The sequence below is a fragment of the Lepus europaeus genome, chromosome 3 (genome assembly GCF_033115175.1).
Source record: "Lepus europaeus isolate LE1 chromosome 3, mLepTim1.pri, whole genome shotgun sequence".
In the NCBI taxonomy this organism is placed as follows: Eukaryota; Metazoa; Chordata; class Mammalia; order Lagomorpha; family Leporidae; genus Lepus; species Lepus europaeus.
Window position 1 is genome coordinate 53,275,889 of NC_084829.1, and position 72,089 is coordinate 53,347,977.

At 41.6% G+C, this 72,089-nt stretch overlaps 1 protein-coding gene across 1 annotated transcript; it reads left to right on the forward strand.

Annotated features, from left to right (window-relative positions):
- The first annotated feature begins 733 nt into the window (after positions 1-733).
- Positions 734-41,780, forward strand: FBXO9 (F-box protein 9). The gene is made up of 13 exons (XM_062186284.1): positions 734-1,098; positions 6,076-6,162; positions 8,090-8,246; positions 12,274-12,333; positions 13,680-13,779; positions 16,415-16,545; positions 17,279-17,393; positions 37,414-37,532; positions 37,706-37,796; positions 38,428-38,523; positions 38,844-38,937; positions 40,274-40,425; positions 41,112-41,780. Exons 1-13 carry the CDS (start codon positions 1,096-1,098, stop codon positions 41,218-41,220), a joined length of 1,314 nt encoding a protein of 437 aa, XP_062042268.1. The 5' UTR covers positions 734-1,095; the 3' UTR covers positions 41,221-41,780.
- The last annotated feature ends 30,309 nt before the right edge of the window (positions 41,781-72,089 follow it).

The window sequence follows — 72,089 nt, forward strand, 5'->3', positions numbered from 1 at the left end:
GTAGTTAAAAGGGTTTTTAAAGTGTGGCAAAATTAAATACCGCCTGACAAACAGGAGCGCCTCCACTCATGCGAAATCAGGTGTTTGCGCTTTAAAAGGCGGGGCAAAACCCCTGTGTAAGTTCCGGCACGCAACACGCAACGGCGAACTACACATCCCAGAGTGCCCCGCGGGCGCCGTCTCCGCTCCGCCATGGTTTCAGGGCCTTGGAACCGCACGTCCTCCTTGCATAGCATGACGGGATCTGTAGTGCCACTTGCGTTGCGTTGGCTTTATTTTCACCGTACTCCTGCTGCGTACCTAAATGCTTTCTGGCCTCAATCTTCAGACTGTCTCTGCTTTTAAGTAGCTTCGTCGTTGTAACTGCCGTGATTGTCGCGGAGTTCCACAGTTTCCCTTATTACTAGCGCAGGACGCTAGCCAGAGTCACCAAGGACCGTGTAGCCACCTTCCGGAGCGTCCAGTTCGCTGCGCCTCAGGACAGTTTGCCTTAGGGGTTCAACCTTAAATGTGGATTACATTCTAGAGATAACGCGTGTTCAAGTTTGCCTCAGTGTTCACTACGCCGAATAACGCCGACTCTGCGGTACGGGGACCTAGCAGTCCCACCCCCACCCCGGCCGCGCGCACCTGAGGCCCGCGCCCCCTCGCCCACCACGGGGCAGCACGCGGGTGGAGGAGTCGGGGCCGTGCGCATGGTCGGCGACAGCACTGCGCATGCTCTGTGCGTCGCGCAGGTTTCCGCAGCTAAGCGGGCATCTCCGCGGCGGCGTCCGGGGTCTCCGGCAGGGTCGACGCTCCGCTGTTCCTCGTAGTCCTCTGCCTCGGCTGGCAGCGGGCGCTCTTCCGCTCCCCGAGTGCCCGGCGGCTCCAGCGCGCCCAGATCTGGCCCCCTGCCCCGCGAAGATGGCTGCCGTACGCCGGGCCCGTAGTTACTGCCGCTGCCTGGTGCGCTTCTCCGACCGAGAACTCTGCTAAGCCTCGCTGCAGCAGGCAGGCAGGAGTAGACACCCGGACACCCAGCACCCACCTCCAGGGGGACGGTGCAGAGGGGGCGCGGAGGGCCCCTCGACCGCGGTCGGCGGCCCCGCCAGCATGGTAACCTGGGGAGGGTCGGGGGACACTGCAGGGGCGGGGGTGAGGTGAGCAGGAGCGGCCAGGCCTGGAGGAAGGGGGGACGAGAGGCTGGGAGGAGTGGAGCCGCGCGGGCAGCACCCCCTAAAGGAACCCTGGCCCTGGAGGGAGTGGAGGGGGTGCCAGCCCTGACGGCTCCCCAGGCTCGTCCTGCTGGACCCCGTGCCAGGCGAGCTCGCAGTGAGGAGGATTTACTGGACAGCGGAGGAAAAGGTCCCTCTCCGCTCCCTGGGGAAGTTGAATCGGTCTGGCGGCTCTCGAGGGCGTGTATCAAAAACAGTATCTGAACTGGGGAAGGAACCCTGGCAAACAGAGACACTTGTTGATTGCTTCTCTCCTGGAAAGCCGGGCCCACTCTAAGTCCGTTTCGGCCCCTTAAGGAGTCCTGAGTGCGGGTCGCACCTGCAGCCCGTGAGGCGTCAGCGCCCTGGGTAGGATTTTGGCAGGCGGTCCTGGCAGGATGCGACTGCAGGGCGGTAAGGGCTGGAGCGGCATTTGTGCGGTGCAAATGGAGAGGCTGAGCTAAGCACCGCGGTTCTGACAGCGCGAACAGTTCTAGAATAAGTAGTCCTCGGCCCTGTGCCTTTCTTTGGCTTCTAGTAAGTACATCGTGCACTTGAGAAACTAATCTTTTGTAGGGCTGAATGAATCCAGGACGAAATGATTCCAAACTTACTTGCTCAAATATGTATCCAAGAGATGGCTGACTTCGTGTATTTCGTTAACCTGAAGGATGGGAAAAGCACCTATCGACTCTGCCCCTGAACTTCAGGGGCTAGTTCTCTGACCAGGATTAAGCAATTTACCTTTATGTTTCATTAATTCCACCCGTGAAATAGTAAAATGCTGATGATCTGAGCTCCTGAAGCAAATAGGCGATATTGAGGTCAAACTCAGTTTTGAAAAACAACAAGCTCTGGGTGATAGCTGAGGACCTGCTTTTTGCAGATGGCTTTTACGTTGAGCAAATGGAGTAAAACCCCAAATATGATGTTTCTGTGATCCTACTGCCAGACATCAAAGGAATAATGGATTAGAACTCAGAGTTCGGGAGAGAATATGCTGTGTTATAGGTTTCCTACTTCTACATCCTTGCGGTATGCATTAAATGTCTGCATGGCATCTTTTTAACCAATTTAGAGTACCTCTTACCAGCCTGACATAGTGCAGACTCTGATACAGCACTAGACCTTTAATATAACCAAACCTGTAAGGTGACTTTTTTTGGACAGGCAGAGTTAGAGAGCGAGAGACAGAGAGAAAGGTCCTCCCTCCATTGGTCCACCCCCCAAATGGCCGCCATGGCTGGCGCGCTGCACTGATCAGGAGTCAGGTGCCTCCCCCTGGTCTCCCACACGGGTGCAGGCACCCAAGCATTTGGGCCATCCTCCACTGCCCTCCCAGGCCACAGCAGAGAGCTGGACTGGAAGAGGAGCAACCGGGACCAGAACCCGGTGCCCATATGGGATGCCGGCGCTGCAGGTGGAGGATTAGCCAAGTGAGCCACGGCGCCGGCCTCTTTTAAGGTGACTTTTATGATAACACCCCACGACACACAGTAACACGGTTTTTACTTGTTTGAGAAAGAATGAAGGGGCCCGGGGCTGTGGCTTAGCAGGTAAAGTCACTGCCTGCAGTGCCAGGATCCCATGTGGTCACCAGTTCAAGACCTGGCTGTTCCACTTCTGATCCAGCTCTCTGCTGTAGCCTGGGAAAGCAGAAGATGACCCAAGAGCTTGGGCCCCTGCACCCATGTGGAAGACCCAGAAGAAGCTCCTGGCTTCGAACGGGCACAGCTGTAGCCTCTCTCTGCCTCTGATAACTCTGCCTTTCAAATAAATAAATATTAAAAAAAAAAAAAAAAAAAAAAAAGCTTCCAACCACTGATATACTCCCCAGTTGCTGGAAGCTGGGAATTCATAGTCTCCCTCATGGGTGGCAACAGTCCATTTCCTGGAGCTAACCACCACTGCTGGCTAGGGGCTGCATTAGCAAGAAGCTGGAGTCGGGAACTGGAACTGGGTGTGAAACCCAGGTGGTACTCCTGCCCCTAGAAACTTTATTGTGAAATGTCACCTACAGAAAGGAATCTTGTGAGTCACAGTCTTTTTTTTTTTTTTTTTAAAGACTTGTTTGTTTATTTGAAAGTTAGAGTTACAGAGACACAGAGGAGAGGCAGAGAGAGAGGTCTTCCATCCACTGGTTCACTCCCCAATTGGCCACAATGGCTGGAGCTGCGTGGATCCGAAGCCAGGAGTGTCTACTGGTCTCCCATGCAGGTGCAGGGGCCCAAGGACTTGGGCCATCCTCCACTGCCTTCCCAGGCTGTAGCAGAGAGCTGGATTGGAAGTGGAGCAGCCGGGACTTGAACTGGCACCCATATGGGATGCTGGCACTGCAGGTGGTGGCCCTGAGTCACAAAATCTCTACAAATGTCTTTACAAAGGAAACATGAGAGGCCTGGCCAGGCTTTTACTGTGAACCAAGCAAAACATGTTGGCCCTAAAGTTCCAAAGATGACTAAGAGGTGATGTCTGTCTTCACTGCACTAAACCCTGAAGGAAACAAAAAGAACCTCAGTACAGGTCTTAGAAGAAGAAAGAGGCACTTGGAAAGGATCAGAAAATTCCTCTAGGATGGTCCCTGGGCTCAGTCTTGAAGGGTGAGTGAGGAAGAAAGAGGGATCCAGATGGAGAGAGTGAGCAGTGTATGCAAGAGTACAGGCTGGAGGGAGAAGGTAGAGCTCGGGAGGTCAGTGTGGTGGGACTGCTGGGCCAGAGTTGGGAGGCTCAGAGCACGCCCAGGAGAATGCAGTTCCCCTCCCTTTGGTGTAGAGTGTTTACAGTAATAAAGCAGAGGCTTACTTGACACAGTAATGCCATTTCTCATGTGATCTCTACTTGCAGAGTCCATCGTTATGTTTTTCTGCCTGCAGTGTTATTACTAGGGAAAGCTCCTAACTTCAAGAGATTTTTAAAGAAATTATTTAACAATATATTCTTCAATTTTCCAGTTTTCTGGAAATTCATTTGAATTCTTGGTCTCATTTATTTTTTTACTGATTTATCCTTTACAGTGTGTTAAACGTACCTCTGCTTTGAATCTGGTTGCCAGAGATAAGCTAGGAACCAAGGCTTATTTACGTTGCTCTGTACTGCAAGCGTATCTGGTTGGCACGTTTTGTGATCTGTGTTGAGACAGACATGTTTTTCCTGAAAATAACTTAGAGCTAAGTTTACACTTAACATCTTTGGAATTAGTAAAATCAAGTAGGTTTTCTTATTTTTAGCTAACTTTCAAGGTTGTTTCCCTGATTACCACATCCCTGTATATGTGTTCCAAACACATTTAGTGTTGCACAAGTTCCATTTGCTAATAAGTCTATTATCTAACAGATTGCACTGAAGTAATATTTCATTTTCACTGGAAGGTAGGATTCAGTTTAATAAACACTGATTGAGAATAAAAGGTTGAAGTAGAAAGAATCTGACCTGAGACCACTGTTAAGTCCCAGGCCACATAAATTCTAGTCCAGATGTATTCCACCTTAAGCCTGTCCAATATACAAAAATTGGATATATTCCACAGATAAAATAGTTTATAAAAGCATTTGCTGTTAGAACCATTCCACTCCCAAGGCTTCCTGGTACATTTAATGTATAAATGAACAGATAGCAGTCATAGAATGTGCTTAATAACATACTAGTTATTTAAAAGGATGGACATTTCTCTGGGAACTGATCTTACAGGTGATCCTGAAACAAAAACTGTGTGTGGAAACTCTACCGCAATTAAATGTTACTAATTTTCTGAAACAAGGTTTTTCTTTTTAACCACCTATCAAAACATTTAAACTGGAGCCCAGTGAGGTAGCTTAATTCTACAATGTTAAAAAAAAAAAAATCAAAATTTATCTGTTTGGTATCATTAAACTAAACCTGTGGAGAAAGTACATGGAGAGAAGCAACTTTGTATTGCATTGGCCTGAAACATTATAGTATGTTCTGTTTTGGAACTTGCTAGAGTTTGCGGACACTAAAATTATTAGTGTTTTTTTTTTTAAACTTTTGTTGGCCTCAGTTGGACTCGGTTGTGTTCGGAAATCTGCCACACCACTTTCTCAACCCTCAACTTCCTTTCAGAACACTTCCCTTCCTGATAGAAGACACAGCATCACCTATGATGTAATTTTACCAAAAACAAAACTTACCAGGATGTAATTAAGCCTATCGATCCAGCCACACTTATAGAAAGTAAGAGGGCAGAGGAACATATTTACTGACTACTCGCAAAAATCTGGACCCTACAAAAAAACCACCTGGTTTCATCACAAATAAATTTTACAAAACAGGAGACTGTTAGAAAAGAATTGAGACATACCAACCAATTGCATTACGTAGACTTTATTTGAATAATTCATAAACTATCAAATAAGTCATTGATAATTACTATAGTTGGATCATCAGTACCTAGGGATTAATTTAAATATTTTTCTTCTAGGAAGGTTTAAAAATCCACTTACTTTGTTATTGAACTAACAACTTTTCTAAAATGAAAGTTTTTCTTATAGATTATAAGTGAATACTCGTATGATAGTGGTAGAATTGACTTTGTTTATCCAATTAATCGTAGCAAATCATTTATGAGCAGTAATGGACTTGAATTGCTTTACATATAATTTTTGGATGAAGAGAAGTGTGAAATTTGGGGGGCATGTCAAGGTTGGTGATGATATTAAAACTGTGGTTTGAAGCAGAGACTATGCTTTGTATACTCATTTTCCTCTGATGTAAACAGGACTGTCCCAAATGCATCCTACAGTCCTGCTGCACCAAGTGGGTTCCACAGACTGTTGCCATTAGGTTCTCAGTAGCCAGCCCCTGAGTGAAAGGACACTGATGTGTACATACTTCTGATACTGTCTGGGTTTTTCTCCGGCAGGCAGAAGCTGAGGAAGATTGTCATTCTGATACTGTCGGAGCAGGAGATGCTGATGAAAATGAGAGTCCTGCTGAAACCGATCTGCAGGCATGTTTCTTCAGTCATATTATTTCTTGTTCTGTTGCTTCTCATGCATTTGCAGAAATTGGTCATAATTATGTAATCGTTATGTAAGTTCTTACATTATTTGTGGTAAAAAGGAATAGCTGTAATTGTACTATATAATTTAATACATAGGTTTAAAGTGTCAAGCTAAGGCTGATGCATAGCTCAAACCCTATAACCTTAAAAAGAATCACAAGTTTGGGTAAACATTTTAAAATCTATATAGAACAAAAGACATCATAAATAAAGAGAATGAGTCAGCTAGAAGGAACTACTTACCACATCGGGACAGAAGATAGAAATTCTTAGCATGTAGAGTACTCTTGTAAATTAGAGGAACACAGTAAAGTGCTATGAATGGACAGTTAATGGAGAAAGTATTAGGATTGGCCATTAGGCATTTGAAGAGATAATTAGTTTCATCAATCATGTAATCAGTTTGATGAATAATGTCCTTTGTTGTCTGATTGTGAGAACACTCATGCATTGTATATGAAGTGTAAATTGCTGCAGCATTCTGGAGGGCAGGCTGGCAGTGTGGATTCCGGTGAAAAACATATTCCCTTTGACACAGCAGTTCTGCTTCCAGGAAATTAACCCTAAGGGAATGGGTAAAGTGACTAAGTGTGCATGTATAGAGATGTTTATTATAGCATAGTTTATATGGGAAAATATTAGACAACCTGAATGTCCATAACTTGTATTCACTAATGATGCATCCATACCATGAAACAGACTGTAAAAGGATGAGGTACATTTTTTGTGTATTGAGATAAAAAATTTTTTTACTGTAATTTATTAAGTGCAATTCACTGAAACTATCATACTGTTTATTTGGAATGCATGGTTTAATGTTGCATGCTGCTCAAGATTGGGTAAGTCAGAGGTACATGTGTAGCATGTTTAGAAGAGTGTGGGAACCAAAGCCGTATACAGAATACAGAGAAAAAATGTTTTTAAAACGTGTTTTATTTATGCCTTTAAAAAACAGAAAGCTAGGAGTAATATACATAGCCCCATTAGCCACAGTCCTCTTTGAATGGAGACCTGCCTCTGCTTGGTTGACCAAGTAGCTTGCAGTGCAAAAGATTGAATAGGGAACACACTTGGTATCAGTGCTGTGGGGGGAGGGGGGAGGGCGGGCCGGAGTGGGCAGAGGGAGAAGGCCAGCTGCAGAGCAGTCTTAATGGGCTGCCTTTGCCAGTCCTGTGGGAGTTCTGAAGCTGGAGCAGCCTTTTAGAGCTGGCCTGAGTGGCAATGAGAGACCCAAGAGAGCCAGGCCTTTATCATCCATCAATAAAAGGTGGGGGTTGGGAAGTCGGTGATCTTGCTGAGGCTGAGGCTGAGGCTGAGGGCTGACGAGTCAGGGCTGTTTTCAGGCAGAACTGCAAGAAGGTGGGGTCACAGGTTCTTTATTGCTGAAGGGGAATCTAGGCAGCACATCAGAGTCTACTACACAGGGGCCGTCACTCTGTGCTTTAAAATTTTTAATTGTATTTATAGGAAAAATACTTCCTTTCTGAACTATATCTTAATTAAAAGAAAGACTTTGGGCTCACCTGTAGTAGCACTGTTAATGTCTACTAGATGATGTATTCATTAATGAATTATTAGAACTTATAAATTGAGATCTGAGTGGTAGCTCACATGCATTTCTAAGTAAAATTTAATTCTCCAGTACCGTTAGATTTTTTGCTGTATAGAGTTATTTTAGGCTAATTTTCATGGTTCTTGACAGTCTTAGAAAGTTTTTATTCTGAGAAATAAAGTTTAATGTATATTTGGTAACTTAAGAGATTATTTTCTGGCCTTAGAATGTGTGCATGAGAGTGGATGTTGGGCACATCAGTGAGTTGTTCCAAAGTTGAGCCACTCTTCCTTGAGTCCTGAAACACCTGTCTCCCTTTAGGCACAACTCCAGATGTTCCGAGCTCAGTGGATGTTTGAACTTGCCCCAGGTGTGGGCACTAGCAACTTAGATACCCGACCTTGCAGAGCAGCAAGAGGCTCTCTACTGAAAGCAGCAGCAGATACCAAAGGAAAACAAGAAATGGCAAAAGAAGAAAAGTTAAGTATTAAAGACATCGTCATACCATCATGCTCCAGTGACATGTGCACATGATCTGTAAAGTAAAAGTTTTTCTTCATATGGAAGAATTTTGACTTAATAGCCCAGTTTGTAGATCCCTTTTGATGATACTGCTACCATAAGCTTCTTTGCTTGTAGCTGTACTACATTCATGGAATTGTCTTTTAATTTACACACCCCTGAGATTTACTTGATGTGTAAAGGATTGATGCCTCTGAACTTATTAACAGAAGCCTTTTCAAAGGATGCCTTTCCAAAGGCCTTAACTTAGTGCACATTTTATTATGTTTTGCATTGAACATATTGTAGTGATATATTTTTGTTTGTTAAAGATTCATTTATTTATTTGAAAAGCAGATTTTCAGAGAGAAGGTGAGATGGAGATCTTCCATCCACTGGTTCACTCCCCAAATGACCGCAACAACCAGAATTGGGCCAGGCTGAAACCAGGAGCCAGGAGCTTCTTCTGGGTCTCCTGTGTGGGTGGCAAGGTCCCAAGCATATGGGCAATCTCCTACTGCTTTACCAGGCACATTAGCAGGGAGCTGGATAGAAAGTGGAGCAGCTGGGACCTGAACCTGCGCCTGTATGGAATGCTGATGCTGCAGGCTGTGGCCTAACCCACTGTACCTCAGTGCCAGCCCCAGTGATATAATCTTTATTTTGGAAAATTTTGAAAGCTTGCATTCTGAAAATATTTTTGAAAGCTGCCTGTTTTACCTCTATCCTCGTACTTGAAGGCACAGCACACCTACTTGAAACGGGTCCCAGGTGGGATGCTGGCACTGCAGGTGGCCCCTGCAAGCATATCCTTTGCCATATTGTGATGGCCTCTGCAAGGTTGCTGGACTGGCAGAGTTTCTTGTGATAGTTCTTATCACCCGGCAAATAAATCATGCTTCATGATCTCCCAGCTTGCTTTTGCTAGAGTTGACATGGGTGATTCCATTTTGTTTTTTAGGTTTTTTTTTAATTAATTGAAAGACTTGAAGAGATAGGTTTTTCTGTCTGTTGGTTTACTCCCCCAGATGACTGCAAGGGCCAGCACTGGGCCAGGCCAGAATTGAGATCTTCATCCAGTTCTCCCACATGGGTCCAGGGTCCAGACACTTGGGCCACAGTCTGCTGCTTTTCTCAAGCCATTAGCAGGGAGCTGGATCAGAAGTGGAGCATCCAGGACACAAATTGGTGCCCATATGGGATGCTGGCATCGTAAACAGCAATCTAAACCACTGTGCCACAACACTAGCCCCATTGACTCCATTTTAATTCAGACAGCTCTCACAGATTTCTATTCTTTTACCCTCCTTCCCTGGATGTTCCTTCCTACTAGCAGCCACTAATATGTTCTCCATTTTGTATTCATGACGTTCACATTAGTGTTGTATCACTGGAATCCTACAGTGTGCAACCATTTGAGATAGATTTTTTCACTTGGCATAGAGCCCTTGTGATCCATCCAGGTTGTGTGTCGGCTTGTTTTTTTTTTTTTTTTTTTTTTTTTTTTTTTTTGACAGAGTGGACAGTGAGAGATAGAGAGAAAGGTCTTCCTTTTTCTGTTGGTTCACCCCCACAATGGATGCAGCAGCTGGTGCGCTGCAGCCGGTGCACTGCACTGATCCAAAGCCAGGACCAGGTGCTTCCCCTGGTCTCCCATGCGGGTGCAGGGCCCAAGGACTTGGGCCATCCTCCATTGTACTCCCGGGCCACAGCAGAGAACTGGACTGGAAGAGGAGCAACCGGGACAGAATCCGGCGCCCCGACTGGGACTAGAACGCGGTGTGCCGGCATCGCAAGCAGAGGATTAGCCTATTGAGCCGCAGCGCCAGCCGGCTTGTTTGTTTTTATCATATAGTGTATTGCATAATGCAGATAGATATACTGTACTGTTTTTAACCATTCCTTGTTTAAAGGGCATTTGAGTTGTTTTTAATTTTGAGCTATTATGAATAATTATATTTAGGTGCAGGATTTGGGGTGAATGTAAGTTTTCATTTCTCTGGGATAAATCCCCAAGAGTGCAGTTGCTAGATTCTATGGCAGATGCACGTTGGTTTTGAAATAAACTGTCAAACTGTTTTTCCAAATGTAACATATTCCCATCAGCAGTGTATAAGTGATCCAGTTTCTCTGCATCCTTATCAGCATTTGGTGCTGTCACTACTTTATAATTTTAGTCATTTAGTTCTGTGTGTAGTAATACATTATTGTGATTTTAATTTGTACTTCCTTAATGGCTTATGAATAGTTTATGTGCTTATTTCCCACATGCATATCTTCTCTGAAATATCTGTGCTTCTCTAATTATGTTTTACTGTTGAGATTTGGAAGTTGATTTATATTCTAGATACAAGTACTGTGTTGAAAATCAGGCTTGTAAATATTTTTTCCCAGCATATAGCTTGTTGTTTCATCCTTTTTATTTTTTTTATTTGAAAGACCAAGTTATAGAGAGAGGTAGAGAAAGAGAGATCTTTCATCCGCTGGTTCACTCTCCAAAGTGCTGCAATGGCCGGAACTGAACTGATCAAAAGCCAGAAGCGAAGAGCTTCTTCCAGGTCTCCCACATGGGTATGGGGGCCCAAGGAATTGGGCCATCTTCTGCTGCTTTCCCAGGCAGATTACCAGGGAGCTGGATCAGAAGTAGAGCAGCTGGAACTTGAACTGGCACCCATATGGGATGGTGGCACTGCAGGTCGGGTCTTTAACCCCTGAGCCATAGTACCAGCTCCTGTTTCATCCTCTTAGCAGGACATTTCACAGAGCAAAGTTTTTAATTTTGATGGGGTTCAATTTATTAACTCTTCCTTTTATGGATCATGATTTTTCTGTCATGTGTTAAGAACTCTGCCTAAGTCTTATATCTCCCAATATTTTCTGTTATTTTTTTCTCTAAAAGTTTTATAGATGTATTTCATTTTTTAAAAAAAGATTTATTTTATTTATTTATTTGAGAGGTAGAGTTACCGTGAGAGGGAGAGACAGACAGAAAGGTCTTCCTTCCATTGGTTCACTCTCCAAATGGCCAGAGCTGTGCTGATCCGAAGCCAGGAGCCAGGAGCTTCTTCCTGGTCTCTTATGCGGGTGCAGGAGCCCCCGCATAAGCACTTGGGCCATCTTTTGCTTTCCCAGGCCACAGCAGAGCTGGCTTGGAAGAGGAGCAGCCAGGACTAGAACTGGCGCCCATATGGGATGCTGGCGCCGCAAGTGGAGGATTAACCTACTGTGCCATGGCACCGGCCCCAGGTGTATTTTACATTTTAAGTTCAGGATCCATTTCAATTTTTATGTGAGGTCAAAGTGAGTTTTGTTTGTCTGGGTAATTTTGTTTGTGAAGGCAGAGAGACACAGATCTCCCATCCACTGCTTTACTCCCAAATGCTTGCAATAGCCAGGGCTGGGACAGACACCAGGGACTAGGACTTCAATCCATGTCTCCTGTATAGGTGACAGCAACTTAACTATCCAAACCATCACCCACTGCCTCCCAGAGTGCTTATTAGGAAACTGGAATTGGAAGCAGAGCTAGCACTTGAACTCTGATAACTGTGATGTGGGATGCAGACAGCCCAAGTAGCATGTTAAGCTTTGTGCCAAGTACCCACCCCTGGAGTGAATTATTTTTGCCTATTAATGTCCGATAGCTTTAGGATAGTTTGTTAGAAAGGCTCTTTCTGCCATCCAAACTCCTTTAACAAACAAAATATTTATTTATTTGAAAGGGAGAGTTAGCGATATCTTCTATATACCTGCTGTTTCACTCTGCAAATGGCCAGGTGGTCCAGGCCAAAACCAGGAAACTGCAACTCCTTCCCAGTCTCCCACATGGGTGGTAGGCATACAAGTATTTGGGCCATCTTCTGATGCTTTCCCTGGCGCATTAGCAGGGAGCTGGATCCGAGGGATGCTGGCGTCGCAGGTGGTGGTTTAACTTGCCGAGCCACAATGGAGGCTCCATAGTCCTTGTTACCACAGATTTTCAAAAATTGTTTTTCAATTTTTATAGGCTCGAGAACTCTTCCTAAAAGCAGTAGAAGAAGAACAAAATGGAGCTCTTTATGAAGGTAAAGACCCAGTGCTTAGGAATCCGGTAGTCATGGCATTTCTGAATAAACCTGCTGCTACTTTTTTTTTTTTACTAGTATATATTTGGCACAGGACAGTAGTCTCCCTATAGTTTAAAATTGTTTTCTCAAAAAATTCAAAAGTAAAAATTATATTTCTACATAGCCTGTCTCTTTAAATAATAATGCTGGGAAGCATGTTCGGAGGATGAGTAAAATAATGTTTTTCTACATTTTTAGTATTTTTCATTAATACTTTAAATTTTATTCATTTTAAAATAGGATATTTTCCTTTTATAGGTGGAAATTATTTCAGGAAAGGGGAAATAATTCATAAAATGAACATGTATGTGCTTTCTGAGTTCTAGTTTGTTTTACCAAAGGAATACACTTTGGCCTTTATTACTTTTATTAATCCAATAGAAATGTGTTAGTAAACAAGATGATGGGGCTATTTATCTTGTTAGGTTTGTAATTACGCTTTTATTTTATGATAGTAAAAGACAGTTGGGGCATGGGGAAAATGCTTGTGCTTAAATGATTTGAAAATATTCCTAAAGTAAGATCATTCAGAGTTACTGCATCTATTTGCAAGATTATTCTAGTGCTATTTCTTTACAGATTTTAAAAGTGTCCAATTGGTCAAGCGTCTGTGCAGACTTTATTTCTGAGAGTTCCATCTCCACTTGGCATATAGTAACTTACCCAGAATAACAAAATATTTATAGTAGAAAAATAGAATATAGACAGAATGCAAGTATATGGAATTGAGTAGACTGTTTCTGAGAGAAAAAAATTAGTCAGCCACAACAGCTCTGGCTTTAGTGATATATCCCCATGAGGAGAGTTCATTGAATATTACAGCTTAGCTAAATATGGAGGTACCTTGGCTAGGGAAACTTGGATGTGAAGGGTAAATTCCAGAAAAACTTTTCTCTTTATTCTACCTGGGAGAAGCATTGATTTTCCTTAACTCTGTCATGGAAAGAAGTTTGTATAGAAGTATTTTTATTGGGGTGATAACCATTTTATTTTCAGAGACCAAAGGCAGCCACATAAAATTAATTCTGTATGTAAGTGGGTAAGGAAAATGAGGGGAAGAGCTAAAAGAGAAGAGTAAAATATAACATCTTAAGTTTCTATAACATGTTAGCCTTTAGGAAAGTTTCTTTCTGAACAGTAAGATTTGGAAATTAGTTTGTTCATTGAACTACTGAGTTGCATGTAGAAAAAGAATTTGGCTGATTATTAGAAAGTTACCAACTTAAACCACAGTTAAGGATAATCAAAGGAAATTATATAGAAATGTGTGGTCATAGCTAATTTAGCTTTATTTCTTCTTTTAGCCATCAAGTTTTATCGTAGGGCTATGCAACTTGTACCTGATATAGAGTTCAAGATTACTTATTCCCGGTCTCCAGATGGTGATGGCGTTGGAAACAGCTAGTGCGTATATAATTTGATAGACAGTAATGCATATTAAAGTTAAGCATCTTTGCCCTGTTGACCCTTAACGTGATAAAAGATGATGTTCATTCTTTTAAGCTGCATAGTCTTTAGTATATCCTTGCTTATAAAGTTGTAGAAATATTTTAAGTAGGGAAATCTTAAGTCTAAAATATTGATATGCACGTTTTAAATAGATACAACAAAAATAAAATGATGAAAGAGTGGATTTTTAAATACAAGCAGTGATTCCTGGAAAGAGTAAAGAACATGTTTCAACTTTCTGAAACCTAGTTCAAGTAAAAAGTATTAAAATGTTGTTAGGTTAAAGTTGACAAAATGCTAATAATGGTGGAACTTGAGTACTGAATACATGGAATTTTATTATACTAGTTTGTGCTTTTGTATATATTTTAAGGTTTATATTTTAAAATGGCTTTTAATTAGGTTTATGCTGAATTATAACAAGACTTAATGTGTGTGAGCAGAACATTTAAAGTTCTAAAATAACATTGTTTTCAATGTGCAAGCACAGGGTATAAGCACTCTTAAAGGGAATCATGTTTCATTTCATGGGTGCCACTTGAATCAGAGTCATGAAGTAGCATTGATGGTTTTATATAGAAAAGATCAAGAGGACATAGTTTTAAGTCAGTACTTTTGAAACTGTAAGAGTTAGAAAATTTGCTTCAATCCCTTTATCCTAAAAAGTCCTGTTTGCTGATATTAGAATGGGAGGGAGTTTGTACCCATGAGAAAATGTCAGATCAAATGCACATAATACAAGAAAAATAGTTTTGGTAAGGAGACATTAGCTATTATAATTTTGTGAAGTCAGTTACATTCATAATATGCTTAGTTACCAGCATGTTTTTTTAACTGAATACAGTATTAACGATTAAACTTTGCATAAACCATATTATAAACATCCCAATAAAGTTAGTTTTAATTACCTGGTTGAACTCTTCAGCTAATAATGTTATTCACCAAATTAGAGTTAACACTCCGAGGTAGTTCACAGTCAAATTGCTCATTTGGACTTTTCCTAAACCTTCTTTAAATTTGAGTAGAGTCATTTTCATTTACATCCAGCTCTTGGCCAATTTTGTAGGTAGGTGTTAGGTACTGTTAAGCAAGATTGTACTAAAAAGCATTGAAGAAGCATTTCTTTCTCTCCCACTCCTTTAAACAAACCCAGATGCTATGAAACTTCTTTAAGGATACATTGATTTTTTTTTTCCCCCCTCACCAGATCTGATGAGCTCTGAAAGTTTCTGTGATTTTATATAGTTTTTGTGGTATTATAAACAGCCCTTCCTAGTTTTCTAACTTCATCTTAACCCAAGGCTTTTTCTTTTAAATTTTTTTAAAAATTTTTGACAGGCAGAGTGGACAGTGAGAGAGAGACAGAGAGAAAGGTCTTCCTTTTGCCATTGGTTCACCGTCCAATGGCCGCCGCAGTAGGCGTGCTGCGGCCGGCGCACCGCGCCGATCCGATGGCAGGAGCCAGGTGCTTCTCCTGGTCTCCCATGAGGTACAGGGCCCAAGCACTTGGGCCATCCTCCACTGCACTCCCTGGCCACAGCAGAGAGCTGGCCTGGAAGAGGGGCAACCGGGACAGGATCGGTGCCCCGACCGGGACTAGAACCCGGTGTGCCAGCGCCACAAGGCAGAGGATTAGCCTAGTGAGCCGTGGCGCCGGCCTCCAAGGCTTTTTCTAAGTCTGATCATCTTTAGGATTAGCTTAAGCAAAAATGAGAAGCTAGATACTTTTTTTTTTTTTTTAAGAACTCTTAACTATACACTTAAGTGTGTTGATAGATGATTTGTGGACTCTTAAGATTTTTTAAATTAGATATTTTCCTTTCTTAAGGTGGGGTGATAAGTTAATAAGTCACATCTATTAGAAAACCATTGGTAAGTACCTAAGATGACCTGTCTATATTTTTATGCAAAAGAAAAACATTTTTTAAAAGATTTATTATATTTATTTGAAAGGCAGAGTTACAGAGAGGCACAGAGAGTGGTCTTCCATCCACTGGTTCACTCTCCAAATGGCCGCAATGGCTGGAGCTGAGCCAATCTGAAGCCTAGAACCAGGAGCTTCTTCTGGGACTCCCATGCAGGTGCAGGGGCCCAGGCACTTGGGTCATCCTCTACTGCTTTCCCAGGCCATAGCAGAACTGGATCGGAAGTGGAGCAACTGAGACTCAAACTGGCCCCCATATGGGATGCTAGCACTGCAGGCAGTAACTTTACCCAGTACGCCACAATGCTGGCCCCCAAAAAAGTTTTTTTTGGATTGGATTATGATCACTTGTTTGTATCAACTTTTAAAATTATTTAGAGTTTTTTTTTTTTAATAACTCATGAAATCTCTACAACAAAACTAAACCTCAGTACCTGTACCCCCAAATCCTAATTTCTTTTTGGGTGGTAATTCCTGAAGCCTTTTTGTTTGAAAAACTTTATTGTGATACTCCTTTGCAAGGCAGGATAAACTGTTACCACATTCTTTCTAAATAGTGAGAAAGTTTGCTTTTAAGTGAATTTTTTAAGGCAAATTTAACGGTGTTATGAGAAATGGGTTTCTAAACTGAAAAGGCGCTTCATGTCATCACTGCTCTCCTTTCAGCATTGAAGATAATGATGATGACAGCAAGATGGCAGATCTCTTGTCCTGCTTCCAGCAGCAACTCACATTTCAGGAGTCTGTGCTCAAACTGTGTCAGCCAGAGCTGGAGAGCAGTCAGACTCACATATCCGGTATGAGTTGGTGGTGGTTCTAACTCTGTGAGAAATACTTTTACTGTAGATTGAAATTTTTCAAACTTATATGGTCAGGTGGTTGCTGCCCTCGTTCAGAATATGGTGGGAGATCAAGGTATAATTGCTGATTGTACTGATATGCTTTGGGGAAAAAAAAAATCTAAAACAGTATGATTTGTACTGCAGTGATTTAGGGATGCCATATTTCAGTGAAGATCTCAGAGGGCGGGCGAACTGGTAAGGTAGCCCTAAGAAAGCAGAGGAATTCTGTTACGGTAAAGCATTTCAGTTGGACGGTAGTCCTGAAACAGCCTGAATATTTAGACACGAATATATATTTTCTTTTTGTATGTTACATTGAAATTTATCAGAGAAAGGAAATTTAAGAATTTCAAGGAGATAAAAATAGCTTTCAAGTGTTAATGATATGAATTTTATACACATATATGGTAACATTTTTCTAACACATTGTAATGTGTCAGTGGGAAAATAATCTTGCAATATGAAAAGCTGCTTTATAAAAGCATCAAATCTATACTGGAAAAAAGATTTTTTATGTTAGGAACTGTTAATTACTGTTGGGTAATTGCTTGTGCTGTGGTTCTGAGCAATAGTGAGGGTGTGGCTTATTAGTTTCTGAATTTCTAGGAATGCATCAGTGCACCGGGAGTGTGGCTGTGACAATGGAATGACTTAGGGGAGACTCACTGAAGGTGATTTTCTTCTGCAGTGTTGCCAATGGAGGTCCTGATGTATATCTTCCGATGGGTGGTATCTAGTGACTTGGACTTGCGATCATTGGAGCAGTTGTCCCTGGTATGCAGAGGATTCTATATCTGTGCCAGGTACTTACTTGTTTTGAAAACAGCTGAAGCAATGGTAAAAAAAGATTATGGGTCTTCTTGTAAGTTCTGATGAGAGGATATGATTGATGTTCTGAGTATAAAAGCTTAAAATGAACAGAAGTTTTGCTAAGCTGTACTTAACGTGATTTAAAGGTTAGTTGCTTAGTTTCCAGGGTATAGAATAATAGAACAGATGCCATACATACTACTTCCATAGGGTTTGCATACTAACTTAGCTGATTTAGAAAAGAGAAATTATGTATTAGAAAAATATTTAATTTTTACATTAACTAAACCCATTAAATTTTGATGGCACTATATAGATGTTCTTTTGTTCCATTAAAAGTTAATGCTGTACTTTTTAACATCCTGCTCCATGAAGAATAATCACAGTTTAATGTAAAGTCATTTGAGACCGATCTTTCATGAGTAGCTTACATACTTAGTTGTCGTATCAAGAATTTTCTTATAACTTTAGTTCTTAAAATTTGAATGCATTGTTTTGAAATACCCTAATTCCATTTGGCATCTTGTATTTTGTATAAAATAGTTGGATTGTCTAAAGGCTTTTTTTTGGGGAGGCGGGATTGTTTATGCTGTTCTATTTAACAAGAACTGATTGAGCACCTGTTGCGTTGCTGCTAGACTCTTGAAATTACTCTGATAACTTTTAATTATATATGAGAAAACATAAAGAAGTAATTGGTGATGGGAGGACATTTTCAGAAATCTTCATGTGTCATAAAAGTGATAACAAAAACATTTCTTTAAAGATTTCTTGGGTCTGGTGTTGTGGCATAGTGGGTAAAGCTGCCGCCTGCAGTGCCGACATCCCACATGGATGCTGATTGAGTCCCGGTTGCTCCACTTCCTATCCAGCTCTCTGTTATGGCCTGGGAAAGCAGTAGAAGATGGTCCAAGTCTTTGGGCCCCTACACCTTTGTGGGAGACCAGAAGAAGCTCCTGGCTCCTGGCTTCAGATTTGTGCAGCTCCTGCTATTGCGGCCAACTGGGGAGTGAACCAGCAGATGGAAGACCTCTTTATCTCTGCCTCTCCTCCTCTCTCTGTGTAACTCTGACTTTCAAATAAGTAAATAAATCTTTAAAGAAAAAAAAATTCTTTAATGTGCTTTCCCAGGCATGTTAGCAGGGGGCTGAGAAGTGAGGCAGCTGGGACTTGAACAGGCACTTTACGGGATTCCAGCATTGCAGGCAGCAACTTAACCTACTGCACCACAATGCCGGCCCAACAAAAAAATGTTGCACATTCCAACATAAATTTTGAAAGGTTAATCTTTTGCTGTCTGATACTGATACAGTCTTTCACTTTTTTTTTAATTGGTAATTATTTATTTGAAAGATTAAAGACAGGATGAGAGACCTATCTTCCATCTGCTGGTTCACTCCCGAAGTTGACAGTTTCCCACATAGGTGGCAGTGGTCTAAGCACTTGAGCCATCTTGGGCTGCTTTCCTAGGCACATCAGCAGGGGAACTGGATCATAAGTAGAGCAGTTGTCACTCAAACTTATGCTCATATGGAATGGTGGCATCACTGGTAGGAGCTTAATCTGTGCCACAATGCTGGACCCAATTTTTTGCTTCTTAAACACTAAATATTTTAAGTTATAGATGGAGTTAAAAACATTTTGAGTAGTGTCAGAATCATATTAATACTTTACATCATTTCCTTAACTTTTTGTACAAATTCCATAAGAGTTATGTTGCTGCTACCTCCAGTCTGACCATTTCACCTCTTTTGTAGCTGCCATTCACCCACCATTCTGCCTGGTCTGGGTGATGTGGTGGCATCCCCTGTGTTCTCTCTGCTTCCACACTTAACCCCAGAGCATATGGGTAGCATATGCTAGCAGAATGTTTTTGGTTGTTCTTTTTAAATTTTATTTTCTAGAGAAAGATGAGAGACAAACAAGAGCTGCTTTATACTGGTTCACACCCCAAATGCTTGCAGTGGCCTAGGGCTGGGCTAGGTGTCAGATGTGCAAGCCAGGTATGCCATGTATGAGGCAGGAACCCAATCACTTGAGTTAGAACCACTGCCTCCCAGGGACTGCAGTGGCAGGAAGCTGCAATCAGGAGCTGGAGCCATGAATCAAACCAGGCATGCCAGGGTGCAATGAAGCATCTTAACCACTAGGCTAAACACCTGCTCTTTTAAAATATATCTTTTACTCTTTTAATGCCAGAAAAATTGTATAACGTGATGTTTTTGAATGGATATTTCTTGTTGAGTGGTTAAATCTAGCTAATTAACAAATATATTAACTCACAGTTACCATTTTTGTAGTGAGAGCACTTAATATCCACTGTCTGCTTTTTTTAATTTGAGAGGCAGAGAGAGGTCTTTGATCTATTGGCTCACTTCCCAAATTCCCACAAAGTTAGGGCTAGGCCATGCTGATGCCAGGAGCTGATAACTCAATCCAGGGCACTCAGATGTGTGACAGGGACCCAGCTACTTGAGCCATCATCACTGCCCTTTAGAGTGCAAGTTAGCAGGAAACGAGATTCAGGAGTGGAGCCAGGACTTGAACTCAGGCACACCATCTAATATGGGATATAGGCCACTTAACCATTAGGCTAAACACCAGCCCCTCTTGCATTTTTGAAGAAGGTAATATATTATGGTTAATTATTGTTATCATACTGTAAATCTTTCAAATTTGTTCCTTTTTTGTATATATATTTAAAGCTTTTATTTAATGAATACAATTTTCATAGGTACAACTTTAGTAATATAGTGGTTCCCCCCCATACCCACCCTTCCTCCCCCACTCCCGTCCCACCTCCTACTCCTTCTCCCATCCCATTCTTCTTCTTCTTTTTTTTTTTTTTAAGAAAGCTTTTATTTAATAAATATAAATTTCATAGGTACAGCTTTTGGAATATAGCGGTTCTTCCCCCTATATCCACCCTCTCACCCCTAAATTGTCCCACCTCCTACTCCCTCTCCCATCCCATTCTTCATTAAGATTCAATTTTAATTATCTTTATATACAGAAGATCAATTATATACTAAGTAAATATTTCAGCAGTTTGCACCTACACAGACATACAAAGTATAAAGTACCGTATGAACTCAAGTTTTACCATTAATTCTCATAGTACAACTCATTAAGGACAGAGGTCCTACATGTGGAGCAAGTGCACAGTGACTCCTGTTGTTGATTTAACAATTGACACTGTTGGGGCGGCGCAGTGGGTTAATGCCCTAGCCTGAAGCACTGGCATCCCATATGGACGCCGGTTCAAGACCCGGCTGCTCCTCTTCTGATCCAGCTCTCTGCTATAGCCTGGGAAAGCAGTAGAAGATGGCCCAAGTCCTTGGGCCCCTGCACCCACATGGGAGACCCGGAAGAAGCTTTTGCTCCTGGCTTTGGACTGGCACAGTTCCAGCCGTTGTGACCAATTGGGGAGTGAACCATCGGATGGAAGACCTCTTTCTCTCTCTCTGTCTCTCCTCTCTCTGTGTAACTCTGACTTTCAAAAAAATAAAATCTTTTGGGGAAAAAAAAAAAAACAAAAAAACAATTGACACTCTTATTTATGATGTCAGTGATCACCTGAGGCTTTTGTCAGGAGCTGCCAAGGCTATGGAAGCCTTTTGAGTCCACAGACTCCATCAGTATTTGAACAGGGCCATAAGCATTGTGGAATTTCTCTCTCCAGAGAAAAGTACATCCTTCACTTATGGTCCCTTCTTTCCACTAGGATCTCACTTGCTGGGATTCGTTTAGATCATTTTTGCCACAGTGTCTTGGCTTTCCATGCTTGAAATGCTCTCATGGGCTTTACAGCCAAATCCAAAAGCCTTAAGGGCTGATCTTGAGGTCAGAGTGCTATTTAAGGCAATTTTCATTCTATGAGTCTGCTGTGTGGCCTGCTTCCCATGTTGGATCATTCTCTCCTTTTTAATTCTATCTATTGTTATTATCAGACACTTGGTCGTCTTTATGTGATCCCTTTGACACTTATTCCTATCTATATGATCAGTTACACACTTAATATCACTTTAACATGTAAGATGGCATTATTATTTGCCAACTTAATGGAATTTGGAGTCCCATGGCAAATTTTTAATTACCCTTAGGTGTGAATCCGTGGAACATGTACCAAACTGTACATCACTTCCCTTTTATATTCTCACTCTTACTTTTTATGGGGATCAATTTTCAATTGGATTTAAACACCTAAGAATAATTCTGTGTTAAGCAAAGAGTTCAACCAGTGGTATTAAGTAGAAAAAGAAAATACTAAAAAGAATAACATAGTAATAGGACAAGGGCTGATCAAGTCATTGCTTCTCATAGTGTCGGTTTCACTTCTACAGGTTTCCTTTTAAGTGCTCAGTTAGTTGTCACCAATCAGGGAGAACATATGATATTGTCCCTTTGAGATTGACTTATTTCACTCGGTATGATCTCTTTTTATTTATTTATTTATTTTTTTTTTGACAGGCAGAGTGGACAGTAGAGGGAGACAGAGAGAAAGGTCTTCCTTTTTGCCGTTGGTTCACCCTCCAATGGCCGCCGCGGTAGGCGCGCTGCGACCGGCGCACCGCGCTGTTCCGATGGCAGGAGCCAGGTGCTTCTCCTGGTCTCCCATGGGGTGCAGGGCCCAAGGACTTGGGCCATCCTTCACTGCACTCCCTGGCCACAGCAGAGAGCTGGCCTGGAAGAGGGGCAACCGGGACAGGATCGGTGCCCCGACCGGGACTAGAACCCAGTGAGCTGGCGCCGCAAGGCGGAGGATTAGCCTACTGAGCCATGGCGCCGGCCACACTCGGTATGATCTTTGCAGATTCCTCCATTTTGTTGCAAATGACCAGATTTAATTTTTTTTTTTAAACCACTGTATAGTATTGCAGAGAGAACATATTCCTTAATTTCTTTATTCAGTCTTTATCCAGTCTTCTGTTGATGGCTATTTAGGTTGATTCCAGGTCTTAGCTATTGTGAATTCAGCTGCAGTAAACATGGAGGTGCAGATAGCTCTTTTATTTGCTGATTTAATTTCTCTTGGGTAAATTCTGATGAGTGGGATGGCTGGGTCATAAGGTAGTGATATATTCAGATTTCTCAGGTATCTCCAAACCATCTTCCAAACTGGCTTTACCAGTTTGCATTCCCACCAACAGTGGATTAGTGTACCTTTTTCCCCACATCCTTGCCAGCATTTGTTTGTTGATTTCTGTATGAAAGCCATTCTAACCAGGGTGAGGTGAAACCATTGTGGTTTTGATTTGCATTTCCCTGATAGATATTGATCCTGAGCATTTTTTTCATGTGTCTATTGGCCATTTAGATTCCCTGTTTTGAAAAATGTCTGTGTATGTCCTTGGCCCATCTCTTGAGTGGGTTGTTTGTTTTGTTGTTGTGGAGTTTCTTGATCTTTTTGTAGATTCTGGTTATTAATCCTTTATCAGTTGCATAGTTTGCAAATAATTTCTCCCATTCTGTCAGTTGCCTCTTCACTTTCCTGACTGTTTCTTTTGCCATACTGAAAATTCTCAATTTGATATAATCCCAGTTGTTAATTTTGGCTTTGGCTGCCTGTGTCTCCGGGGTCTTTTCCAAGAAGTCTTTGCCTGTGCCAATATCTTGCAGGGTTTCTCCAATGTTCTCTAATAATTTGATGGTGTCAGGTCATAGATTTAGATCTTTGATCCATTTTGAGTAGATTTTTAATAAAGTGTAAGTTAGGGGGTCTTCATACTTGTGCATGTGGAAATCCAGTTTTCCCAGCACCATTTGTTGAATAGATGTCCTTGCTCCAGGGATTGGTTTTAGCTCCTTGATCAAATATAAGTTGGTTGTAGGTGTTTGGATTGATTTCTGGTGTTTCTATTCTGTTCCATTGGTCTATCTGTCTGTTTTTGTACCAGTACCAATCTGTTTTGATTATACCTGCCCTGCACTGTACTTGTACTGTGACTCTGTAGATAAGTGGAATGTCTACTTTCAGTAAATCTCTAGAGGCTTGTAATGAATGTGGCCAGAGATCTCTATTCAGTTCTCCAGGGTTAAGGGCGTGCCTAAGGTGACATAACCATGTTTGGCGTGGTAAATCTTTTTTAATCAGAAGGAAGGTATATTCTGCTCAGCTGAGCTCTCAATGGAGACCAGAGCCTGAACGATAACCCCAGTGGGTATACTATTCGTCCGCTCTGTCCCAAGGACCACACAAAGGATCTGTGCAGTCTTCAGTGTTAAGTTCAGATTCTCCAGCAGTGTCTCTCACCATGTAACCAGGAACCCCAAGCTTGTGACATCTCCCACTAAGACTGCTCAAAGTCCCAGCCACATCGTGATTCCTCCTACACACCCTGGTTTTTTTCACAGTCCAGATTCAGAAGCTTCACACGGTCACGAGCTCCTAGGCCCCTGTTAGTTCTCCCCACCAGAGTCAGGAGTGTCTTCTTGGCTGGTTGCCAGGCACAGACACGAGCTGGCACAGCTGTTACATATGTCCAAAATGGCACCTGCTCTATCTGCTTGTTACAGTCTGCCTTTGTAAAGTGATCAGAGATAGAGAAACATGTCCGTCCCGTCGTTTTTTTTTTTTTTTCCCTCTCCTCTAATTTGGCTGGTACACTTTGCCCCACAGAGCTTCAAGCCTGGTTCCCTCTAGGTTCTTCCTGCTTCTTTTGCACCAGTGGCTTGGGCTGCTGCAGTCTGGTCTCACCTCACTTTCCAGCACTGGTGCATAGGCTCTCAGCTGTTGGAGCCCTGAGCCATGGGCACCCACGCCCTCCATGTAGGTCTACCATGTCATTCTAATTTTGGTGGAGCTTCCTCTGCTGCTTTTTTCCTAATTCTTCCAGAGATTACACTATATCCACTTTTTTAAAAACTATCTTCTTATGGGTTAGAGCAGTAAGCTCCCTCCCTACTAAGCCATCTCCATGACTATATATTCCTTAACCAACATCTTCCCACCTTCCTTTCCCAAACCACCCTGGTTTCTGGTAATCACCATTCTCTTCTCTACTTTTATGAGGTATACTTCTTTTTAGATTCTCTACATGTATGAGTGATATCATGGGATTTTTGTCTTTCTGTGAAAAGGAGTACATATTAAAAAAAATTGTTGCTTGGATCAGTGTCTTGGAGTTTTCCCCCATGTGATCTTATAGTTGTTAGCATAGTTACAGCTCTTATGTTTAAATCTTTATTTTGAATTGATTTTTTTGTACATAGAGATAAGGGTTCAATTACATCTGGATGTACACTTTTTCCAACAATATTTATTGAAGAGACTACCTATTCTTGGCACCTTCGTCAAAAATAAGTTAACCATAAATGTGTGGATTTAGTTCCAGACTCTATTCCATTGGTCTACACATCCATTTTGGTTACTGTCATGGTTTGAACAGAATTTGGTTCTTCAAACTCCTGTAAATGTTTAACCCCAAAAACTTAAGTGAAAAATTCATGGATCATGTTAATTAGCTGAGAATTAAAGGTGAGAATTAAAAGCTGAGAATTAAAGACTTGTAATTATGGTATCTGGGAACTGGGTTTAATAGCATGTGTTCAGATCATTGGGGGCTTCCCCTCAGTAGTTTTTTATTTTTTAAGATTTATTTATTTGAAGGCCGGCGCCGCGGCTCAATAGGCTAATCCTCTGCCTGCGGCGCCGGCACACCAGGTTCTAGTTCCTGTCGGGGCGCCGGATTCTGTCCCGGTTGCCCCTCTTCCAGTCCAGCTCTCTGCTGTGGCCCAGGAGTGCAGTGGAGGATGGCCCAAGTGCTTGAGCCCTGCACCCCATGGGAGACCAGGAGAAGCACCTGGCTCCTGCCATCTGAGCAGCGCGGTGCGCCGGCCGCAGCACGCCAGCCACAGCGGCCATTGGAGGGTGAACCAGTGGTAAAGGAAGACCTTTCTCTCTCTCTCTCTCTCTCTCTCACCCTCACCCTCACCCTCACCCTCACCCTCACCCTCACCCTCACCCTCACCCTCACCCTCACCGTCCACTTTGCCTGTCCAAAAAAATTTTTTTTATTTATTTGAAAGGCAGAGGTAGGTCTTCTATCCCCTTATTTACTCTTCAAATGTCCTCAGCAGCCAATTCTGGGCCAGGCTAAAGGCAGGAGCCTGGAACTCCATCCAGATCCCCTGTGTAGGAGTCAGGGATCCAAGTACTTGGGCCATCTTCCATTGTTTTCCCAGGTACATAATCAGGAACCTGTATCAGAAACAGTGCAGTCAGGATTAACGGGCAACACAATGGCCTAACCCTCAGTGCTATAACATGAGCCCTCAGCAGGTACTTCTTGTAAAAGTTTTGTTGTCATTGTTTTAAGATTTATTTTATTTGAAAGAGGTAGGGAGTGAGAGATCTTCCATCTGCTGGTTCACCCCCACAAAGGGCTACAATGGCCAGAGCCGGGCCAGACCAAAGACAGGAGCCAGGAGCTTCTTCCAGGTCTCCCATGTGGGTTCAGGGGCCCAAGCACTTGGGCTGTTTACTGTTGTTTTCCCAAGTGCACCAGCAGGGTGCTAGATAGGAAGTGGAGTAGCTGAGACTCTAACCAACATCTGGGATGCTAGCGTTGCAGGTAGCAGCTTAACCTGCTACGCTACAGTGCTGGCCCCTAGAGAGGGTTGGTTATTTAAACTAATCCCAGAAAGGGTTGGTTATTTAGCCTGGCTTCTCTCCCTCTTGGCTTACCATGTGATCATAGCTCTGCCAGTGTCCAGCCTCAGTAGTTGCCTGAACCAGTAGGACTGCCTGGTTTTGGACTGTGAAACTCTATACTATAAGCTTGAAATACACTTTCTTCCCTCCTGAGAAGCTCCTCTCAGATACTTTAATTAAAGTAACAAAAAGATTACTAATACAACTACTATGGCTTTGTAGTGTATTTGGAAGTTAGGTATTGTATTGCTTGCAACTTGGTTCTCTCTTGCTCAAGGTTGCTGTGAGTATTCGGGGTCCTTTGTGGATTCACATGAATTTTAGGATTTTTTTCCTATTTTGTGATGAATGTCATTGATAGTTTGGTAGGGATTACATTGAATCTGTACATTGCTCTGTGTTATGGACATTTTAATAGTTTTTTCTGTATGACTGAAAACTATCTTTCCATTTGTGTCATCTTCAGTTTCTTTCATCAGCATTTTATAACTTTCAATGTAGAGCTATTTTGCCTCCTTGGCTAAATTTATTCCTACATGTTATAAATGGATTTTTAAAATTTATTTTTAGACAGTTCTCTGTTAGTATGTAGAAATGCTACTGATTGTGGCCAGAGTTGTGGCACAGAGGGTTAAGCCACTGCTTGCAATTGGAACACCAGTTCCTGTCCTGCCTGCTCTACTTGATTCAACCTCCTGCTGATGCTCTTGAGAAATCAGTGAATGATAGCCCAAGTACTTGGGTCCCTGCCACCCATGTGGGAAACCAGGATGGAGTTCCAGGTGGGTGTGGTCCAGCTGTAGCCATTGTAGCCATTTGGAGAGTCAACCAGGGAATGAAAAATTTTTCTCTCTTCCTGTTTCTCTGTCATTTTGCTTTTCACATAAACAGAAAAAAAATTGCTGTGAATTTTTGGATATTGATTTTATATATTGTGACTATTGAATTGGTTTGAGACCTAACAGTGGTCTGAGAGTCTTTAGGTTTTCCTTTTTTTCATTTTTAAGTATTAATTTCCACATTACTTTTTAAAAAATATTTATTTAATTGAAAGAGTTACAGAGGGTGGGTAGGGGGCAGAGAGAAGGAGAGAGGTCTTCCATCCGCTGATTCAATCCCCAGATAGCCACAATGGTTAGTACTGGGCCAGGCCAAAACCAGGAGCCAGGAACTTCATCCAGGTCTCCCACATGGATGGCAGGGGCCCAAGCACTTTTCATATTTTTCAGTGCTTTTACCCAGCCACTAGCAGGGATCTGGATTGGAAGTGGAGCAGCTGGGATATGCATTGGCACCCATGCCAGGTTCCATGAAGCAGCTTTACCTGCTATGCTATGATGCTGGCCCCCCATACTACTTTTTAAGAGGGTAGTTTTTCTTCAGCTCTCAAAAACTAAGTTCCTTTTGTGGACTTTGATGGAGGCTGTGGGACAGCACTGGTAGGTATAAATTGGAGTGGTGGTATTCAATCTTCTTAGCTTCACAAGATCCATTTCACTGTCTTGCTGTGAATGGTATAACCCAGATAATGCAGCTTCACATAAAGCTTGGGAGATGTCTCTGATGACTGAGGCCTCCACTGTGTTTCAGATAATGAACTTCTTAATGGCCTTGTCCTTGGACATGCATTGATATAGGCTGCACATGGCCACAGCCCTTTTTGGCATGGCCATTGTCCCTTTTACCATCTTGGAAGGGAGGACCCAAGAGAAGGTCCAGTGCTTTGCTGGGCCCTTTTATATAGGATTTCCTGTATAAGATCAAGTGTTCTTTAAATGAGGACAGTTTAGCTTCCTTTTTAATGTAATGCTCTTTTTTCTTTATGTTGACGAGTTGCTTTGACTAGGTCTTCAAGTACCAGTTGAATAGAATTGTCAAAAGTGGATATCTATCTTGTTTCAGATCTTGGCGGAAAAGCCTCTAGCTTGTTCCATTTCAGTATATGTTAGCTATTGGTTTGTCATAAATAGTCTTTGTTGTATTAAAACAGATTGTTTGAGTATGTAATTTTTTTTAGTTATGAGGGGGTATTGAATTTTACTGAATGCTTTTTCTGCATCTATTGGTTTTTTTGAGTTGTGGTCTATTAATGTGAGGTATGTTTATTGATTTATGTATGTTGAACCATCCTTGCTTCCATATGATGGATCATATTTGTGATTGTAAATACTTTTCAAATTTATTGTTGAGTTCAGTTTTGCAGTATTTTGGAAGGGGTTTGCATCTCTTAGTGATTAAAAAAAAAAAAAAAAGCATGAAAAGCATGTAGTTTGGTTTTTTAGCCTTTTGTTTTTGTGTTTTTCCCCAAAGAAAACATTTACTTGAGGAATACAAACTTCATGAATTTGTAAGGACAACTTTAGGAATATAGTAATTGTTCCCACCATACCTCCCCTCCCACCCACACTTCTACTCTTTATCCTCCCTCTCTCATTCTCAGTCCCATTCTCCACTAAGATCCATTTTCAATTAACTTTATACGCAGAAGACCAAATCTACACTAAGTAAAGAGATTAAACAGTTTGCACGAAAAAAAAACTGTTCCTCAACGGTCAAGACAAGGACTGTTCAAAGTCATTGCATCTTGATTTTAATTTCAATTTTTGGGGCTAGCGCTGTGACACAGTGGGTTAATTCCCTGGCCTAAAACACTGGCATCCCATATGGATACCGGTTTGAGACCAGCTGCTCCACTTCCGATCCAGCTCTCTACTATGGCCTGGGATAGCAGTACAAGATGGCCCAAGTCTTTGGGCCCCTGCGCCTGCATGGGAGACCCAGAAGAAGAAGCTCCTGGCTTTGGATCAGTGCAGCTCCAGCTGTCACAGCTGATTGGGAAGTGAACCAACGGATGGAAGACCTCTCTCTCTCTCTCACTCTCACTGCCTCTCCTCTCTCTCTGAAACTCTGACTTTCAAATAAATAAATCTTTAAAAAAATGTTTCAATTTTTTTAGAAAATTAACTTTAAAGATACACCCAAGAATTTAAATATTTTGCAAGCACTTAGACATACTATAACTTGCAAGACATAAGAATATCCTCCACTTAATACACTAAAACAAAATAAATCTTTGATAGCAAGTTTTACTGTTAATGCTCATAACACAACTCTTTGAGGATAGAGGTCCTGCATGGGAAGTTAGTGCATAGTGACTCCTATTATTAATTTTATTAATTTAACAATTAACACTCTTATGTATGTCAGTGATCACCTGAGGCTCTTGACGTGAACTGTCTTTTGAATACACAAACTCTGTCAGTATTTAGACAAGGCCATAAGCAAAGTGAAAGTTCTCTCCTCCCTTCAAAGTACCTCCTTCTTTGACCACTTCTGTTCACTGGGGTCTCACCCACCAAGGTCCTTCATGGAGGACATTTTTTATCTCAGTTTCTTGGCTTTCTATGCCTTGAAATGCTCTTGTGTGCTTTTCAGCCAGATCAAAAGCCTTAAGGGTTGATTCTGAGGTCAGAGTGCTACTTAAAGCAATTGTCATTCTGTGAGTCTACTGTGGACTGCTTCCCATGTTGGAGCAGTCCCTCCTTTTTAATTTTATTACTATTGCCAGACCCTTAATCTATCCATATGATCATATTAACACTTCTTTTTTGAAATTTTTACTAACTGATGTACTTTTTTTTTTTTTTTAAGTATTTATATATTGAAAGTCAGAGTTATACAGAGAGAAGAGGAGGCAGAGAGCGAGGCCTTCCACCTGCTAGTTCCCAGTTGACCACAATGGCTGGAGCTGTGCCAATCTGAAGCCAGAGCTGCTTCTGGGTCTCCTATGCAGGTGCAGGGGCCGAAGGACTTGGGCCGCCATCTACTGTTTTCCAAGGCCATAGCAGAGAGCTGGATCAGAAGTAGAGCAGCTGGGTCTTGAACTGGCACCCATATGGGATGTCAGCACTGCAGGCGGCAGCTTAACCCTCTATGCCACAGTGCTGACCCTCACGTTAACACTTAAGATGACATTTTTACCACCCATCTTAAGGGTATTTAAAGTCCTGTGGTAGGTTTTTAAACTGTGCCCTCAGAAATAAGTTCGTAGGAATGTATGCAGAACTATATAGCTTTATAGTTACAGACATACATTCACAGCCTTTAAAGTTTCTTCTGAGAAGTCTGCTACTATGCATATTGGAACTGCCTTATATGTGATTCGCTGTATTTCTCCTGTTATGTTTAGAATCCTCTTTCTCTGACATTTTGGCTATAGGTCATGGAGTGGTCTCATTTGGATTATATTTGATTGGAAATTTTTGACCTTCCTATACCTTATATGTTTATATCATTCAGTTTGGAAATTTTCTATGGTTATTTCTTTAAGCATATACCCTTTTACTCTCTTGAATGCCACCAACTCCTATATTTGCTGCTTTGATGCAGTGATTAAAATGCCCTGAATTCCATAAGCTTTTTTCATGACTTTAAGATTTATTTATTTGCCATTCAGAGTTACACACAGAGAGAAGGAGAGGCAAAGAGAGAGAGAGGTCTTCCATCTGCTGGTTCACTCCCCCAGATGGCTGCAACGACCGGTGCTGTGCTGATCTGAAGCCAGGAGCCTGCTCCGTGTCTCCCACACAAATGCTGAGGCCCAAGGACTTGGGCCATCCTCTGTTGCTTTCCCAGGCCATAGCAGAGAGCTGGATCAGAAGTAGAGCAGCCAGGACTTGAACAGGCGCTTATATGGGATGCTGGCACTGCAGGTGGCAGCTGTACCCACTGTGCCACAGTGCCAGCCCCCTCATTACTTCTCTTTTTTTTTTTCCTCTGTGTGTTTTCAAATAACTGATCTTCAAGTTTAGATGCTTGTGCTTTAACAGTTCTGCTACTGATGCTATTTCATTTTTCACTTTGTTGTGTTTTTCACCTCCACAATCTTTGTGTGTTTGTATGTTTAATGTAGTCACGTTACTGATGGAGATTTGTTTGGAGAAAGATGTCAAGTAATTTTAGAATCATAAGGACGCTGAGTCTTTTCTCTCTGTCTGTACCCCTCTAACTGCCTCTCATAAATAAAATCTTTAAAAAAAAAAAAATAGGCCAGTGCTGTGGCTTACATAGATAGCAGGCTAAGCCTTTGCCTGTGGTGCCACCGTACCATCCAGGGACTAGGTCAAGTCCCAGCTGCTCCACTTATGATCCAGCTTCCTGCTAATGGCCTGGAAAAGCAGTGGAAAATGGCTCAAGCACTTGGGCCCCTGCACCCATGTAGGAGACCCAGAAGAAGCTGCTGGCTCCTGGCTTTGGATTGGCCCAGTTCCGGCTGTTGTGGCCATTTCAGGAGTGAACCAGCAGATAAAAAACCCTTTTCTCTGTTTGTTTGTTTGTTTTTATAGAAGCAAACAAAACCCACATGTATTAAGATTGCTGTCACCTCTCAGGCAATGTGATTTCTTTTCCCCACAGAAACCTTTTGTTCAAGGAATACAAACTTCATGTGTTTCAGAAGTACAACTTTAGGAACATAGTGACTGTTCCCACTGTACCTGTCTTCTCACCCACTCTTCCACCTCACTTCTTCCACTCTCTCCTATTCTCATTCTTATTTTCTACTAAGATCTATTTGCAATTAACTTTATACACATGATTAACTCTAAACTAAGTAAAAAAAATTGAACAATTAAAAAACTCTTCCTCAGAAGTCAAGACAAAGGCTGTTCAAAGTCATTGCTTCACAAAGCATCAATTTCACTAATACAGATTACCTTTTAGGTGCTCTGTTAGTTATAATAGATCAGGGAATCCATATGGGATTCATCCTTTGGGGACTGGCTTATTTCACTAAATGTTTTTCCAGTTTCATCAGATTTGTTGCAAATGACAGGATTTTTTTTTTTAACTGCTGTGTAGTATTCCATGGTGTACATGTCCCATAATTTATCTGGTCTTCAGTTGATAGACATTTCGATTGAAACCATATCTTAGCTATTGTGAGTTGAACTGCAATAAACATGAGGGTACAGATAACTCTTTGATACGCTGATTACATTTCCCTTGGATAAATTCTCAAAAGTGGGATGGCTGGGTCAAATGGTAGGACTATATTTATACTTCTGAGGTATCTCCATACTGTCTTCCATAGTGGCTTTACCAGTTACATTCCCACCAACAGTGGGTTAGTGTCCCTTTTCCCTACATCCTCGCCAGCATTTGTTATTTGTTGATTTCTGTATGAGAGCCATTCTAACTGGGGTGAGGTGAAACCTCAGTGTGGTTTTGAATTGCATTTCCCTAATGGCTAGTGATCCTGAGCATTTTTTCATGTGTCTATTAGCCATTTGGATTTCCTGTTTTGAAAAATGCTTGTTTAAGTCCTTTGCCCATTTCTTAACTGGGTTGTTTTTTGTTGAGTTTCTTGATCTCTATATATTCTGGTTATTAATCCTTTATTAGTTGCATAATTTGCAAATAATTTCTCCCATTCTGTCAGTTGCCTCTTCACTTTCCTGAATATTCATTTTGTAGTGCACAAGTTTATTAATTTGATATAATGCCATTTGTCAATTTTGGCTTTGATTGCCTGTGCCTCTGGGGCTTTTCCAAGAAGTCTTTGCCTATGCCAATGTCTTGCAGGGTTCCCAAGTGTTCTCTAGTAATTTGATGGTATCAGGTCATAGCTCTAGGTTTCTGATCCATTTTGAGTGGATTTTTGTGTAAGGTGTATGTAAGGTATAGGGGTCTTGTTTTGTAGTTCTTCAGGTGAGGATCTAGTTTTCCCAGCTCTATTTGTTGAAGAGACTGCCCTGGCTCCAGAGTTTGATTTTAGCTCCTTTGTCAAAGATAAGTTGGTTATAGTTGCATGGGTTGATTTTTGGCATTTCTATTCTGTTCCATTCGTCTGTCCATCTGTTTCTGTACCAGTACCAGGCCGTTTTGCCTATAACTGCCCTGAATTATGTCTTGAAATCTGGTATTGTGATGCCTCTGGCTTTGTTTTTGTTGTTTATGACTACTTTAGCTATTTGGGGTCTCCTGTGTGTCCATATGAATTTTTTAAAATTATTATTATTATTATTATTTTTGACAGGCAGAGTGGATAGTGAGAGACAGACAGAAAGGTCTTCCTTTTGCCGTTAGTTCACCCTCCAGTGGCTGCTGCGGCCAGCATATCGCACTGATCCAAAGCCAGGAGCCAGGTGCTTCTGCTGGTCTGCCATGCGGGTGCAGGGCCCAAGCACTTGGGCCATCCTCCACTGCCTTCCTGGGCCATAGCAGAGAGCTGGCCTGGAAGAGGGGCAACTGGAATAGAATCTGGTGCCTCAACCGGGACTAGAACCCGGTGTGCCGGCGCCGCAAGGCGGAGGATTAGCCTGTTAAACCACGGCGCCGGCTCCATATGAATTTAAGCAGTGTTTTTTTCTATATGAGAAGAATGTCATTAGTATTTTGATTGGTATCACATCAAATCTGTAAATTTCTTTCGGTAGTGCCACATTAGAGCCATGGAATGGATGCTGAGCATCCACACATGCAGGGTCTTAGTCCACCCGAACGAGGATGGACTGGGTCTGAAGAAAGGTAAGTGCACCGCTCACCCGTTCCCCAGCTTCCCGATCCCGGAGACAGTCAGATGCAGCAGGGAGTCAAGTCAAGCAAGCAAGAACTCGGTTTATTGCACGTGTAGCAAAGCCTTTTAAAGCACAAGACCGCAGGATTACTGGGGCAGGGCATAAGGACCAACCAATTACTTAAAAGGTCATTTTACGGGGTGACTTTTTACAGGACCAGCCATATGTCTGTACACTCATCATCAGCTGTCACTTCCCCTGATGCTGTGCGGCCAATCAGCTTTGGTGGTAAACGACTTTGGGTACCTCCCACCTTACTTCCTTTGGGCGCCATCTTTGAATTGCCACGTGCGCCTAATTTCCCCACGTGATAGGATGGACATTTTGATGTTGATTCTTCCAATCCATGAACATGGAAGATTTTTCCACTTTTTTCTGTCTTTTTATTTCTTTAATGTTTTATGGTTCTCATCATAGATATCTTTGACATCAATGGTTAAATTACTCCAGGGAATTTGATTATTTTAGTAGCTATTCTGAATGAGATTAATCGTAGAAGTTCTTTCTCAGTTCAGGTATTGTCTGTGTATACAAAGGCTTTTTGTTTATAGATTTTATATACTGCCTTGTTACCAAACTCATCTGTGAGTTCCAGTGGTCTCTTAGTGGAGTTTTTTGGATCCCCTACCTATAGAATCATCTGCAAATAGAGATAATTTGACTTCTTCCTTCCCAATTTGTATCCCTTTGATTTCTTTTTCTTGCCTAATGGCTCTGGCTAAAACTTCCACTACTATATTGAATAGCAGTGGTGATAGTGGGCTCCCTGTCTGGTACCGGATCTTAGTGGGAATGCTTCCAGTTTTTCCCTATTCAGAGGACGCTGACTGTGGGTTTGTCATAAATTGCCTTGTGTTGAGGAATGTTCCTTCTATACCCAATTTGCTTAGAGTTTTCATCATGAAAGGGTGTTGTATTTTATCAGATGCTTTCTCTTCATCTATTGAGATAATCATATGGTTTTTGTTCTTCAGTTTGTTAATGTAATGTATCACATTGATTTGTGAATGTTGAACCATCCTTGCATACTGGTGATAAATCCCTCTTGGTCTGGGTGAATCTTTCTGATGTATTGTTGGATTCGATTGGCTAGTATTTTGTGGATATTTTTGCATCTATGTTCACCAGGGAAAGTGGTCTATAGTTCTCTTTCTATATTATCTCTTTTTCATGTTTAGATATTAAGGTGATGCTGGCTTCAGAGAAGGAGTTTAGGAGGATTCCCTCCCTCATCAGGGAATCAGGGACCCCCGAGCGTGTGGAGCCACCCACAGTGACTGCCCAAAGTCCCAATCACACCTTCCAATGCAGCCACAGTGTTTTCACAGTTCCAACTCACAAGCCTGCCACAATCACGAGCACTCAGCCCCTGTCAGTTCTCTCAGCCAGACTCGGGCATCTCCTCTCCGCTGGTTGCTGGGCATGGAGACATGAGCTGGCGCAGCTGTTATGTATGTCCAAAATGGCACCCACCCTCTCTCATCTCGTTATAGGATGCTGGTGCTATGTGGTTGGGGAAAGAGAAACATGACCCTTTTTTATTTCCTCTAGGTTGTAAGGTACACTATTCCCTACAGGGCTCTAATCTAGGCTTTTCTGTCAGCTTTATTGCCAATGGCTTGGGCTGCTACTGTCTGGTCTCACCTCACTCCAAAACTAGTACTGAGGCTCTCAGCTGCTGGGGTCCTGAGTTGTGCACATCCACATCCTCCACATAGGTCCACAGTGTCCCTCTAATTTGTATGGAGTTGCCTCTGGAATTTTCTCCCTAATTCTTCACTGAGATTGCACTCTCTCCGCTTTTCACTCTCTACTTTTTACTCTCTCCCTTTTCTTTTTTTTTAAACTATCTTTCTCTAGACTAGAGCAGTAAGCTCCCTCCCTATCTTCCATCTTGGAAAACCACCAGGGCTGTCTGTACTCTTGCTTCAATGACAGCTGAATGAGGGCCTCTCCTGCCAGCAATGTAATATGGGAGCCACTGCATATGCATATGCAGTCCATTGTTGACTGAAGCATCATTATGCAACCATGATTGTTTCAGTCTCTATTAAGTTTCTGAATTGTTTGTAGTTTCTTGAAGTTTGCTAACTCTTTCAAATAAATGGATAAGTCTTTTAAAAAAAAAGTTACACAGAAGACAGGCAGGCAGAGAAAGAGAGAGGTCCCCAGATGGCTGCAACGGCCGGAGCTGTGCCGATCCAAAGCCAGGAACCATGAGCTTCTTCCTGGTCTCCCACGTGGGTGTAGGGGCCCAAGGACTTGGTCCATCTTCTGCTTTCCCAGGCCATAGCAGAGAGCTGGATCAGAAGTGGAGCAGCCAGGTCTCGAACTGGCACCCATATGGGATGCCGGCACTTCAGGCCAGAGCGTTAACCCACTGCGCCACAGCGCTGGCCCCTGTAAAATTTCTTAAAATAGCGTTTTTGAATTGTGTATTTCTGCTACATCTGCCTCTTCAGAGTCTGTCATTTAAACAAGTTTAAACAGCTTATTTGTTCAGTGATACCACATTTCCCTAGTTGTTCTTGGTCTTTGTGTTGTGCATTAATATCTGTACACTGAAAAAGTAGGTACTTACTCCAGTCTTGGCTATCTAGTTTTGTCTGGGATGTCTTTCAATAGCAAATCTGCCCAGTGATTCTAGCAGACCATGTTATCCCTAGAACTGCCACAACCATTGCAGTCTAGGCTGGAATCCTGTGGCTGCCAGAAGCAGCTCAGAATTGAAGACATCCACTGGACACTGCTGCTGAGGCTTTTCTGCCACTGAGCTTTGTTGGAAATCCAAGGCTGCTGCAGTCAGCTGGCAGTGATGTGGGCCCAAACTTCTGCCCATCTCATCTGGAGGAGGGTCAGGTATAGTCTTAGCCTGTAAGGGTCGGCCCAATGCTGGGCTTCATTATGGCAGGCCTGGTATTGGAATCCAAGGCAAAAGCCTATGCTCAGTTTCCTCTTTTTTCCAAGGAAAAGGTACCTCTCTGCATTGTTCTGCCTCAGGGTGGAGAGAGAGGTGACAAGAATATAAACTTGTCCTTCCTATCCTCTTCAGTTTGTGTTTTATTACTGTGCTGTGACTGGGTCCTGTGGTCCCTCGTCTGGTTTCCCTAACTGTTATGAATGTAATTATATCTATAAATAATTCACATTGGTGTTTCTACAGTGTGGCAATTACTAGAGAGTCCTCATCCACTGTCTTACTCTGTCCTGTCTCCAAGAGTGATCTTGTAAAAGCCTAAATCATGCTTAATACCCTCCAAGGGGTACCCATCTCATTTCAATAGTCATTCCCTCCTGCCCTTACTGCTTCTCAAAGCATATGCTCCACTCTTGTTCAATTGACTTCAGCCATATGCTCCTCCTGGATCTTCTGAGCCCACCAATCAGACTCCTGCCCCAGGGCTTTGCACTTGCTGTGGCTGTTGCCCTGGATATTCTTCCCCATCACTATCGCCTTTCTGGAGAGGCCTTTTCTGGCCACCCTATCTGAAGGAGTCTGTTTCCTCTGCTTGTCTATTTGCTGGCTGGTTTTTGCAGAGTGTGCAACCTGAATTTTTTCTGTGGCTTTATTTGCTGTCCCACCAGTAAAAGAGCAGAGTCTTGTTGATTAGTCTCTTCCCAGTCCTTGGAACAATGCATCACAGGTGCTCATCAGATAATTGCTGAATATAATATGACTGGTAGCAACATTATATATGTCTGCTTATGCTGGGGACCTGGCTATATATATATATATATATATATATACACACACACACATACTGATGTGTTTGTATTATCTAGAGACCCTGAAATTTGGCGTCTGGCTTGCTTGAAAGTTTGGGGCAGAAGCAGTATTAAACTTGTTCCATACACATCCTGGAGGGAGATGTTTTTAGAGCGGCCTCGTGTTCGATTCGATGGTAAGTTGGACTCCTTAGAACATGGGAGAAATCATGATCTGTCACACTCATTTAGATAAACTCATAGTGTTGATTTTCTGTAGTTGACCTAAGTGATATGAGCATATTTAAAGGAAATCACAATAAAGATATTTTAAAAGGTTTTTATTATGTTTAAATTTTTTTTTCTGTAGGAGTGTATATCAGTAAGACCACATATATTCGTCAGGGGGAACAGTCTCTTGATGGTTTCTATAGAGCCTGGCACCAAGTGGAATATTACAGGTACAACTGTAGTAAACTGAGTGAGTGGAAAATTCTCTCCAAGTATTGGTTCATTAGTTATGTAGACATCTACTCTCTGTTGCTAGTGACTCATTGACACAATGACCCTCAGTATTTTCACCCAGTATTGTAACATAAAAACTATTTTCCAGAAACCAATTGGTTAATGTCAGTTAGATTCTTGTAGTTCCTTGTAGCCTCTGTTACTTTATACTTCAGACTCTCCTTGTCTTTTTGCCTAGGGTATACTCATTTGCCTTTTCAAATAGTTTGCTTGTATTCAGCTTTATCATTTACTAAATATTACTGTCCTTGAGAAATAAGTACTTATATTAACCACTGAGTATTATTGGATCTTTAACATGAATCAGTGCTCTAGGAAAAACACATAACTTTAATAGGACAATATTTAATCCAATTTTTATTCAGTGAGTGAAACCAAAAGTTGACTTCCCCCTAAGGAAGATAATAAAATGCCTTTAGTGCCTTGTTGCTGGAGTAACAGGTTGTCAGTCATGCTTGCTTTAATGTTTTATCAGTTCTTTGGCCTGTGGTACTTGCCATTTCATCTGTGGGTTCATACCTTGAAATAGGTTGAGGTAGTGAACAGTATCCTGGTGTGTTTATATAGGTACCTAAGATTCTTTCCTGATGGCCACGTGATGATGTTGACGACCCCTGAGGAACCTCAGTCCATTGTTCCCCGCTTAAGAACTCGGAATACCAGGTAGTTTTTTTCTATAGCCTTCTATCTAGTCCAGATTTTGAATGGTTCCTTACAGCTTAATGTAACCCAGTGCTTCCTTGACTTAATAGTGGATGATTTAACAAGCAGTCCCTGGGGGCACTTGTGAAGAATACCAATTCCTGGGCCTTTCCCACGAGGGTCTGCTTTAGTAGATCTTCAGGGCCTTGGAATCAAATTTTATTCACAATCCAGCTCATTCTTTTCAGGCCAGTTGAGAAAACAGTTGTTGGTCATTACTTTCTTGATGACTTAAATACATATAATAACTAATAGATTCAAGGTGTATTTTTATTTTGTAGAACCGATGCAATTCTTCTGGGTCATTATCGTGTGGCACAAGATATAGACAATCAGACTAAAGTGTTTGCTGTAATAACTAAGAAAAAAGAAGAAGTGAGTATGTGAGGTGGAACTGACCTTTATTTCAAGCTCTTCAAGCATTTTCAATTAGAATAAGAAATGCTGTTTCATTATTTATAGTATTTCACAAAATATGTTGAAGCAAACCAGAGAGTTTACTTAAAAGCTTGCTTTTCTCTGAATGGTTTCCTTTCTGGTCCAGTGTTTTTACATGTGAAAATGTAAAGCCAGCAACTCCTGGGAAGTAACAACTAAAGGCACACCTGCATATGCATGTGGCTCTTATTTGAATTACGGGGGTGTTCTCCTTCCTAAAGTAGCTCATGTGGACCAGTTCTACATGGCTATCCTTAACTTCTACTGAAAATGCGCTAATGGTAATTTCCTTCTTCCTGTTCCTTCTAAAGGAAAAATATGCCAAGCAACTATGACTACTAATATTATATTCTAGAGTGCTTCAAATTCTCAGATTCAGGGCCTGTTTTTTTTCATAGCCTTTTTCATTAGAATTTTTAAAATAAATTTCTCTTGAATGAAAACCCCTGCCTTTCCCTAGCATCATGCACTGAGACAGGGCCGGGTCATCTGTCACTCATATCTCCCTACGACCACCTGTCGCTGGCTTCTCCTCCTCCCCCCTCAGTAAGGCTCCTAGAGTCAAGGGCTGCAGGCTGAGGGACAGAGATAGTTGCTTTGGCTGACTATGAGCTTTCCTGAGGCCAAAACTGGGGAAATGGTAGTGCCTAGTTGGTGAGGCTTTATCTAGCACCAGTTTTTAAGAACTCCCTCAGAGTGCTAGTTGCCTCGTCAGAGTATAAAACTGTTCATGGCGTTGACATTAACAGCAGTATTTGTAGAAGTGTAATTCTACTGAAGCTTGTCACATCTGCTTCTCCAGTGACTGTTTTGCAAAAGACAAGTCCTACTCTTTGTGGCCTTCACCAGTTTATTACTTTGTCTCCTAAAAAAAATTCCCCAGGGTTTCCTAGTAGAAGGAAAACAGTTGGCTTAGGGGTAGAAAATTAAAAAAAAAAAAAAAAAAAGGAATTAAGAGATTTACTGGGGGTGTAAGAAATTTTTGAAATCCATGCCTGTGAGAGAGCTTTAGAAAATTCATGGATGGAACATGTGTGCTATGAACGGATTTCAGATTTTTTACACCAAAGTAAACATCTTTTTTAGTTTTATATATTGGAGTTACCTGAAAGAGAATAGAGTACATAACATTTTTCATGGCATTCACATATGTACTCATGCTATCCAAGACAACTCAGTATGTTACTTTAGTGTCATTATTGCAAAACATCGTCCTGTAACCATTTAAGTATAAGTGAAATTACATTAGCTCACACATTGTTTTTTTTAACAGAAGCCACTTGACTACAAATACAGATACTTCCGTCGTGTCCCTGTACAAGAAGCAGAACAGACTTTTCATGTAGGGCTACAGCTGTGTTCCAGTGGCCACCAGAGGTTCAACAAACTCATCTGGATACATCATTCTTGTCACATTACTTACAAGTAAGTGAATGCAATAAATGTTACATTCAGTTTTGGAAACTCAGATGTTTTGAATTCCCCAGAGTTAGCATTAAATTACAAAGCACAACTTTATAAATATTATAAGCAGGTCACTTGAATTTCTGCTTTCACTTATTTCTCTTTTGCTAGGGAGGTATAAAAGGCTGTGATAGCATAATTTGATCCGCTGCATATAATTTTACTGTTGATCATGTGAGTAGTAAATCAAATTCTAATTAGGGTATAACTCTTATTTTAACTAAAGCCTTAAAGTGCCTCTAGTCTTTGACTTAGTATGTCAATTCAAACAGATTCCTAAAAACAGCCTAACCCTTCCAAAAGGAAAAGTACACATATCATACTGTTAAATGAAAACAAGCAGGATTACTAATGAAGTCCTATCTCAGTAGTAAAACCCAACAGAAAAGTGGAAGCACTTGAAAGAAACACTCTAGAGAGTATTTATAGGGGTGTCTCCGGTAGTTTGGAATTATAAGGGATTATTATTTATATTTTCTGGAATTTAAGGTTTCTACAATGTGCCTGTATTACTTAGAATTGACTAAGTCAATTTATGACTAAGTCATAAATAAAGGTGAAAGCATAAAATAAGCTCCCTTTACAAACATGCAAGAAGGTTCAAAGAGTTGGAATTTCCCCCTAGTAATTTTATACTCGCTTTCCAGGTCAACTGGTGAGACGGCAGTCAGTGCTTTTGAGATTGACAAGATGTACACACCCTTGTTCTTCGCCAGGGTGAGGAGCTACACCGCATTCTCAGAAAGGCCTCTGTAGAACCTCAAGTCCAGTCCTCTGTCACTGTTGCATGAGCAAAAGTACATAGTGCAAGAGCACCTAAGTTGTAAATGTACATATATATGGAATTGGGACTTTATTTTAAATTGTTGGAGTTCTTTTAAGGAGAGTATAAATTGATTATTATTATTTTTTTTTATTTAAGGGGATAGTTGATTCTCGGGATGTTTTAAAATTAAGCAGTTAATTTTAAGTTGTTTAAACACATTTAAGTTGTAAAAAACCTTACTATGAGTTTGAATCATGTCCTTTTTCAAGCAGATTTATGAGCAGATTCCTGTCCCATAAGTCATCTTCCGCCTGATCATCCTTCTATTTAAAGGGGTCAGGGGGAGTGCTCCAGTCAGTAATTATTTTATTTCCTGCATGACATAGTGTCTTTGCATTAAAGGCTCAAATGTGAAAACCTGTTCTGGATTTGTTTGAAACTGTTTGACCAATAAAGATCATAAGTAAATATTTCTTTGAAGAAAAATATATTTGGATGGCCTTTTAAAAGTGTCAGAATATATTTAATAAACAGTCCAGAGGCTGACTAATCATTGCCTCATTTCATCATTATTTTTTATGTATAGGCACAACCAGTCAACCCCTATATTCTGTATTTATCCAGGCACTTTACAAATGTGAAGGGGGGAAAGAGTGAATCTCAGTACTAGAACTCTTCAGTAAGCTCAACCAATTGACTCCTTTTTCTTCTCTCAGAATCAAACAAGGATCATTTAAACTCCTGTTCTGGAATGGAAGGTGGGAGAGCCAGCCACGTAGTAAGATTGACTTACTTGAAAGAGATCCTCAATCTGCTGGTTAACTTCCTAGACAGGCTGGGCAGAGCTAGAAACTCCCATCTGGGCCTCTCATGTGAGTGACAGGGGCCCAAGTACCTGGGCCATCATCTGCTTTCACAGGCGTATTAGCAGGAGTTGGATCAGAAGTAGAATAGCCAGGACTCTGATGGGATGCTGGTGTTGCAGGTTAATCTGCTGTACCACAGTGCAGGCCCCAGTGTGCTGCCTTTTTACTTAAAGGCACACCTCCTCCCTAATTTCAGAATTTGTATCTGGTGGACCTATATCAGATTCAGTTTTGGTGATTCAGATATAGCTACAGTCAAGTATTATGTTAAATGACACTTTTTGTAAGTTCCCACAATTCCATAGGAAGCAGTCCCTTTATAAAGCTATTTGAGAATACTTCAGAATTTCATGGAGGAGTAGATATTTGGCCTAGCATTTAAGACACCCACATCCCATACTGAATTGCCTGGGTTTGCTTCTCAGCTGTGTTTCCAATAACAGCTTCCTGCTAATGTGCACCCTGGGAGGCAGCAAGCGATGGCTCCAGTACTTGGGTCCTTTCTACCATGTGGAGACCCAGACTGAGTACCTGGATCTCAGCTCTGATCTGGGCCAGCCCTAGCTGTAGTGGGCATTTGGGGAGTGAACGTGCAGATGGGGCTCTTGCACTCTCTTTACCCCTCTCAAATATTTTTATATGTTCATGGAAAAAAATATTATCAGTTTATCTGTTTAGTGCCCATACCACAGAGGGTTTGGGTGGTTCAGTTCTCTGCTTTTGATTCCAGCTTTCCACTAACGCAGACCCCGGAAGGCAGTGGTGAAGGTTCAAGTAATTTGGTGTAACTTTTTTTTTTTTTTTTTTGACAGAGTTAGAGACAGACAGATAGGTCTTCCTTCCATTGGTTCACCCCCCAAATGGCCACTACGGCCAGAGCTACGCCGATCCAAAGCCGGGAGCCAGGCATTTCCTCCCCGTCTCCCACATGGGTACAGGCACCCAAGCACTTGGGCCATTCTCCACTGGCTTCCCGGGCCACAGCAGAGAGCTGGACTGGAAGAGAAGCAACCAGGACTAGAACTTGGTGCCCATATGGGATGCCGGCGCCACAGGTGGAGGATTAACCAAGTCAGCCCCGGCCCCGGTGTAGCTTATTTTTGATATACAACTAAAACATGACTAGGGCATATAGTCAAATGTAGAGCAATACCTGTATATTCCAAGTAAAGTGGGATTTTTGAGGAGTTCTTGCCTTGCCACTCATCCCAGGATTCAATGATTTGCTACAGCCTTCCAGTGAATACTAAATTCAAATTTAGGAATTCTTTGCAGTCACTAAAACAATTTTTACTTACTTGCAGCTAGAAAGTGATTTTACTACGTTATATTTTCTGTATATTTTTAAAAATACAAAAGCAATGTACATTTATTGTGAGAAGACTAGCATATACAGAGAAGAAAAATGCACCCACAGATAACTAACCAGCAGGAGTTTTTGCTGTGTCATATTTTTGCTCCTGTTCTTTGCAAATCCTTGCATAGAAGCTTTTTGACTTCAGGAATATCTTTTCTTTGCTCTATTTGGACATTATAGAAACCAGTACTATGGAAAGCTGCAGCAGTACCTGGATTGATTCTTAAAAAGCAACAGAAGGGTATGCCAGAAATTTCATTTTGTATCATGTTTGAACTGTTAAGATGTCCTCACAGGGAACTTTTCCTAAGCAACTGCGTAGTTCCCTTCCTAGACAAAGTGCTTGGGCTTTGGGCCTTGGGGGCAAGGGATGTAGATTTAATCCTCCCACGTCCAGGACAAAGCATTAGCCTTACATCCTTTATCTCTGGCTCTGTTGTAAATCACACTCATCTGTTTTGACTCTTTTCTGTCCATCTCCTAAATGTGGGGTTATTTTGCACACAGTGCTTTATAAGCTTGCTTTCCCCTCACATAATAATGCTGTGTACATCATTTTGTTCAGTTTTTAATGACCTCATAATCCAACCTCATAACCCAATATCCTTAGATATTTTGGTTTTTCAAATTTAATGCTAGTCCAGGTTGAGCATCCCAAATCTGAAAAAATCAAAGTTTTTGAATAATGGCAATTAGAGATTTTAGATTTTGGAGCATGTCAGATTTGGGAATATGGATGCTCGACTATAGTCTGTGCACATATTCCAAAATCCAAAAAAATAAATTCTGAAACTTCTGGTTCCAAGCATTTCAGACTATACAAATGTTTTTGAAATGAAAATTCCTGTGGCTAAATTTTTGTACAAGTCTTTACTTCCTTAGGAGGTTTTCAAGAAGTAGAAGTGCTGGATTTTTTTAAATCCAGATTTTTTCATAAAATATTACAGAAAAACTGGAAATAGATAATATAAATCACCTGTAGTCATTTGACCCAAGAACACCCACTGTTTGCCTTTTGCTGCTAATGGCTCTTGACCCTTCATATCTGTGTGCAGTTTTTCACTCAGGCGGTCAGACACTTCAGTTCTGTCCCCAGCTTTGCAACCTGGCCGGTCGTTTCCCCAGAGATACAGAGCATCAGCAGCAGCTCTAGGTAAATTGGCAGCCATGACATGGGCTGAGACTCCTGTGCTTATAGAGAACCTATTGGGATCAGGACAGTAACAAGCCAGAGTAATACATTGGGATCCCAGTGTCATGGTGACCATACATTGGTCCTTGTGACCTGTCATGAGATAGCCACCTAATGCAAAAAGTGATTTCAATCTTTAGTGATGTACAATGAGCAAAACTTGCACATTTGTCTCCATGCTCTCCTGAAACCCCACGATAATGGCAGTAAAGAAACAAGACTTAGGTCCTCCATGACAAGTAGAGTGGCGAGGTGCTGACGGCAGGCAAGTTATAGTATGAGCAAGTGACGTAAGATGTTCGTGTCACAATACATCAGAAGAGTCACAGAATCGAGAGGAGTGAAAGATGACCTCCATGTTATTAGCACAGTGAGCAAGTTGGTGCTCAGTAAGTAGCAGCCACTATGTGTTTCCTGTTGTTCCAGAGACCTCATACAGAAACAGAGGAAGTTAAAAAGAAAAACCAACTTGCTTCCAGCTGCAAGCAAGGCAGCACTCCAAAACGGAACAACCAGAGGAAGGATCCCAGAGCTCAAATTGCCCAGCTTCTGTCCACCAGACAGGAAAGTGGAGGTTTCCCTCTTGGAAAACACTGCACCCTCCCCCTCCCCCTAAAAAAAAAGAAGAAGAAAAATCTGAGACTGATTACCCCATGCCTCTCAGTCAATTTCCAATCAATATCTTAGCACCTTACTCTTGGCTGTCAATGGACAAGCAAGGATTGCTAGACAGTTGAAAAGAAAGTCTTAAGCATGGAAGATAGGGAAGCAAATTTACCAAATGGAGAAAAAGGACAGAGGAAATAGAAAAATGCAGGTAGTAGAAGACATTTTTAAAATAAGATTATATACGTTCAGAGATGAAAGAAAAAACACATCTATGAAACAATAAGAGCAGAAGAAGAAAATGTGGCAAGACAGATCCTTTGGATATTGTAAACATTAGAGGTAAATTTTTTTTTTTTTTTAATTTCAAATGAAACCTAAGATGTAAAACCTGGAAGTTACCTGTCACTTACTGGCCCACTGTCCCCTATGGAAGGGTGGAAATGAGCTTCTTGGAAAGTGAAATTACTGAAGGTGGAAAACTAGGGTCTTCACAAAGCAATCATTGCACCATGTGTATGTGCATCAAAACATGTTGTGTCCTATAAATACATACAATTGTCAATTAGAAAATGAATATAGGGGCCAGTGCTGTGCCATGGCAGGATAAAGCTGCCACCTGCAGTACCAGCATCCCATAGGGCCACCGGTTCGGGTCCTGGCTGCACCTCTTCCGATCCAGCTCTCTGCTATGGCCTGGGAAAGCAGTAGCAGATGGCCCAAGTCCGTGGGTCCCTGCATCCTTGTGGGAGACCCAGAAGAAGCTCCTGGCTTCAGATTGGCATAGCTCTGACCATGCGGCCAATTGGGAAGTGAACCAGCAGATGGAAGACCGACCTCTCTCTGCCTCTCCTTCTGTGTGTCACTCTTTCAAGTAAATAAATCTTAAAAAAAAATGAATATAGAGATGCCGGCACCGTGGCTCAATAGGCTAATCCTCTGCCTGCGGCGGTGGCACACTGGGTTCTAGTCCCGGTCGGGGCGCCAGATTCTGTCCCGATTGCCCCTCTTCCAGTCCAGCTCTCTGCTGTGGCCCGGGAATGCAGTGGAGGATGGCCCAAGTGCTTGGGCCCTGCACCCCATGGGAGACCAGGAGAAGCACCTGGCTCCTGCCTTCGGATTGGCGCGGTGTGCCGGCCACGGCGGCCATTGGAGGGTGAACCAATGGCAAAAGGAAGACCTTTCTCTCTCTCTCTCTCTCTCTCTCACTCTCTCACTGTCCACTCTGCCTGTCAAAAAAAAAAAAAAAAAAAAGAATATAGAGAAAAAAAGAACTTACCTATGAGTAATAGTAAAGATATTTAAAATTTCAAAAGTTTAAGAGCTTTTATGAGACAAAGGCTTTGTTTATAAGAGTGATTTATGTTCACAGGTACTACTCCCATTTTATAAATAAGAAAATTGAGATTAAGAGTTATTACATTTGCTCAAAGTCACCCAAAGTTACTAAATGGTGGAGCTGATCATCCTCCAGAACCCTTGCTCAGAGCCAGACCCAGGGGTAGAGTGTAGCTCTGAAGAAATCATATCAAAACTCACAAATGTGGTAATCCCACTGGAGCTGAACCAATGGCTTAGACCAGTCCTCCTCAATGGAAATAGAATTTGAATGACATGTATTCATAAAGTTTCTCAAACCATAGTAATTGGTCAAGTTAATTTTAATATTTTAACCCAGATATATCCAGGATATTGTAAACATGTAGCCAATATTAAAATAATAGTTTTTTTTTTATATTTTCAAAATTCTAAAGCTTTGAAATGTGGAGTATAATTTATATTTCTAGCACCCTCAGTTTGGATTAGCTATATTTTAAGTGCTCAATAGCCAGTGGCTACCATAATAGTGCAGCCTTCAAGTACGGGGTGATAAAAGTGACTAAGTGGATGATGTGTGCCAAGTTCAGCCTTCATCATTTTTTCTTTTTAAATGTGCTTATGAGAGAGAGATGGATGGAGGATGGGAGTTGGGGGGAGAGAGAAGGGAGGTTTCTCTTCTCTTCTCTCCATCTACTGGTTCATTCCCCACATGCTCGCAACAGCTAGGGCTGGGCTGGGCCAAATCCAGGAGCCCAGTACTCAAGCCCTGTCTCCTGTGAGGGAGGCAGGGACTCAAGCACTTGAGTCTTCATGTGCTGCCTCCCAGCAGGTAGGACATAAACCAGGCACATCCCAGCTGCTACAAAAGACCTGCCCAACCCTCATGGTTTTTCTCTGTGTAATTGGCACAGGATAGGTAATGCAAGCACAGAGCTTTTCCCACATAGTTCTAAGGCTCAGTACCTCTTAATACAATTTCTCTGACTTCACTAGAAGGTGTCCCTAGTATGTCCAGTTTTTAATATCCTTATTACCTTTATCTGAGCAGTCAACACACTCCAATATAAGTTTGCTTTATATCAATGTACTCTAAACTGTAGATTCCTTTTGGATCCTCAATTCCAAAACACCCCTGTGTTGTGAATGTTAAAGTTATCCACATGAGGTACTTGGAGCCCATTCCATGAGCTCTTGATACATGCTTTATTCAAAGAAATGACTAAAGGCCAGCGTTTGCCACCAGGTGGCACTCTCATCTCAATGTTTTGCTGCTCTGCAGGAGTGGCTTTCACACATACAAAAGAAGTACTCAATCTTTTTGATGGCCTTAATTAGGATCTAATTAAAGTGTTTATCCAAAAGGAAATGCCATTTTGATAGTGCTCTAATTCCTACCATGCTGAACTTTCAACTAGAAAGTTTTCAACCACTTTTCTTGGCCAGTTTTTATATGCCTGGTTTGTCTTGGCTGTTTGAGGAAATTGAATAGAATGAAAAAGAAAAGGACCCTGGGGGTCAGCACTGTGGCATAGTAGGTAAAGCCACCGCCTGCAGTGCCAGGATCTCATATAGGTGGCCAGCTTGAGACCCGACTGCTCCGCTTCCAATCCAGCTCTCTGCTATGGCCTGAGAAAGCAGCAGGAGCTGGCCCAAGTCCTTGGGCCCCTTCATCTGTGTGGGAGACCCAGAAGAAGCTCCTGGCTTCAGATCAGTTCAGCTCTAGCTGCTGTGGCCATTTGGGGAGGGAACGAGAGGATGGAAGATATCTTTCTCTCTGCCTCTTCCTCTGTCTCTCTGTAACTCTGCCTTTAAAATAAATAAATCTTTAAAAAAGAAAGGAAAAAAAAGAAAAAAGAAGGAAAGAAAGAAAAAGTAAGTTAAGGACCCTGGCGTGACTAATCTGGGATAGGGTAGTTGGAAGGAAAACCAGAAGAGAGTAGCAACCTGTCTCCATTTGATAAGCAAATGGCCTGGTTTATGACAGTCTCAGGAAGCCCCACGCCCTTCTCAGGGCAGAGACCCTAGCGGGTCAGTATTAAATCCACACACAACTTCCATATCCGCACTTCTTCCTGTGAATACAGTAGACATTTAGCTGTAAATGGCAGTGCCATCAAGTCAAATGAGAACTAAAAACACCGGGGCCTCTATGGATGATGGTACTTTGAGCTAATGATCCTTTCAGTCTTCCTTTGAATCCTTGATTCAGGTCTCTTGGGGACCTGAGTAGGAAAGAGCAGATCTTATTCCACCCAAGCATGAAACAGGAAGGCCTTCTACTCAGAACGTGACAGGAAAATTAGGAATAGTCGAAAGACCCTGGCTATGAGGTTAGGTCACTCTGGATTTGGACTGCCACTCTCCCCAGCACCGATTGCCTTAGCCCAAATCACTTAACATTTGGGGCCTCATTTGTGAAGTAGGAACAATGATTACCACCAGCAGGGTTGCTGTTGCAATAAAATAGATATTAACCCAAACACTTTGGAAGTAACTGAAGGAAATCAAAGTATTTCTCCCCAAAGTATAAAGGATTGTTGAGCTGAAGATAATCACTATGCAGGGGAGAGGCTGGCATTGTGATGTGGTAAGTTGAGCTGGCATCCCACATTGGAACACTGGTTCAAGTCTTGGCTTCTCTGCTTCCAATCCAGCTTCCTGCTAATGCACCTGGTGAGGCAGCAAAAGATGGCCCAAGTGACTGGGCCCTTGCCACCATGTGGGAGAGCAGGATGGAGTTCCTGGCTCCTGACTTCACCTGGCCCAGACTTGGCTATTGTAGCCATTTGGGGAGTGAACCAGTGAATGGAAGATTCATATTGTCATCCCCCCTACCCTTAGCATCACTCTGCTTTTCAAATAAATCAATCTTTTCTTAAAAGTACCCAAGAGCACTCTATTTTCCCTGTTTGCATAAATGCAGGGCACAGATTCACAAGACAGAATGAGCTTTCTCCCCCTCTGCCCTGCTTTCCCATCTGCAGATAGGATGCAAGTTAGGATAGGATACCTGCTTATCAGCTCGGAGGCAGCAGCACCGGAGGAATCTGCACACAGACTTTTTCCCATAAATTTACCTCCCCACAGTTTTCCCATCTCTGATGCCTGGGACTCCTTTCCTTTGTCTTATCATTTCATTAAAATGTATTGGCTTCAGGGCTGGTGTTTTGGCATAGCGAGTAAAGCTGCTGCCTATGACATTGGTATCCCATATGGAGGCTGGGGAGAGAGGGAGAGAGAAACCTTCCATCCACTGGTTCACTCCCCAAATGACCACAATGGCTGGAGCTGAACTGATCTGAAGCCAGGAGCCAGGAGCCTTCTCCAAGTCTCCCACACAGATGCAGGGGCCCATGGACCTGGGCCATCCTCCAGTGCTCTCCCAGGCCATAGCAGAGAGCTGGATCAGAAGTAGAGCAGGGACTCGAACCAGCATCCACATGAGATACCAGCACTGTAGCCAGCAGCTTTACCTGCCATACCACAGCAACAGTCCCTTTTTCTCCCTTCAATCTCCTTTCCTGCTGGAATCTGCCCTAACATCTGATGAACGACAAAAATGATAATTTCCCCCTTTATGCATATAACAGAGAACTATCTCAAAGAACAGAGCTACTTGGTGTTAGTAGAGAAGATAGCTCTAACTAAAAAGGATTCAATGACAGTCCCCAGAAAGAAGATTCTAAGATATAAACCTCAAAAAACAAAAATAAAACCAAACAAAAACAAAAAACCAAAACCAGAACACTGTGCTGCCCTTGTGACAAATATCAACTGGATAGAATTTACACCAGAAATCTTTATACTAGGTCAAGTAGGCTTAACTGATGTCACCTCAATGCCTGAGTTTAATCAATTGGTAGTGTGTGAAATGCTGGTAGGGAAAGATGCTGACCATGGCTCTAAACTCAGCAGGGAACTGTGTCATGATGGGTTGATTAGTGATGTCTGCTCTGAGCACAGGACTGGGGACCAAAGGTTGTATACTACATAATTGCTTTTTGTTTCTCATTGACCAATGGCTGAAACTACCCTTAATGTAGATAAAAATTTGGAAGTCTCAAGCAATACTTAGGCTTTGGGAAGCTTAGGGGTAATGATGCTCCAAAGGCTTATATAAAAGGAAAGGTGTAGAAGATCACGGGGAATCTTTCACAGTATGTTGGGGAAAGTCAGTGCTTTTCTGACTCTACCAGGATCATCCCAGGAGGGCCTGAGCAATTGTCCAGAAGAGTTAAGAGAAATTTGTGAATATTGGGAAACCCTAAGTAAGTCTGCAGAGCTAGATATAACAGTAGGAGGGGAGGGGAGGCATAAAGGAATACAAGATAAAAGTAAAGCAAAGGCCCAATCTTGTAATTGGAAATACTGCTTTATGAAACACCAGTTTGTAAATAGGCAAAAGGGTCAAAAGCAAGAAAGTCTTGAATGTCTAATTTTACTGCCCCTTCCAAAATCTGATGACATTGCTATGCTTGCAAAATGATGTTTGAATACATCGATTGTGAGGACTCCAACCTGAGACGAATTAAGAGAAGTGTACTCTGATTCTTTCTTAACGGTTGTTGTGGACTGAAACGGATTCAGCACCTCAAGCATTGTTTAAACCCTGATTCCTCTTTTAATGGTTAATGGTTAATGGGTTAAGGGTGCAGAGTTGATGTACTTATGGTCTCTGGTAGATGAGCCTGGTGAGATGTCTTTCGGTCACTGGGGGCTTGCTTTTCCTGCAAGAGGGCGAGCTATTGAAACAGGTCTCGGCCTGGCTTCCTGCCTCACTGTGGGATCATTCCTCCTCACTTACGCTGTCATGGCCAGTCTCCACCAGAATCCAGACTAACAGGGCTGCTGGATCTTGAACTGGGAACCTCCAAATTGTAAGCAAATAAACCTTTTCCTTTCCAAGAAGCTCTAGTTAAGGTAAAAAAAAAAAAAAAAAAAGTGCTGAAAAATGCAACAGAATACAGAAGACCTTTATAAGGGTCATGGAGGCTATAAATAGCAAATCCTTGTTCCCACCTGGGGTCACCTCCTGCCTCTACTAGTAATAACATTTGAAAAAGAAATAATAGCATCAAAACGGATCTTTTTTTTTTTTTTTTGACAGGCAGAGTGGATAGTGAGAGAAAGAGGAACTAGAACCAGGTGTGCTGGTGCCGCAGGCGGAGGATTAGCCTAGTGAGCCATGGCACCGGCCTAAAACGGATCTTGAGTTAGGAAAAATAATCCTGTAGATGAAGAATGAGGAAAAAATAAAAATGTAGGTTTTTTTTTTGTTTGTTTTGTTTTGTTTTTTAAATAAAGAACAACTCTGGACAGGCTTTTCTTCTTTTCTTACGGGGGCTATCCTTTAGCAGCTTTCTCTGTGTGCGGGAACAGTTGTCCTTGTGGCTGCCATGTTGCTGGTCCCACTGTGGGTCAGCCATCATGGAGGGGACAGGGCACATGGCTCACTCCCTCGTCTTTCTAGAAAAGCCATTGTTCCTTTGCCTTCTCTTCCTACATTTTCCAATAGCACAACAGACTGGGAAGCACCTGTGAATTTTCAAACTTTTCAGTAAACATCGCCAAAAACAAACATGTACAAAGCCTGAATTTGAGAAAATGTTGGTTCTAGATTCTACTCTTGCACCTTTTTTTTTTCAGTTTCATTTATTTATTTATTTGAAAGGCAGGGTTAAAGAGAGAGAAAACGATCTTTCATCTGCTCATTCACTCCCCAAATGGCTGCAAGGAGCCAGAAGATTCATCTGGCTCTCCCACATAGGTGGCAGGGGCTTAAGTAGTTGGGCCATCGTCTGCTGCTTTCTCAGACACATGAGCAAACTGGGATGGTGGCTTAACCCACTATGCCACAACACTGGCCCCTAGACTCTTCTCTTTCCCATATTATTTTTATGGAATATAAACTTCAAAACTTTTTTCTGATACAGAATTGGGGCCAGTGCTATGGCGTAGCAAGTAAAGCCACTGCCTGCAGTGCTGGTATCCCATGTGGGTGCCAGTTCGAGTCCCGTCTGCTCCACTTCCAATCCAGCTCTCTGCTATGGCCTGGGAAAGCTGTAGAAGATGGCCCAAGTCCTTAGCCCCTGCAGCTGCGTGGAGACCCAGAAGAAGCTCCCAGCTCCTGGCTTCAGATCTGCGCAGCTCTGGCCGTTGCAGCCAATTGGGGAGTGAACCAGCGGATGGAAGACCTCTCTCTCTCTACCTCTCCTTCTCTCTCTGTGTAACTCTGACTTTCAAATAAATAAATAAATCTTTTTTTTTTTTTTAAAGATACCCATTTTGGATACAGAGACATTAAGAAGAGAGACATTTGGCTGGGGGACAGGTCACACTGCTGTGATGTAGTAGACTAAACCTCTGCCTGCAGAGTGTTGGCATCCAGTTCAAGACCCAGCTGCCCCTCTTCCAATCCAGCTCTCTGCTGTGGTGTGTGAAATCAGTAGAAGATGGCCCAAGTACCTGGGCCCCTGCACCCACATCAGAGACCCAGAAGAAGCTCCTGGCTCCTGGCTTTGGATCAGCTCAATATCAGCCATTGAGGCCAGTGGATGGAAGACTTTTCTCTCTGGCTCTCCTCCTCTCTGTAACTCTACCTCTCAAATAAATAAATCTTAAAAAAAAAAAAAAAGGAAAAGAAAAAAAAAAGGAAAGGAAAAAGAAAAGGAAAGAAAGAAATTAATTAGAGGAGCCAGCACCATGGCATAGAAGTTTAAGTATCTGCCGATGGCACCGGCATCCCATGTGGGCTCTGTTTGAGTCCCAGCTGCTCCACTTCTAATCCAGCTCCCTGATGATGACCTGGGAAAGTAGTGAAGATGGCCCAAGTACTTGGGCCCCTCAACTCATATGGAAGATCCAGAGGAAGCTCCCGGCTTCAGATTGGCCCAGCTCCAGCTGTAGCAGCCATTTGGGGAGTGAACCAGTGGATGGAAGGCCTCTCTCTCCATCTCTCTCTCTCTGTCTATAACTGCCTCTCAAGTAAATAAATAGTTCTTTAAAAAAAAAAAAAGAAGAAATTGGAGTTTTCTCATGTGAGTAAGATGTTCACTAGAGCTGCTTAACGCTCATCCTCCCACCTCTACAAAAAGGACCTAAACAGGAGCCTAGTGTTATGCTGCACTGGGCTAAGCTGCACCTGCAATGGCGGCATCTCATATCATGGTGCTGGTTCGAGTCCTGGCTGCTCTGCTTCCAATCCAGCTCCCTGCTAATGTGCCTGGTAAGGAAGCAGATGATGGCCCAAGTATTGGACCACTGCCACCATGTGGCAGAACTGGGTGAAGCTTTGCATTCCTGGCTTTGGCCTGGACTAGCCCCAGCTGTTTTAGTCATTTGGGGAGCAAACCAGTGGAGGAAAGATCTACCCCACCCCCAACCCCCACCCCTGCTGCCTTGTCACTTTGCCTTTCAAATAAATAAATAAATGTTTAAAGGCCCCAAACAGTGAATAAATAATTGTAGTCATAAGAAATGCATCTTCTCTTACCCTTTTATCCCATCCTAACAAAAACTAGCTACTATTCCTGTGACTAATCCAATTGTCTGTTCAAACAGTGGCTGAGGAGCAATGGTCAGGAGCCTACTGTAAAGAAATGGCCAGAGCAGCAGACCTCGTGCCTCAGATGTCGAGGACACTTACAACCTCCCACCACAAACAGCCCCGCCCCATATCAAAGAAACCTCACCCAATCAGAACAACCCTGAAAATCTGCCCACTAATCAATTCATTAGACCCATGGTCTTCCCTGAGCTCCCACAACTACCCTTTCTCCTTTAAAAGTCCTCCTGATGGCTTGCAATCTGAGGAAGAGCACATTTGGGACCACAGAGTCTGTGTTCCCCCCAGGTAGCCCCTCTAACAAGTGCATCATGGCCTGCATAAATCCTGGTCTCTCATGTATTGACTGTCCTGCGTCCAGCAGCCTGGGGCCTAGTTTTGTTCTGGTAACACAACTGCATTTCAATTAGTGTGTCTAAAGGAGAATGCCTTGGTACAGCAAGGGAGCGGTGGAGGCCAGGGGAACACAGACACTCATGTTGGCAGTGGAGAGAGGGAACAAAGCACCTGGCTCCCTGACCCCTAGCAAAGAGGCAGTTCTGCATATCAGGGAGGCTGAGCCTGATTGAATGGACTCGGCGCATGGCTCCCTCAGCTTGTAAACCACTAGCACTGTGTCCTGTGCCCTACATTGCTGCCACCATTAACTCCTGGAGCCACTGAGGCATGTGTGGTAATCACTAAAGTTTACATCTGAAGAAACTGCATGAAGACCATTCTATTGTACCCACCCATAACCAAAGCCAACACATCCCACCTAATTCATACTCTAAGACACATCCACAGGATAAAGTCTTTCTCTTTGGAAGCTATTTCATAAAATGGGGAGAAGCAACTATTCCATTAGATGTTTAGATGTCAACATAGAGACACAAGGAACATGAAAAAAACAAAGAAAATGGTACCACCAAAGGGACACAATAATTCAAGATTCCAAGTGTTTGAAAAGGATTTCAAAATAATGAACTTAGGAAAACTCAGTAATATACACGAGAATAAAATAAATAATTCAACAAAAGTAGGAAAACAAATCATGATCTCAGTGAGAAATTCAACAGAGCTAGAAAACAAACAAACAAACAAAAACCTTGGAACCAAAGAACCAAATAATGAAATTAAAAAAAAAAAAAAAAAAAACAATTGAGAGGGGCTGGTATTATGGCGTAGCAGTTTAAGCCTCTGCCTGTAACACCAGCGTCCCATATAGGCACTGGTTCAAGTCCTGGCTGTTCCACTTCTGATCCAGATCTGTTAATGCACCTGGGAAAGCAGTGGAGGACAGCCCACCTGCTTGGATCCCTGTACTCACAATGGAGACCTGGAGGAAGCTCCTGGACCCTAGCTTTGGCCAGGTATAACCCCAGCCCTTGTGGTCATTTGGGGAGGGAACCAGTAATGGGAGATATCTCCCTCTGTCTCTAACTCTACCTTTCAATTGAATAAAAAATAAGTCTTTTTGAAAAATGCAGTTGAGAGTTTCAAGGACTAGATCAAGCAGAAGAAAGAACTTCCAAATTTGAAAGAAGTCTTTTGAAATAACCCAGGAAGAGGGGGCCAAAAGAATGAACAGAGGAAGCCCCCAGGACTTAGGAGACATCACTAAGCAAATAAATATTCACATTGTAGGAATTTCAGTGGGAAAAGAGATGGAGAAAGGCACAGGAAGCTTATTTAAGGAAATAATAGCTGAAAAATTAAGTTGTGGAAGAGATCTCAAAAGTCAACAAATATATTTAACTAAAAGGAATCTTCTTTGAGGCAAAGAACTGTCAAATCAAACTGTCAAAAAGTCAAAGACATAGAAGATTTTGAAAATGTCAACAGAAAGGGCTGGCGCTGTGGCCTAGCATATAAAGCTGCTGCCTACAGTGCCGGCATCCCATATGGATGCTGGTTAGAGTCCTGGCTGTCCCTCTTCTGATCCAGCTCTCTGCTGTGGCCTGGGAAAGCAGAGGAAGATGGCCCAAGTGCTTGGGGCCCTGCACCAATGTAGGAGACCTGGAAGAAGCTCCTGGCTCCTGGCTTCTAATCGGCACAGCTCTGTGGCCATTTGGGGAGTGAATCAGAAGATGGAAGACCTCTCTCTCTCTCTCTCTCTCTCTCTCTTTCCCTGCCTCTCCTCTCTGTGTAACTCTGACTTTTGAATAAATAAATTAATCTAAGAAAAACAATGTTGACAGAAAAGCATCAAGGCATATAAGAAAAACCCTCAATAGACCATCAGCAGAACTGCTACCAGCCAAGGTGATATATTCAAAGTGCTGAGAGAGAAAAAAAACTGCCAGCCAAGAATACTACACCAACACTAAAGCTACTCTTCAGAAATGAAGGCAAAATAATCTTTGCAGTTAAGCAAAAGCTGAAGGAATTCATTACCACTAGATCAGCCTCATAAGACATATGTAAGGGAATGCTTCAACTGGAAGCAAAAAGGTGATAATTACTGTTATGAAAATACAAAAGTATGCAGCTCACTGGTAGAGGGAAATCCACATCAAATCTAGAATATTCCATTACTATAATGGTGTTATGTGAATATTTCAATCTCTAAGATGAAAGTTAAAAGTCAAAAGAGTCAAGATGTTACAAATATTCATTAAGGAACACACAATATTAGAATATGTGAATCAAATAACAAAAACATCAATTATGTGTGAGATGTAAAAGACTAGAGTACTTACATGCAACCAAAGTTTAGTAGTATCAGAGCAAAATAGTCTATTATGACTGTTATGACTGTAAGATTCTTTATTTTAAGTCCATGGTAAGTATAAAGAAAAACAGCAGATATTCAAGGAAGAAAAGAATCAAAGATTAGCATGACAAGAAAAAAAATCCACAAAGGTAAATGACAAAGGAGGAAGAAAGGAACACTGGATCTAGAAAATCAATCAAATTGGCAGGAGTGAGTCTTTATCTGTGAATAATATCTTGAATATCAATGTGTCATATCCTCCACTTAAAAGAAAGTGACTGAATACATTTTTAAAAAACAAGACCAAAACAATTGCGGCCTATAAGATGCTTACTCATCTGTAAGGACGTTTATAACCACAACATGGAGATAGAAAAAGATATCACATTATAAATAGAAACCAAAATGATCAGGAGAAGCTATACATACATCAGATAAAGTAGACTTGAAGTCAAATAGTGTAAAAAGAGACAAACAAGGTCATAATGTAATGATAAAGGAAACAGTTCAGCAAGAGGATAAAACAATGCTAATTATGTACACACACCAAACACTGGGATACCCAAATAAAGCAAGTATTAAATCTAAAGGGAGAGATAGTGATACAACAAAAATCGTAGTGGAGTTTGACAATCCTCTTTCTGCCATGCACAGGTTACCCAGACAGAAAAATCAACAAAGAATTATCAGATTTAAACTGAACTTCAAATGAAAAAGACCTGAAAGCATTTGCAGAACATTCCATCCTGTAGCTACAGAACACATTCTCTTCTCAACCACAAGTGGAGCATTCTCCAGGAGAGATCACATACTAGGTCACAAAACAAGTCTTAACCAACTCAAGGAAATAGAGATCCTATCAAATATCTTATCAGGCCATGATGCCATAAAAACAAGCATCAGCACCGGGAGGAACTTCAGAAACTGTACAAATGCTTGGAAACTAAACAGCCTGTTTCTGAGTAATCACAGCCACTGAAGAAACTAAAAAGAAAATTTAGAATTTTTTTTAAGACAAATGAAAGTAGAAACAGAATACATCAATACTTATGTAATACAATCAAAGAAGTTCCAGGAATTTATAGCAATAAATGCCTACCTGAAAAAAAAATATCTCAAAACAAGAAACTCAACCCAAAACTAGGAGCAGAAAATAAAGATCAGAGCACAAATAAGTGAATTAGATACTAGAGAAATACAAAAGATTAGCAGAACAAAGAACCAAGTTTTGTGAAAAGATAAAAATTGGATAGACCTATAATTACCTAGATAAAGAGAAAAGATACAAATAAAATCAAAGAAGGGGGAGCCGTAACTGATACCACAGAAATACAAAGGATTATAAGAGAGGTACCATTATAAATAATTATATGACAACAAATGAGATAACCCAAGGGCCAGGCATTGTGGTGCAGCAGGTTAAGCTGCCACTTGCAATGCCTGCATCTGAAGTCAGAGTACTCAGTTTGAGTTGTCCTCCCACCCCCAGCTACTGTACTTCCAACCCAGCTCCCTGCTAATGTGTCCCAGGAAAACAGTGGAAGATTGTCCAAATACTTGGGTCCCTGCCACCCACATGGGAGACCCCAGTGGAGTTCCAGATTTCTGCCTTCAGCCTGGCCCAGCCTTGACTACTGTGGGAATTTGGAGAGTGAACTAGTGTATGGAAGATCTCCTATCTCTCCTTTGCTGTCACTCTGCATTTCAAATAAATTAAAATCTCAATAGGCTAGTCCTCCGCCTTGTGGCACCGGCACACCGGGTTCTAGTCCCGGTCGGTCCGGTCGGGGTGCCGGATTCTGTCTTGGTTGCCCCTCTTCCAGTCCAGCTCTCTGCTGTGGCCCAGGAAGGCAGTGGAGGATGGCCCAAGTGCTTGGGCCCTGCACCCCATGGGAGACCAGGAGAAGCATCTGGCTCCTGGCTTCGGATCAGCGAGATGCGCCAGCCGCAGCGGCCATTGGAGGGTGAACCAATGGAAAAGGAAGACCTTTCTCTGTCTCTCTCTCTCTCACTATCCACCCACTCTGCCTGTCAAAAAAAAAAAAAAAAAAAAAAAAAAAAAAAGAAAGAAACAGAAAATCTGAACAGTTCAATAATAAGTAAGGGAGGCCAGTGTTGTGGTGTAATGGTTAAACCGCTGCCTACAATGCCAGTATCCCATATGATCACTTGTTCAAGTCTTTGTTGTTCTGCTTCTGATCTAGCTCCCTGCTAATGTGCCTGGGAAGGCAGTGGAAAATGGCCCAAGGATTTGGGTTCCTGCCACCCACTTGGGAGATCTGAATGGAGTTCCTGGCTCCTTGCTTTGGTTGACACTGTTGCAGCCATTTGGAGAGTGAGCCAGCAAATAGAGGATTGATCTCTCTCGCTCGCTCTCTCTGTGTATGTGTGTGTTTGTGAGTGTGTGTGTATGTTGTGAGTGTGTGTGTATGTGATTTTGCCTTTCAGATAAATAAGTAAATGTTTAAAAAAATTGAAGAGTGAATACTTCCAAGCTCATTCTACAAGCTGGCGTTGTTCTAATATGAAAACCAAAGAGTACCACCCACTGACACAAAAAATAATAAAATAAAAGGGTCAATATCCTTGAAGAAAGATATGCCAAAATTCCCAACAAAATATTAACAATGAAAATTCAATAGCATGTTAAAAATATAATTCACTATGATCAAGTGGTATCTAATATCATTCAACATAAAACCAAAACATGAAATACCACATTATACCGCATTAACGGAAAGGTCAAAAACTATCATTTCTGGGGCTGGTGTTATGGCATAATGGGTAAAGCCACTACCTGCAATGCCAGCATCCCACATGAATGCTGATTCATGTCCTGGTTGCTCTGCTTCTATGCCAGCTCCATGTTAATGGCCTGGGAAAAGCAGCAGAAGATAGCCCAGGTCTCCATGGGAAACCTAGATGAAGCTCCTGGCTTCTGCTTGACCCAGCCCTGGCTATAGCAGCCATCTGGGGAGTGAACCAGTGCACAGAAGACTTTCTCTCTCTTTTTCTTTCTCCCTCCTTCTCTATCCCTGTAACTCAGACTTTCAAATAAATAAAAAAATTTTTTTGACAGGAAGGCAGAGTGGACAGTGAGAGAGAGAGAGAGACAGAGAGAAAGGTCTTCCTTTGCCGTTGGTTCACCCTCCAATTTTCTAAGATAAAAAGCCCACATACACCATTTCTACAGATGCTGATCATGTATTTCACAAAATTCAGCATACCTTCATGATAAAACTGCTAATAAATCAGGTGTAGAGGTTACATATCTCAACACAATAAAAATTGTGTATGACAAACCTTAATCAACTTCATACAGAACATGGAGAAGTTGGAAGCTTTTCTGTAAGATCTAGAACAAGACAATGATGCCTACTTTTAACACGTCTATTCAACATATTACTGGAATTCTAGCCATTGGCAATTAGTCAGGAGAAAAAATAAAAGTCACCTGAATTGAAAAGAGGAAGCAAAATTATCCCTGTTTGCAGGTGACATTATGTTACATATATAAAACCCCAAGGATTATACAGAAAAAAATGCAAGATTTCATAAACAAATTCAATAAAGGTACAGGATACAAAATCAACATACAAAAAAGGTATTATTTGTATGTGCTATTAGTGAACTATCTGAAAAAGAAATTAAGAAAAAATCCCATTTATAATCTGTATCCAAAGATAAGATACCGAGGAATAAATTTAACCAAGTGAAAGATCTCTACACCAAAATCTATAAAACATTGATGAAAGATGTTAAAGAAGACACGAATAAATAGAAATGTATCCTATGTTCATGAATAGGAAGAATAAAGATTGTCAATCCAAACATCTACAGCCAACTTATATTTGATCAAGTATCTAAAACCAATTCCTGGAGCAAGTACAGTCTATTCAATAAATGGTGCTGGGAAAACTGGGTTTCCACGTGCAGAAGCATGAAGCAAGACCCTTACCTTACACCTTACACAAAAATCCACTCAACGTGGATTAAAGATCTAAATCTACAACCCGACACCATCAAATTATTAGAGAACATCGGGGAAACCCTGCAAGATATAGGCATAGGCAAAGACTTCTTGGAAAAGACCCTGGAGACACAGGCAGTCAAAGCCAAAATTAACAATTGGGATTGCATCACATTGAGAAGTTTCTGTACTACAAAAGAAACAGGAAAGTGAAGAGGCAACTGACAGAATGGGAAAAAATATTTGCAAACTATGCAACCGATAAAGGATTAATAACCAGAATCTACAAAGAGATCAAGAAACTCCACAACAACAACACAAACAACCCACTCAAGAGATGGGCCAAGGACCTCAATAGACATTTTTCAAAAGAGGAAATCCAAATGGCCAACTGACACATGAAAAAATGTTCAGGATCACGAGCCATCAGGGAAATGCAAATCAAAACCACAATGAGGTTTCACCTCACCCCAGTTAGAATGGCTCACATACAGAAATCTACCAACAACAGATGTTGGCGAGGATGTGGGGAAAAAGGGACACTAGCCCACTGTTGGTGGGAATGCAAACTGGTAAAGCCACTATGGAAGTCAGTTTGGAGATTCCTCAGAAACCTGAATATAACCCTACCGTATAACCCAGCCATCCCACTCCTTGGAATTTACCCAAAGGAAATTAAATTGGCAAATAAAAGAGCTGTCTGCACCTCAATGTTTATTGCAGCTCAATTCACAATAGCTAAGACATGGAATCAACTAAATGCCCATCAACAGAAGACTGGATAAAGAGATTATGGGATATGTACTCTACAGAATACAGCAGTAAAACAATGAAATCTGGTCATTTGCAACAAGATGGAGGAATCTGGAAAACATCATGCTGGGTGAATTAAACCAGTCCCAAAGGGACAAATATCATATATTCTCCCTGATTGGTGACAACTAACCGAGCACCAAAAAGGAAACCTGTTGAAGTGAAATGGACACTATGAGAAACAGTGACTTGATCAGCCCTTGTCCTGACTGTCTAGGAACAACTTACTACATTATCCTTTTAGTATTTTTTGTTCTACTTAATACTATTGGTTGAACTCTTTAATTAACACACAATTATTCTTAGGTGTTTAAATTTAACTGAAAAGTGATCCCTGCTAAATGTAAGAGTGGGAATAAGAGCGGGAGGACATATACAGTTTGGCACATGCTCAATTGGACTTGCCCCAAACGGTAGAGTTAGAAACGTGCCAGGGATTCCAATTCAATCCCATCAAGGTGGCGTGTATCAATGCCATCTCACTAGTCAAAGTGATCAGTTTCAGTTCACAATTGATCATAATGATAGGATTAAGAGTAAAAGAGATCATATAAACAAGACTAGTGTCTGCTAATACCAACTTATAGAATTAAAAAGGAGAGAATAATCCAACATGGGAAGCAGGATACACAGCAGACTCATAGACTGGCAGATGCCCTAAACAGCACTCTGGCCTTAGAATCAGCCCTTAAGGCATTCAGATCTGGCTAAAAAGCCCATGAGAGTTTCTCAGGCATGGAAAGCCAAGACATTGGGCAAAAAAAATGAGCTAAATGAAAGATCTTTGTGAGTGAAATCCCAGTGGAAGGAACGGGGCCATCAAAGAAGGAGGTACCTTTCTCAGAAGGGAGGAGAGAACTTCCACTTTGACTATGACCTTGTCTAAATAAGATTGAAGTTGGTGAACTCAAAAGGTTTCCATAGCCTTGGCAACTCATGACAAGAGCCTCGGGTGATTACTGATGCCATAAACAAGAGTGTCAATTGTTAAATCAACAATGGAGTCACTGTGCACTTACTCCCTATGTAGGATCACTGTCCTTAATGTGTTGTACAATGTGAATTAACAGCATAACTAGTGCTCAAACAGTACTTTACACTTTGTGTTTCTGTGTGGGTGTAAACTGTTGAAATCTTTACTTAGTATATACTAAATTGATCTTCTGTATATAAAGATAATTGAAAATGAATCTTGATGTGAATGGGATGGGAGAGGGAGTGGGGGAGGGAACAGGTGGGAGGGAGCTTATGGGAGGAAAAAGCCACTGTAATCCAAAAGCTGTACTTTGGAAATTTATATTTATTAAATAGAAGTTAAAAAAAGAATAAAGATTGTCAAAATTTCCATATCCCAAAGCAATCTACAGATCAATACAATCCCTATCAATATAACAATGACAGTCTTCACAGAAATAGAAAAAACAGTCTTATAATAAACATAGAATTGGAGAGAAATTTTGAACAAAGAGGTAGTCATTTTACCTAGTGATTAAGATACCAGTTAAGATGCCCACATGCAATATTGAAGGGCCTAGCTTTAGTACTTGACTTCTCTCCTGAGTTTAGATTCCTACTAATGCAGATCCTGGGAGACAGTGGTGATGGCTCAAGCGGTTGAGTTCCTGCCACCCACGTATGAGGCCTGGATTGAGTGCCTGGCTTCCAGCTTCTTTCCCAACCAGTATCTGTTGTTGGCATTTGGCAAGTGAGCCAGCGGATGGGACTATGCATGCGCTCTCTCTCACTCTCTCTCTCATATTTTTTAAATGAAACTTTTAAAAAATAAGCTGAGCATGAAGAACTATGCCTAGAACTATGAGAATAGAAGATTGTTTGTAGCTCCTGTCTCTTACATTGAGGAACAATGTTTTGTTTAGTTTTCTTTCTCTTCATACTATTTGCTGAATTCCTCTACTTAGAGTAGGGTTAACTATATGATCATTAAGTATAATAAAAGTAGATTATTGTAAAAATTAAGAATGAGAATATGAAAGAGAGGAGGAGAAAGAGTTGGAATGTGGGCAGGAGGGAGGGTAGGAGGGAAGTAACACTATCTTCCTAAATTTTTTGTTTGTTTGTTTGTTTTTTTGACAGGCAAAGTGGACAGTGAGAGAGAGAGACAGAGAGAAACGTCTTCCTTTTTTGCCGTTGGTTCACCCTCCAATGGCCGCCGCAGTAGGCGCGCTGCGGCTGGCGCACCGCGCCCATCCGATGGCAGGAGCCAGGTGCTTCTCCTGGTCTCCCATGGGGTGCAGGGCCCAAGGGCCTGGGCCATCCTCCACTGCACTCCCTGGCCACAGCAGAGAGCTGGCCTGGAAGAGGGGCAACCGGGACAGGATCGGTGCCCCGACCGGGACTAGAACCCGGTGTGCCGGCGCCGCAAGGCGGAGGATTAGCCTAGTGAGCCGCGGCGCCGGCCTCATGTGTACAGGCTAATCCTCCGCCTTGCGGCGCCGGCACACCGGGTTCTAGTCCCGGTCGGGGCACCGATCCTGTCCCGGTTGCCCCTCTTCCAGGCCAGCTCTCTGCTGTGGCCAGGGAGTGCAGTGGAGGATGGCCCAGGCCCTTGGGCCCTGCACCCCATGGGAGACCAGGAGAAGCACCTGGCTCCTGCCATCGGAACAGCGCGGTGCGCCGGCCACAGCGCGCCTACTGCGGCGGCCATTGGAGGGTGAACCAACGGCAAAAAGGAAGATGTTTCTCTCTGTCTCTCTCTCTACTGTCCACTCTGCCTGTCAAAAAAAAAAATTTGTACACATGAAGCATATGGAACTTATATAACTTAATAAATAAAATTAAGTGAAGAAAAAATAAAACAAAGCTAGAGGCATCACCATTCCTAACTTCAAACTATTTTATTAAACTATAGTAACCAAAATAGCATGGTACTGGCACAAAAGCAGGCACACAGATCAATGAGGAGAGGAAAAAAACAAAATAAAACAGAAAACTATAAATAGATCCATTCATCTATATCCAAGTGATTTTTAGCAAAAGTGCCAAGAACATACATTGGAGAAAGGATGTTCTCTCTAATAGATTGTGCTAGAGAAATATGATATCCACATGCAAAAAAATGCAGTTAGACATTTGTTTCTCATCATATAAAAATCAACTTAAAATGTTTAAAGATTAAAAGGTAAGACTGAAACTATATTATTACTAGAAGAAAAATGTAGTAGAAAAACTCCATGATGTTAGTTTTGGTAGTAATTTTTTTCTAAATTTACAAGGAAATTTAGACAAGTGGGATAGTATCAAACCAGAAAACTTCTGTACAGAAAAAGAATCAACAGAGTTAGGAGATAATTTAGAAAATGTGGGAAAATATTTTCATACTATACAAGGGGTTAATATTCAAAGAAGATAAGGATCTCAACTTAATCATTAAAAAATCCCTGAAATTAAAAGATGGGCAAAAACTTAAACAGATCTTTTTGAAAAAAAAAAAAAAAAAAAGATGTACAGGGAAGAGAGTTGTCGCATAGCAGGTTAAGTCATTGCTTGTGATGCCGGTATCTCATATAAGAGTGCCAGTTTTAGTCCTGCTTGCTCCTCTTATGATCCAGCTTCCTGCTAATGTGCCTGGTAGAGCAGTGGAAGATGGCTCAACTATTTGGGCCCCTGTCACTCATGTGGGAGACCCGGATGGAGTTCCTGTCTCCCAGCTTCAGCTTGCCCCAGACCTGGCAATTATGACAATTTGGGAGAGTAAATTAGCAGATGAAAGAGCGCTCTGTTTCTTTTTCACTCTGCCTTTCAAAATAAATAAAATAAATCTGAAAGGAAAAAGAAGACACACATATGGCCAACAGGTCTATGAAAAATGCTCAGTATCATTAGTCACCAAGGAAATGCAAATCAAAACCATGATGAGATAGCATTTCATTCCAGTTAGAGTGATTATTGTTAAAAATATAAAAGATAACAAGAAAACCTTTATATACCATTGGTGGGAATGTATTAATAAACCCAATACTGAAAACAGTATGGAGGCTCCTCAAGTTATTTAAGATAGGTCTTACATATGAACCAGCCATCCTACTACTAGGCATATAACCTAAGGAAAGGAAACCAGTATGTCAAAGAGATATATGCACTCCCATGTTTATTGCCACATTATTTACAATAGCCATGATATGGAATCAACCTAAGTTGATCAGTTAATGAATGGTTAAGAAAATATTATATACTCTGTGTCTATGCCTCTCAAATAAAATTTTAAAATATATATTAAAAAGGTGGGGGAGGTTGATGTTTGCCTTAGTGGATAAGCTGCTAATTGAGATGCCTGTGTCTGAGCAGTTCCAAGATGGCAGAGTAGGGTGGACTTATGGCTCTAGTCCAGAAGAGAGTTTTAAAAAAGTGGAGAGAGTATAATCTCCAGGAAGACTTAGAGAAAAAACAGCAAAGAAAATTCTGCCAAAATTAGAGAGACATGGTGGACCTATGTGGAGGGCGTGGACACCCACAGCTTGGGACTCCAGCAGCTAAGAGCCTATGCACCAGCATTGGAAAGTGAATGAGACCAGACCACAGCAGCCCAAGCAAATGGCTGCAGGAAGAGCCTAGAAGGAACTCTCTTGGGCTTGGAGGCCCGTGGGGGATAGTGTATCTACCAAACCAGAGGAAGAAAAAAAAAAAAAGGATGGGAAGGAGACGTTTCTCTCTCCCTGATCACTTTACAACAGCGCCCTACAATAAGCTGATAGAGCAGGTGCCACTTTGGACATATGTAACAGTTGCGCCAGCTCATGTCTGTGCCCAGCAACCAGCTGAGTGGAGTCTCCTGACTCTGATGGGGAGAACTAACAGGGGGGCTAGAGCCTGTGACTGTGTGAGGCTTCTGTATCAGGACTGTAAAAAAAAAAAAAAAACCTGATGGTGTGTGGAGGACTCACAGTGTGGCTGAGACTTTGGGCAGTCACAGTGGGAGACTCCACACACTCATGACTTCTTGGTTACCTGGTGAGAGACATTGCTGGGGAATCTGAACTTATACTGAGGACTGCACAGATCCTTTGTGTGGTCCTTGGGACAGAGCAGATTAATATTATACCCACTGAGGCTAGCTCTCAGGTACTAGTCTTCTTTGAGAGGAGCTCAGCTGAGAATAAATTCCCCTTCTAATTAAAAAAAAGAGAGAGAGAAGGTTTACCACACCAAACCTGGGTGTGTCATCCTAGGCACACCCTCAACCCTGGAAAACTGCATAGAGCTCCCTGGCCACAACCACTACAAGCCTCTAGATATTCACTGAAAGCAGAAATTCCATTTATCTACAGAGTCACAGCACAAAGATAAAAGCTGCTGCAGAAAAAAACAAACAAGTGTCTCCACAAATGCTGAACAACAAACACATCAATTCAAGAAACAAGAAGACAACATGATGCCTCCAAGAGAACATAACACTTCAATGCTAGATTGTGAAGATGATGAGATAGAAGAAATGCAAGAAATGGAATTCAAAAAATTGATCATAAGATTACATAGGGCCAGCGCTGTGGCTCAACAGGCTAATCCTCTGCCTAGCGACGCCAGCACACCAGGTTCTAGTCCCGGTTGGGGCACCGGATTCTATCCTGGTTGCCCCTCTTCCAGGCCAGCTCTCTGCTATGGCCTGGAAGTGCAGTGGAGGATGGCCCAAGTGCTTGGGCCCTGTACCCCATGGGAGACCAGGAGAAGCACCTGGCTTCTGCCTTCGGATCAGTGTGGTGCGCCGGCCGTAGCACGCCGGCCACGGCGGCCATTGGAGGGTGAACCAACGGCAAAGGAAGACCTTTCTCTCTGTCTCTCTCTCTCACTGTCCACTCTGCCTGTCCAAAAAAAAAAAAAAAAAGATTACATAGAAGGAATCAAAGCAAATGCACAAACTACTTAAATCTGTACAAGACATGAAAGAAAATTTCTCCCATGAAATTGAGATCTTAAAGAGAAATCAAAATGAAATGAAGAATTCCATAGACTAAAAAAATGCAGTAGAGAGCCTTAACAAGCAGAATCAGTGAAGCAGAAGAAAGAATATCAGACTTAGAAGATAAAACACAGGAAATTACACAGTCAAACCAAAAATAAAGAGGAGGAAATTAAAAAACTAAAAATGATCTGTGACAACTAATTGAGCACCTAAAAGGAAACCCGTAGAAGTGAAACAGACACTATGAGCATCAATGACTTGATCAGCCCTTGTCCTGACTGTCTAGGAACAACTTATTATTTTATTCCTTTTAGTATATTTTGTCCTACTTAATACCATTGGTTGAATTCTTTAATTAACACACAATTATTCTTAGGTGTTTAAGTTTAACTGAAAAGTGATCCCTGCTAAATGTAAGAGTGGGAATAAGAGCAGGAGGACATATACAGTTTGGCACATGCTCACTGGGACTTACCCCTAATGGTAGAGTCAGAAACGTTCCAGGGGATTCCAAATCAATCCCATCAAGGTGGTATGTACCAGTGCCATCTTAGTAGTCAAAGTGATCAGTTTAAGCTCATAATTGATCATAAAGATAGGATTAAATGTCAAAGGGATCACATAAACAAGACTAGTGTCTGCTAATACCAATTTATAGAATTAAAAAGGAGAGAACAATGCAATATGGGAAGCGGGATACACAGTAAACTCATAGACTGGCAGATGCCCTAAACAGCACTCTGGCCTTAGAATCAGCCCTTAAGGCATTCAGATCTGGCTAAAAAGCCCATGAGAGTTTCTCAGGCATGGAAAGCCAAGACATTGGGCAAAAAAAATGAGCTAAATTAAAGATCTCTGGTAGTAGATCCCAGTGGAAGGAACGGGGCCATCAAAGAAGGAGGTACTTTTCTCTGAAGGGAGAAGAGAACTTCCATTTTGATTATGGCCTTGTCTAAATAAGATCAGAGTTTGTGAACTCAAGAGGCTTCCATAGCCTTGGCAGCTCATGACAAGACCTAGGGAGATTTCTGATGCCATAAACAAGAGTGTCAATTGTTAAATCAACAATGGAGTCACTGTGCACTTACTCCCTATGTAGGATCACTGTCCTTAATGTGTTGTACTATGCAAATTAACGGTAAATTTAGTACTCAAACTGTACTTTATACTTGGTGTATCTGTGTGGATGCAAACTGTTGGCATGAGAGAAATGCCAGAATACTTTCAGATCTCCAATCAGACTCAAGAGGAGACTTCTCATCAGAAACCCTACAAGCTAGGAGAGATTGGCGAGATATACTCCAAGACTTAAGGAAAAAAACCTGCCATCCCAGAATATTATACCCTGCAAAGTTCTCATTTGTGAATGAAAGTGAAATTAAGACCTTCCATAACAAAAAGAAGTTGAAAGAATTTGTCACCACCTGTCTAGCCCTGCAAAAGATACTTCACGATGTGTTGCACACAGAAACACAGAAACATGATCATCAATATGAAAGAAAGTAAAGGAAGAAAATCTCTCAGTAAAAGCTCAAAGGAAATTCAAAGTAAAAAATAGGAATATTTATGTAAAAATGGCAGGAAAAGTTGTTACTTATCAATAGTCACCTTTAATGTAAATGGCCTCAACTCTCTAGTTAAACAACACAGATTGGCTGAATGAATTAAAAAACAAAATCCATCTATTCGCTGTTTACAAGAAACACATCTCAGAAACAGACACATACAGACTGAAAGTGAAAGGATGGAAAAAGATTCCATGCCAAAAGAAAGAAACCAAGAAAGAGCTGGTGTAGCCATCCTAATATCAGACAGAATAGACTTTAACACAAAAACTGCTAAAAGAGTCAAAGAAGGGCACATTATGTAATGATTAATGGATCAATTCTATAGGAAGATGTAACTATTACAAACATTTATGCACCTAATTACAGGGTACCAGACTATTTAAAAGAAATGTTAATGGATGTAAAGGGAGACTTCAACTCCAATACAATAGTAATGAGGGACTTCAGTACTCCACTTTTGGCAATGAACAGATCAACCAGACATAAAATCAGCAAGGAAACAGATTTAATCGACACTATAGACCAAATGGACCTAACAGATATCCACAGACCCTGTTACAGGGTCTGTGCAGAATACACATTCTTCTCTGCAGTGCATGAAATTTCTCTAGGATTGACCACATACTAGGCCATAAAGCAAGTCTAAGCAAATTGAAAAAAATCAAAATCATACCATGCATCTTTTTTTGACCACAATGGAATGAAGATGGAAATCAGCAACTCAGGAATCTCTAGAGCATATGCAGACACATGGAGACTGAACAACCTGCTCCTGAACAAACAGTGGGTCACTGAAGAAATCAAAAGAGAAAAACAAAAAATGTCTGGAAACAAAGATGAAAATACAACATATCAAAAATTATGAGATACAGCAAAAGCAGTGTTAAGAGAAAAGTTTATAGCAATAGGTGCCTACATCAAGAGATAGGAAAGGCACCAAATAAATGAAATATTAATGCATCTCAAGGATTTAGAAAAACAGCAAACCAAACCCATAGCTAGAAGAAAAGAAATAATTAAAATTTGAGAAGAGTCAACAAAATTGAATAAAAAAATACAAAGATCAGCAAAATGAAGAGCTATATTTTGAAAAAATAAACAAAATTGACACACCATTGGCCCAACTAACCAAAAAAGGAGAAAGACCCAAATCAATAAAATTAGAGATAAAAAAGGAAATGTAACAACAGATACCACAGAAATAAAAAGAATCATCAGAAATTACTACAAAGAGCTGTATGCCAACAAATCTGGAAACCTAGAAGAAATGGATAGATTCTTGGACACATACAAACTACATAAATTGAGCCATGAAGACACAGAAAACCTAAACAGACCTGTAACTAAGATGGAAATTGAATTAGTGATAAAGGCCCTCCCAACACAGAAAAGCCCAGGACCACATGGCTTCACTGCTGAATTCTACCAGACATTTAAAGACAAATAACTCCAATTCTTCTCAAGCTACTCAAAACAACTGAAAGGGAGAGAATCCTCCCAAATTCTTTTTATGAAGCCAGCATCATCTTAATTTCTAAACCTGAAAAATGTGCAACAGAGAAAGAGAATTACAGACTGATTTCCCTGATGAACATAGATACAAAAATCCTCAATTAAATTCTAGCCAATCAAATTCAACATCCATCCAGGCCAAATGGGATTTATTCCTGGTATGCAGGGATGACTCAACATTCACAAATCAATGTGATACATCACATTAACACACTGCTGAACAAAAATCATATGATTATCTCAATAGATGCAGAGAAAGCATTTGACAAAATACAACACCCTTTCATGATGAAAGCTCTAAGCAAATTGAGTATAAAAGGAACATTCCTCAACATGATCAAGGCAATTTATGACAAACCCATGGCCAACATCCTATTGAATGGGGAGAAGTTGGAAGCATTCCCACTGAGATCGGGTACTAGACAGGGATGCCCATTCTCACCATTGCTATTCAATATAGTACTGGAAGTTTTAGCCAGAGCCATTAGGCAAGAAAAAAAAATCAAAGGGATACAAATTAGGAAGGAAGAAGTCAAAATATCCCTATTTGCAGATGACATGATTCTATATATAGGGGATCCAAAAGACTACACTAAGAGACTATTGGAACTCATTAAAGAGTTTGGAAATATAGGAGGGTATAAAATCAACACACAAAAATCCACAGCCTTTGTATACAGACAATGCCATGGTTGAGAAAGAACTTCTACGATAAATCCCATTCACAATAACTACAGAAAAATCAAATACCTTGGAATACATTTAACCACAGATGTCAATGATCTCTATGATGAGAATTACAAAACATTAAAGAAAGAAATAGAAGATACAAAAAAATGGGAAAATCTTCCATGTTCATGGATTGGAAGAATCAATATCATCAAAATGTCCATATGTCTGAAGCAATTTACAGATTCAATGTGATACCAATCAAAATACCAAAGACAATCTTCTCAGATCTAGAAAAAATGATGCTGAAATTCATATGGAGAAACAGGAAACCTCAAATAACTAAAGCAATCTTATACAACAAAAACAAAGCTGGAAGCATTACAATACCAGGTTTCAAGATATAGTACAAGGCAGTTATAGTCAAAATAGCCTGGTACTGGTAAAAAAAAACCAAAACAAAACAGATAAATAGAACAATGGAACAGAATATGAACACCAGAAATCAATCCAAACATCTACAACAAACTTACATTTGAGCAAGAAGCTAAAACCAATCCCTGGGACAAGGACAGTGACTTCAACAAATGGTGCTGGGAAAATTGGATTTCCACATGCACAAGTATGAAGCAAGACCCCTACCTTACACCTTACACAAAAATTCACTCATCATGGATTAAAAAATCTAAATCTATGAACTGACACCATCAAATTAATGAGAACAATGGGGAAACCCTGCAAGACGTTGGCACAGTCAAAGACTTCTTGGAAAAGACCCCAGAGGCACAGGCAGTCAAAGCCAAAATTAAC

Bases quoted from the DNA above. Each gene is read 5' to 3' on its own strand.
- FBXO9 (XM_062186284.1), top strand. The intron at 12,334-13,679 runs GTAAAGACCCAG...TTCTTCTTTTAG, and splicing joins AAATGGAGCTCTTTATGAAG to CCATCAAGTTTTATCGTAGG. The intron at 16,546-17,278 runs GTATGAGTTGGT...TTTCTTCTGCAG, and splicing joins CAGTCAGACTCACATATCCG to TGTTGCCAATGGAGGTCCTG.